The 59,916-nt window shown below is 43.6% G+C and overlaps 1 protein-coding gene across 1 annotated transcript; it reads left to right on the forward strand.

The window, feature by feature from the left end:
* The first annotated feature begins 12,351 nt into the window (after positions 1-12,351).
* BBS5 (Bardet-Biedl syndrome 5) lies at positions 12,352-56,627 on the forward strand. Its single transcript, XM_077447924.1, has 12 exons — positions 12,352-12,539; positions 16,743-16,825; positions 18,433-18,498; positions 19,484-19,533; positions 20,529-20,656; positions 24,208-24,343; positions 25,511-25,606; positions 27,966-28,028; positions 31,940-32,074; positions 50,274-50,357; positions 54,787-54,810; positions 54,902-56,627. Exons 1-12 carry the CDS (start codon positions 12,478-12,480, stop codon positions 55,001-55,003), a joined length of 1,029 nt encoding a protein of 342 aa, XP_077304050.1. The 5' UTR covers positions 12,352-12,477; the 3' UTR covers positions 55,004-56,627.
* Positions 56,628-59,916: the final 3,289 nt, after the last annotated feature.

Genomic DNA, 59,916 nt, shown 5'->3' on the forward strand with positions numbered 1-59,916 from the left:
ACAAAGTGTCATACAAATGTAAATTTAATTTTTGCCTCAGAACATTAGGGGTTCTGAGGGTTAATTACATAGGTTGGCCTTGACATCAGTTTGGCTGGGCTGTGTTAGTAGTTCTGCCTGGTCATATGAACAGTGAGGTGCACATGACAGGCCAGAACCAGGCCTGGTTAGGCGTTTTAAGTATCAACTTTCTCGGAACCAATCAGTGGGAGTGCCGGGGCATGCTGGGGAGTAGGGATGAGCTTCGTGTTCGAATCGAACATACGTTCGACTCGAACATCGGCTGTTCGCCCATTCGGCGAATTCCGAACGTTATGGACCGTTCGCGCCAAATTCGTGTGGCGCTCACGGCCCACATTGCACTGCGTCATCGCAGTGCATTGCTGGCTCTTGATTGGCCAAGCATGCACTGTGACCCCGCATGCTTGGCCAATCACAGCGCCAGCAGCGAAGAGAGCCATGATTGGCCACAGGCAGGATGCCTGTGGCCAATCTTAGCTCAGGCTGTGTAGTACACGCCCAACACTATATAAGGCCGCCAGCGCGGCGGCCTAGTGTAGTGTGTTGGCGTCTGAAGCAGTTGGTGGGTGTTCTGTGTACCTTCAACACAGTACACACCGATCGTTATCGGCCGATTTTCGATCTTGCTCTTCTGTAGTGGTTTTTGTCTGTGTGCCCTGACCGCAGTATACACCGCTATATTCACCTCACCTATATAGCTAGTGATCTATCTTTTATAATAGAGCTTGCAGTCAGTAGTGTTAGGAGCTTGTGCGTGCTGTCTGCATGCTCTGTACCCAGTACACACCGCTATATCCACCTACATAGCTCTTCTCTATTTGAGCCCACTTGCCATCTGCAGGAGTTATTGGAAGTTGTGTGTGCCTCCAGCACAGCACAGTATACATCTGTATATACCCCTTTATCTCTGGTGTTCTATAATAAAGGCATCTGCAGGAGTTAGTGGGTTTTTTGTGCCTCCAGCACAATATACACCTGTATCTACCCTTTATTGCTGTTCTCTAATAGAGGCATCTGCAGGGCTTAGTGGGTGTTGTGTGACTCAATTACAGTATACCCCTTTATCTCTGGTGTTCTATAATAAAGGCATCTGCAGGAGTTAGTGGGTGTTGTGTGACTCCAGCACAATATACACCTGTATCTACCGTTTATTGCTGTTCTCTAATAGAGTCATCTGCAGGGCTTAGTGGGTGTTGTGTGACTCCATTACACTGCTGTTTTACCCAACTCCCTTCAGGCCATTACCATGTCTGGAAGGCCAGCAAGGAGAGGCAGACAGGCGCGAGACGATAAAAGAGGGCAAGCAGGCTCTGTGTCTAGAGACAACAGTGCTGGTCGTGGATGTGGTGCATTGTCATCAGCACGTGGCCATGGGACACGCTTGTCCTTCTTTTCGGCAGCTGGACATGTTGAACCGCAACATGCCAACGACTTGGTAGAGTGGATGACCAAGCCCTCTTCATCCTCCTCATCCTCTCTCACCCAGTCTCAGGGTACTAGCAAAGCAGCTGCCAACGCATCGTCTTCCCTCCTCTCAATGTCATCATCAGTGACTCCTTCCCTAGACCCATCACGTCCTCCTGATGAGTCTCCTGTACTCTTTGAGCACAGTGTTGGGTACATGCTCCAGGAGGATGCCCAGTGTTTTGTGGGCTCTGATGATGACACTCAGCTAGAGGAAGGCAGTAGCGTGAGCGCAGAGAGAGGGGATGCTCAAGAAGGACAACAATTTGGCAGTCATGTTCCACAAGCTGCAGCATACTGCCAGGTTTGCTACAGAGATGAAGAGGGAGGGGATGATGAGGGCACTGACTCCACATGGGTGCCTGGTAGGAGAGAGGAGGAGGAGGAGGCACATGTCCAACGAGGCAGGATGCCCTCCGGGGCCAGCTTAGGGGCAGCACACCGACTGAATCACACCGCAGAGCTCCGCCTGTGCAGGGCGCTGCCTCTGCGTGTTATTCTAAAAGTTCTTTGGTGTGGGCCTTTTTTGAGACGAGTGCATCAGATCGCACCGCTGCTATTTGCAACATATGTCTCAAGCGTATCTCGCGTGGCCAAAACATCAGCCGCTTGGGCACCACATGCTTGACCAGACATATGTTGACCTGCCATGCAGCTCGTTGGCAAGCGTACCTCAAAGACCCACACCAAAAAACAAAGCAGACCTCTCCTTGCTCCTCATCAGCTGGCATCTCCAACCCCACTAGACCTTCAGTCCTCTCTGAAACCTGCTCTGAGAGGAATGAAGGTGTACAATTAGGTGTGTCACAGGCAAGTGCTTCCGGGCACTCTGCTAGCGGTACACCCACGTCCGATTATAGCAGACAAATGTCCCTGCCCCAGCTGCTGGACCGGCGAAAGAAATTCACTCCCAGCCATCCACATGCCCAGCGGTTGAATGCTAGCTTGGCTAAATTGCTAGCACTTCAACTGCTGCCTTTTCAGTTGGTAGACTCGGCCCCCTTCCGTGAGTTTGTACAATGTGCGGTTCCTCAGTGGCAGGTCCCCAAACGCCACTTTTTCTCACGGAAGGCGATTCCGGCTCTCTACCGGCATGTGGAAGGCAATGTCCTTGCCTCGCTGGACAGGGCGGTCAGCGGTAAGGTGCATATTACCGCTGACTCATGGTCCAGCAGGCATGGACAGGGACGTTACCTGTCTTTCACGGCCCATTGGGTCACTCTTCTGGCAGCTGGGAAGGATGCAGGACAAGGTGCAGTAGTGTTGGAGGTTGTTCCGCCACCACCCCTCCAAAATGCTACTATTGGTTGTGACACACCTCTCTCCTCCACCCCCTCCTCTTCTTCTTCCTCCATGGCCTCTTCCAGTGCTCTGTCCTCAGAACCAGCGGTGCTCCGTAGGCGTTCCAGGGGCTACGCAAGTATGCAGGCAAAATGATGCCATGCCGTGCTTGCGCTGGTTTGTTTGGGGGACAGGAGCCACACTGGGGCGGATGTTTTGTCAGCTCTGCAGTGGCAGGCCGAGAGGTGGTTGATGCCACGCCAGCTTAAGCCAGGAATGGTGGTTTGTGACAATGACACCAACCTCCTCTCCGCCCTCTGACAGGAACAACTGACCCATGTGCCCTGTGTAGCTCACGTCCTTAACCTGGTGGTGCAGTGGTTCTTGGGCAGGTACCCCGGCTTACAGGATGTACTGAAGCAGGCCAGGAAAGTCTGTGTGCATTTCCGCCGATCATTTAATGCCTGTGCTTGGCTGGCTGAGCTCCAAAAGGAGTTGAACCTGCCCAAGAACCGCCTTATATGTGACATGCCCACCAGGTGGAACTCAACGTTGGCCATGCTGCAGCGGCTGCACATGCAGCAGAGGGCCATCAATGAGTACCTGTGCGACTACGGCACCAGGACAGGGTCAGGGGAGCTCGGTTTTTTTTCTCACCACGCCAGTGGGGCATGATCAGGGATGCATGCACTGTCCTGTCACCGTTTGAGGAGGCCACAAGGATGGTGAGCAGTGACAGTGCATGCATCAGTGACACTGTACCTCTTGTCCACCTCTTGGAGCATACGCTGCGTGGAATACTGGACAGGGCACTTGAGGCAGAACAGAGGCAGGAAGAGGAGGACTTCCTTGCCTCTCAAGGCCCCCTTTATCCAGACAGTGTTCCTGCTGTGCCACCCATCACACAGGAAGAGGATGAGGAGGAAGAGGAGGAGGAGGAGGATTGTGTCAGCATGGAGGTGGAGGCTGGCACTCAGCATCAGCAGCAGCAGCAACAGTCTTGTAGGGATGATTTACAGTCCCAAGAAACACGTGGACTTGTACGTGGCTGGGAAGAGGTAGCTGCGGATCATGTTGCCCTTAGTGACCCAGAGGACTCCGGACCGAATGCCTCAGCTAACCTACGCTGCATGGCCTCCCTGATCCAGCAAAGCCTGCGGAAAGATCCTCGTATTCTTCGGATCAAGGAGAGGGACCATTACTGGCTGGCCACTCTCCTTGATCCACGGTACAAGGGTAAGGTTGCCGACATTATCTTGCCATCGCAGAGGGAGCAGAGGATGAGACATCTCCGGGAGGCCTTGCAGAAAGGTCTGTGCAACGCGTTCCCAGAGACTGGGAGGTTACAAACTCCTGGTCCTGGACAACGTGTTGCTGAGGCATCGGTCAGAAGGAGCGGTGGAGAAGGTGGCCGTCTGACTGATGCTTTCAGACAATTTTTTAGTCCGCAGCCCCAAGGTATGATCAGTTCCAGCAACCATCGCCAGCGTCTGATTTACATGGTGCAGGAATACCTAGGGGCAAGGTCAGACTTGGACACCTTTCCCACCAAAAATCCTCTGGCTTAGTGGGTCTTGAGGATGGATCACTGGCCAGAGCTTGCACAGTATGCAATTGAGCTACTGGCCTGTCCTGCATCCAGCGTTCTTTTGGAACGCACCTTCAGTGCTGCTGGTGGCTTTGTTACCGATCACAGGGTGCGCCTGTCCACCGAATCAGTTGATCGACTGACCTTCATCAAGATGAATCAGTCTTGGATCACCCACAGCTACCAAGCACCTGAAGCTGATGTAACCGAATAATTTTTTTTGAAATATTACATCCCTTCAAGACTGCCTATGCTGATGCTGAGTGACTGTCCTGTTATGTTGATTGTCTATCCTCTTCCTCCTCCGCTGATATGTTGGAAGAACATTTCTGGTTCTGGGTGATGCCATCAGCCCAATTTTTCTGCCCCTGTTTAACAGGGGCGTTAAAGTACAATTTTTGATGCAATGCTTTGCAGCAGGGCTAATTCCTGCAATAAAACTAGAGTATATGGGAGAGGTTGCAGTGTCGTGGCACCAGCACCAGTGCCTAAGGCCCAATTTTTCTGCCCCTGTTTAACAGGAGCGTTTAAGTACAATTTTTGATGCAATGCTTTGCAGCAGGGCTAATTCCTGCAATAAAACTAGAGTATTTGGGAGAGGTTGCAGTGTCGTGGCACCAGCACCAGTGCCTAAGGCACAATTTTTCTGCCCCTGTTTAGCAGGGGTGTTTAAGTACAATTTTTGATGCAATGCTTTGCAGCAGGGCTAATTCCTGCAATAAAACTAGAGTATATGGGAGAGGTTGCAGTGTCGTGGCACCAGCACCAGTGCCTAGGGCCCAATTTTTCTGCCCCTGTTTAACAGGGACATGTAATTACAATTCTTGATATAATATTTCACAGGAGGGCCCATTCCTGTGCCCACCCAGAGTAACGGTGAGGACTTATAGTGTTGTGGCACCAGCACCACAACCACCAAAGGTCAATTTTTCTACCACTGTTCAACAATGGCATGTAATTACAATTCTTGATATAATCGTTCACAACAGGGCGCTCCAGCGCCCAGCAAGAGTCACTTTGAGGGCTTACAATGTTGTGGCAAAACCAACACCTTGTTCCGCCATTTCTGCAGAGCATATAGGGCAGGCCCCTACTTTCAAACATCCAACTTACAAACATCTCCTACTTGCAAACGGAAGGAGACAACAGCAAGTGAGATGAAAAAAGATGTACGACAAAACAAATTATACAGGGGTGATAACCCTTCCCTATGTTTTCCAAAAAGCTTAAAAATAGTTTTTTTGACTGGAGCTACACTTTAAAAATGTACCAGTTGAAAATTACAAACAGATTCAACTTAACACAACAAACCTACACAGTCCCTGTCTTGTTTGCACCGCCTGTATACTGCTGTTCTGAGTATATAAGGCCTGGGGGCCACACGCATTTCCTTTTTTTAATATGGGTACAGGGTTCCCCTTGATATGCGTACAAGACCCAAAGGGGCTGGTAATGGGTAGGGAGGGCTACCCATGCCATTTTTCTCAATGGTTTTCAACCATATTGCAGGAACCAGATATAACATTAAAACCGCAAGCAGTTTTCAATGATGTTATTTCTGTTTAATGTCATTTTGTGCAGGGACTGTTCTAAACACGGGAAACACGTGGCACTTCACAGGCATACTACAGACACCCCCCAGGCACCATATTTAAAGGAATATTTCACTTTTTTTTTCACTTTAATCATCATTAAAATCAGTGCTGCTGCCAAAACGGCCATTTTTAAAAACATTTTAGGCATTGACCCATGTCCCCTGGGGCAGGAGCCAGGTCCCCAAACCCTTTTTAGGACAGTATCTTGCATATTAGCCATTAAAATTAGCACTTTTAATTTCGAACGTTCGAGTCCCATAGACGTCAATGGGGTTCTAAAGTTCGTTCGAATTTGGGGTCCGTTCGAAAGTTCTGGTGCGAACCGAACCGGGGGGTGTTCGGCTCATCCCTACTGGGGAGTCTGGGAAGGGGTACTTAAGGAGTTTGTGAGGTCACGTGTTCAGGAGAGGAGTTTGTGAGGTCTGTTCTTGTTCCAGGACCGGGGTAGCACCGTGAGGGGTTCCGGTCACGGGGTGTTCGACATCCCGCAACATGTTCCTGTTAGTTGCCCCCAATAGACCCGCCTGGTCTGGGGGTAGGGATCCATCTGTTCTCGAGTCTTGGAACCGGCTCGTCCGAGGCGCAGTAACTGAGGGAGGATTCAAGGTGTCCGGGTGTGCTCTCGGCTTGGAGGGGCACCACAGCTCGTGGAAGTGACCGGGAGAGGACTCTTCGGAGGAGGGGCGACAAGTGGCATCCTAAGAAGTGCCTGGTTACTGAGTTGGGAAGTACATGGACGAATTCACGCTTTTTCCAGTACTATTAAGGAGACAGAAAACGTTCCAGGTACTGAGAAAAAAGGTTCCTGTTCACCCTTAGATACAACTTGTACACATTCATAGGATTGTTTCAAGTTTTGAGTCAACGTGCTGACTGCCATGATCTCTGGCTAGAGATCTGTTCAGCCTTGAAGTACCCAGCTGCGAGTGGCTACTCTCTGGGTGGAATTAGAGACTTTGCTAGACCTGCAGTTCAAGGTGCCTGAGTTCTTCACCTGTGCCCTCTGTTCCCATGAGAGACTGTGTTATTGGATGTTACCACTGCAAAATAAAACCTTTCAAAAGGACTTTAATGGTGTCAGCGTCCAAGTTGTTGGGTATCAACCCTGGGAACCCCTAGACGTGGAAGGACAAGCCAAGCGGCGGTAACCTTTAAGCCCAGTAAGTTAAAGCGGTTCTTCACCCTAAAGGGGAAGTTCCGCTAATCTTATCCCTCCCCCCCTCCGGTGCCACAATCGGCACCTTTAAGGGGGGACCGCCGCAGACCCCCGCAGACACTCCGCCAACCCCCCCCCCCCGTTGTGTTCTGGGAAACACACAGTTCCCAGAGACACAGCGGGGGACCATAAGAGACGCGCAGCGCGACTCGCGCATGCGCAATAGGGAACCGGGCAGTGAAGCCGTCATGCTTCACTTCCCGATTCCCTGACAGAGGATGGCGGCGGTGGCAGCAGCGAGACGAGCGATCGCTCGTCATCTGCCGCCGACATCGCTGGAACTTGGGACAGGTAAGTGTGATTTTTTTAAAAGTCAGCAGCTGCAATATTAGTAGCTGCTGGCTTTTAATATTTTTCTTTTAGGTGCAGCTCCTCTTTAAGGCTGCCCTACAAAGGGTCATGGTTGCTACATATATTTTACACATAGTATATTTTACACATAGTATATTTTACACATACTCGCGTCATCAACCAAAAAAAAATCATTTATAAATAAATCTGCAGCAGTGGAATAGAATAAAATGTGTGTGGCTCCATGGTGCCCCTGTGTCCTCTGCCCATACCTAAATGCCTTACATTTTCCCATCAGAGTCTCCCTGCACATTTGTGTCCCCATTAGCTTTTCCTCTGCAAATTGATGTCCCCATCAGAGCCCCTCCTCCCTCCCCACACATTTTTTTTTTTGTTACCATCAGAGCCATCGCCTCTCAAGGCCCCCTTTATCCAGACAGTGTTCCTGCTGTGCCACCCATCACACAGGAAGAGGATGAGGAGGAGGAAGAGGAGGAGGAGGATGATTGTGTCAGCATGGAGGTGGAGGCTGGCACTCAGCATCAGCAGCAGCAGTCTTGTAGGGATGATTTACAGTCCCAAGAAACACGTGGACTTGTACGTGGCTGGGAGGAGGTAGCTGCGGATCATGTTGCCCTTAGTGACCCAGAGGACTCCGGACCGAATGCCTCAGCTAACCTACGCTGCATGGCCTCCCTGATCCAGCAAAGCCTGCGGAAGGATCCTCGTATTCTTCGGATCAAGGAGAGGGACCATTACTGGCTGGCCACTCTCCTTAATCCACGGTACAAGGGTAAGGTTGCCGACCTTATCTTGCCATCGCAGAGGGAGCAGAGGATGAGACATCTCCGGGAGGCCTTGCAGAAAGGTCTGTGCAACGCGTTCCCAGAGACTGGGAGGTTACAAACTCCTGGTCCTGGACAACGTGTTGCTGAGGCATCGGTCAGAAGGAGCGGTGGAGAAGGTGGCCGTCTGACTGATGCTTTCAATTTTTTAGTCCGCAGCCCCAAGGTATGATCGGTTCCAGCAACCATCGCCAGCGTCTGATTTACATGGTGCAGGAATACCTAGTGGCAAGGTCAGACTTGGACACCTTTCCCACCAAAAATCCTCTGGCTTAGTGGGTCTTGAGGATGGATCACTGGCCAGAGCTTGCACAGTATGCAATTTAGCAACTGGCCTGTCCTGCATCCAGCGTTCTTTCGGAACGCACCTTCAGTGCTGCTGGTGGCTTTGTTGCCGATCACAGGGTGCGCCTGTCCACCGAATCAGTTGATCGACTGACCTTCATCAAGATGAATCAGTCTTGGATCACCCACAGCTACCAAGCACCTGAAGCTGATGTAACCGAATAATTTTTTTTGAAATATCACATCCCTTCAAGACTGCCTATGCTGATGCTGAGTGACTGTCCTGTTATGTTGATTGTCTATCCTCTTCCTCCTCCGCTGATATGTTGGAAGAACATTTCTGGTTCTGGGTGATGCCATCAGCCCAATTTTTCTGCCCCTGTTTAACAGGGGCCTTAAAGTACAATTTTTGATGCAATGCTTTGCAGCAGGGCTAATTCCTGCAATAAAACTAGAGTATATGGGAGAGGTTGCAGTGTCGTGGCACCAGCACCAGTGCCTAAGACCCAATTTTTCTGCCCCTGTTTAACAGGAGCGTTTAAGTACAATTTTTGATGCAATGCTTTGCAGTAGGGCTAATTCCTGCAATAAAAATAGAGAATATGGGAGAGGTTGCAGTGTCGTGGCACCAGCACCAGTGCCTAGGGCCCAATTTTTCTGCCCCTGTTTAACAGGGACATGTAATTACAATTCTTGATATAATATATCACAGGAGGGCCCGTTCCTGTGCCCACCCAGAGTAACTGTGAGGACTTATAGTGTTGTGGCACCAGCACCACAACCACCAAAGGTCAATTTTTCTACCACTGTTCAACAATGGCATGTAATTACAATTCTTGATATAATCGTTCACAGCAGGGCACTCCAGCGCCCACCAAGAGTCACTTTGAGGGCTTACAATGTTGTGGCAAAACCAACACCTTGTTCCGCCATTTCTGCAGAGCATATAGAGCAGGCCCCTACTTTCAAACATCCAATTTACAAACATCTCCTACTTGCAAACGGAAGGAGACAACAGCAAGTGAGATGAAAAAAGATGGACGACAAAACAAATTATACAGGGGTGATAACCCTTCCCTATGTTTTCCAAAAAGCTTAAAAATAGTTTTTTTGACTGGAGCTACACTTTAAAAATGTACCAGTTGAAAATTACAAACAGATTCAACTTAACACAACAAACCTACACAGTCCCTGTCTTGTTTGCACCGCCTGTATACTGCTGTTCTGAGTATATAAGGCCTGGGGGCCACACGCATTTCCTTTTTTTAATATGGGTACGGGGTTCCCCTTGATATGCGTACAAGACCCAAAGGGGCTGGTAATGGGCAGGGAGGGCTACCCATGCCATTTTTCTCAATGGTTTTCAACCATATTGCAGGAACCAGATATAACATTAAAACCGCAAGCAGTTTTCAGATGTTATTTCTGTTTAATGTCATTTTGTGCAGGGACTGTTCTAAACACGGGAAACACGTGGCACTTCACAGGCATACTACAGACACCCCCCAGGCACCATATTTAAAGGAATATTTCACTTTTTTTTTCACTTTAATCGTAATTAAAATCAGTGCTGCCGCCAAAACGGCCGTTTTTTAAAATAATTTTAGGCATTGACCCATGTCCCCTCGGGCAGGAGCCAGGTCCCCAAACCCTTTTTAGGACAGTATCTTGCATATTAGCCATTAAAATTAGCACTTTTAATTTCGAACGTTCGAGTCCCATAGAAGTCAATGGGGTTCTAAAGTTCGTTCGAATTTGGGGTCCGTTCGAAAGTTCTGGTGCGAACCGAACCGGGGGTGTTCGGCTCATCCCTACTGGGGAGTCTGGGAAGGGGTACTTAAGGAGTTTGTGAGGTCACGTGTTCAGGAGAGGAGTTTGTGAGGTCTGTTCTTGTTCCAGGACCGGGGTAGCACCGTGAGGGGTTCCGGTCACGGGGTGTTCGACATCCCGCAACATGTTCCTGTTAGTTGCCCCCAATAGACCCGCCTGGTCTGGGGGTAGGGATCCATCTGTTCTCGAGTCTTGGAACCGGCTCGTCCGAGGCGCAGTAACTGAGGGAGGATTCAAGGTGTCCGGGTGTGCTCTCGGCTTGGAGGGGCACCACAGCTCGTGGAAGTGACCGGGAGAGGACTCTTCGGAGGAGGGGCGACAAGTGGCATCCTAAGAAGTGCCTGGTTACTGAGTTGGGAAGTACATGGACGAATTCACGCTTTTTCCAGTACTATTAAGGAGACAGAAAACGTTCCAGGTACTGAGAAAAAAGGTTCCTGTTCACCCTTAGATACAACTTGTACACATTCATAGGATTGTTTCAAGTTTTGAGTCAACGTGCTGACTGCCATGATCTCTGGCTAGAGATCTGTTCAGCCTTGAAGTACCCAGCTGCGAGTGGCTACTCTCTGGGTGGAATTAGAGACTTTGCTAGACCTGCAGTTCAAGGTGCCTGAGTTCTTCACCTGTGCCCTCTGTTCCCATGAGAGACTGTGTTATTGGATGTTACCACTGCAAAATAAAACCTTTCAAAAGGACTTTAATGGTGTCAGCGTCCAAGTTGTTGGGTATCAACCCTGGGAACCCCTAGACGTGGAAGGACAAGCCAAGCGGCGGTAACCTTTAAGCCCAGTAAGTTAAAGCGGTTCTTCACCCTAAAGGGGAAGTTCCGCTAATCTTATCCCTCCCCCCCTCCGGTGCCACAATCGGCACCTTTCAGGGGGGAGGGGGGTGCAGTTACCTGGATAATCCAGGTAACTTCACCCACTTCCGGCCAGACCGCCGCAGACGCTCCGCCCCCCCCCCCCCCCCATTGTGTTCTGGGAAACACACAGTTCCCAGAGACACAGCGGGGGACCATAAGAGACGCGCAGCGCGACTCGCGCATGCGCAGTAGGGAACAGGCCAGTGAAGCCGTCATGCTTCACTTCCCGATTCCCTGACAGAGGATGGCGGCGGTGGCAGCAGCGAGACGAGCGATCGCTCGTCATCTGCCGCCGACATCGCTGGAACCTGGGACAGGTAAGTGTGATTTTATTAAAAGTCAGCAGCTGCAATATTAGTAGCTGCTGGCTTTTAATATTTTTTTTATAGGTGCAGCTCCTCTTTAAGGCCGCCCTACAAAGGGTCATGGTTGCTACATATATTTTACACATAGTATATTTTACACATAGTATATTTTACACATACTCGCGTCATCAACCAAAAAATAATAATTTATAAATAAATCTGCAGCAGTGGAATAGAATAAAATGTGTGTGGCTCCATGGTGCCCCTGTGTCCTCTGCCCATACCTAAATGCCTTACATCTTCCCATCAGAGTCTCCCTGCACATTTGTGTCCCCATTAGCTTTTCCTCTGCAAATTGATGTCCCCATCAGAGCCCCTCCTCCCTCCCCACACATTTTTTTGTAACCATCAGAGCCATCGCCCTCCCCCACAACTGTGTCCCCATCACAGCCATCACCCACCCCTCTTATAACTTTTCCCCCAACAGAGCGGAGCACACATCAGAAGGGATCCCCTCCTGTCTCCACATTTGTTTCCTCCCCCATAATACAGTCTCTGCGCTGTATAGTGTGCGGACCTTCTGCACCTCCTCGCCCCGCCCCTCTGTATGCAAATATACATCAATGGTAAGAGCGGGGAGGGAGCGAGGAGGTGCAGCCTATCCCAGCAAGTAACACATTGTGGAGGCTCAGGTGTCTTGTCATATAACGTCCTCCATCCGATAGTGTCCGCTGCGTATACGCCAGAACACCGGGAGAGGTTCTGACGTGATGTCGTATTACGTGCCCTGAGCAGGCGCACTCCGCAATCTACGTCTAGGGTTCCGTGAGGGGTTACCGTGGTAACCGGAGCCGGCGTCTAACCTTCAGCCCCCGAACAGGCCGGAGCAGAATGTTGTCTGTACTGGACGCTCTATGGGAGGACCGCGATGTCCGCTTTGATATCTCTCCACAGTGAGTGTCCGGGGTGTACTGACGGAGCACAGAGGATACCGAGCAACTGGAATAGTGTGATCAATAGGGAGGATACCGAGCAACTGGAATAGTGTCAGCAATGGGCAGGATACCGAGCCACTGGAATAGTGTGATCAATAGGGAGGATACCGAGCAACTGGAATAGTGTCAGCAATGGGCAGGATACCGAGCCACTAGAATAGTGTCAGCAATGAGGAGGACACCGAGCAACTGGAATAGTGTCATCAATAGGGAGGGTACCGAGCAACTGGAATAGTGTCAGCAATGAGGAGGATACAGAGCAACTGGAATAGTGTCAGCAATGGGCAGTACCGAGCAACTAGAATAGTGTCATCAATGGGCAGGATACCGAGCAACTGGAATAGTGTCATCAATAGGGAGGATACGTGGGCAACTGGAATATTGTAATCAATGGGGAAGATAACGAGCAACTGGAATAGTTTCATCAATGGGGAAGATACCGAGCAACTGGAATAGTGTCATCAATGGGGAAGATACTGAGCAACTGGAATAGTGTCATCAATGGGGAAGATACTGAGCAACTGGAATAGTGTCAGCAATGGGCAGGATACCGAGCAACTGGAATAATGTCAGCAATGAGGAGGATACCGAGCAACTGGAATAGTGTCATCAATGGGCAGGATACCGAGCAACTGGAATAGTGTCAGCAATGGGCAGGATACCGAGCAACTGGAATAGTGTCATCAATGGGGAGGATACCGAGCAACTGGAATAGTGTCAGCAATGGGCAGGATACCGAGCAACTGGAATAATGTCAGCAATGAGGAGGATACCGAGCAACTAGAATAGTGTCATCAATAGGGAGGATACAGAGCAACTGGAATATTGTAATCAATGGGGAAGATAACGAGCAACTGGAATAGTGTCATCAATGGGGAAGATACTGAGCAACTGGAATAGTGTCATCAATGGGCAGGATACCGAGCAACTGGAATAGTGTCAGCAATGGGCAGGATACCGAGCAACTGGAATAGTGTCATCAATGGGGAGGATACCGAGCAACTGGAATAGTGTCAGCAATGGGCAGGATACCGAGCAACTGGAATAGTGTCAGCAATGGGCAGTATACCGAGCAACTGGAATAGTGTCATCAATAGGAAGGATACTGAGCAACTGGAATAGTGTCATCAATAGGAAGGATACCGAGCAACTGGAATAGTGTCAGCAATGAGGAGGATACTGAGCAACTAGAATAGCGTCGTCAATGGGCAGGACACCGAGCAACTGGAATAGTGTCATCAATAGGGAGGATACAGAGCAACTGGAATAGTGTCATCAATGGGGAAGATACCGAGCAACTGGAATAGTGTCATCAATGGGCAGGATACGGAGAAACTGGAATAGTGTCAGCAATGGGCAGGATACCGAGCAACTGGAATGGTGTCATCAATGGGGAGGATACCGAGCAACTGGAATAGTGTCAGCAATGGGCAGGATACCGAGCAACTGGAATAATGTCAGCAATGAGGAGGATACAGAGCAACTAGAATAGTGTCATCAATAGGGAGGGTACCGAGCAACTGGAATAGTGTCATCAATAGGGAGGATACCTAGCCACTGGAATAGTGTTAGCAATGAGGAGGATACTGAGCAACTGGAATAGTGTCAGCAATGGGCAGGATACCGAGCAAATGGAATGGTGTCATCAATAGGGAGGATACCGAGCAACTGGAATAGTGTCAGCAATGGGCAGGATACCGAGCAGCTGGAAAAGTGTCAGCAATGGGCAGGGTACCGAGCAACTGGAATAGTGTCAGCAATGGGCAGAATACCGAGAAACTGGAATAGTGTCAGAAATGGGCAGGATACCGAGCAACTGGAATAGTGTCATCCACAGGGAGGATACCGAGCAACTGGCATAGTGTCATCAATAGGGAGGATAATGGTATGCCTTTCCAATACAAAGTAATGCTGAATTATCTCTGATATAACACATATATCTTTCCAGTGGAAACGTATACTGTATGTGTAAAGCCCCATACACACTATCAGTTTTTCGGCTGATTTTTGTCTTCAGATTTACCAAAACCATGTAGTAGAAGGGCCTGCCTGATTGCATACAAACTGAAACTCCTAAGGTTTGACCTCATATTATATGGTTTTGGTAAAGCAGAAGGAAAAACTCAGAAAAATGATAGTGTGTATGATGGGGCTTTAGAAATAATTCAGCTTCACTTTGTATTGGAAGTTACTCAGGCCAGGCATCCCACCAGTCCATGCCCATATACATATAGCCTAGAGCAGTGATGGCGAACCCTGGCACCCCAGATGTTTTAGAACTTCGTTTCTCATGAAGCTCAACTACTACTTTCCTGTGATGAGATAATAAGTAGGCACTGGCAGCGTATCACTCAGCGGCTCGGCCACTGACTGCACTGAGTGGGTGGCGCCGGCCGAATCTACAGAATACTTATACAGGCAGGCAGCCAATCACTGAAGAGGAGAGGCGGAACAGCCGAGCCATTTCATCCAATGATCAGGCGGGGGGTGAGGGAGGGACATCAGATGTGTCAGGACAGAGATCGGCTGGCTAACTCAGAAAAAGTCAGCGGTGGCCATTGCAGCTGGCAACTGCAACACCTTGACGATTCTGGGGGGGGGCAATGGCCCTCCCTTACCCCTACCTGCGGACCCCATGGCTCCTATTCTTATCCCAATAGCCATTTTCCAGTATTCCTATCCCAATATTCTTATACCAGTATCCTTATCCCAGTGTTGTTATCCTAGTATCCTTATCCCAGGCTCCATATACCAATATTCTTATACCAGAATCCTTAGCCCTGTGTTATTTTCCCAGAATCGATATACCAGTATTTGTATCCCAGTATATATATACCATTATTTGTATCCCAGTATCTATATACCAGTATTTGTATCCAAGAATCAATATAATTATACCAGTATTTGTATCCCAGTATAAATATACCAGTATTAATATCCCAGTATCTATATACCATTATTTGTATCCCAGTATATATATAACAGTATTTGTATCCAGTATTTATATCCCAGTATCTATATACCAGCATTTATATACCAGTATTTGTATCCCAGAATCCATATATTTGTATCCCAGTATATATATGTATTTGTATCCCAGTATATATATATATATATATATATATATATATATATATATATATATATATATATATATATATATATACCAGTATTTGTATCCCAGTATCTATATACCAGTATTCTTCTCCCAGTATCTATATACTACCCTTGCTTTATCTGACCTTGCTAGCTGATGTTGTTTAATCTGATTAAATGTCTGATAGATAATCTGATTCTTGTGCTAAATCTAAAGGAAGTACCGTCTTGTAAAGCCTAGCTCTGCTCATTTATAATGGTTTGGTATACCCGCTATTTATTCTAATTCGCTATTTATACACTTCAATTTAAGTTATTAGGGCATAACACTGTTTCATTCTGTGCCTATTTATACAGAATGGTATAATTGGGGGTATGTTCCTGTATGTTTATAGTAATATACATATTGTGCAGCTTTTACATTCCTACCACAGCCCTTCAGACATGTACTTAAAACTTAGATTTACCTTTTTTTTTGTTTTGTTTTGTTTTTTTAACTAGCACTAGATATCATATTGTGCTGATAGTGCCCTATGTTCCTTGAAGTCTTTAGGCCTCTGTCCCCACTGGGTGCTGCAGCGATATTAATACAAGCCACTGAACCTGTCATAGGGACATGGACCTTTCATTCATCAGCCCGTCCTCCATTTACCAGTTTTTGGGTCTCGCACATTAAGGTAAATTATAGGGCTCATGCATACAGACGTATGGTTTTGCATGGGACCCTGCTGGCAGCAATGGCTGACTTACAAAGCAGTGCGGATCTGTTGGGTGGTGACATCCGCCATATTATAAAAACGGTGGATGTTACTTCTATTTCTTCTGAAGACTGCCATGTAAAAATTTGCAGCTAAATACCCATCTGACAAACGCAGGGACATCAGATGCAAACGATCCAGCATTTAATGGTGAACAATCATCTCCACTTGACAAATAAAGCTCTGATATGATTCCTTCAGATCATAGATGCTGAAAGCAGGCTGATCCATGTTTGTGTCTGTTGTACTGCACATTTGTGTTTCAATCCTTATTAATTTTTGTATGTGTGTGTTATTCTTTCCCGAGACAAATGAAAATGAGACCCGGAGAAGTGCTAATAGACTGCTTAGATTCTATTGAAGACACTAAGGGAAACAATGGTGATCGAGGTAAATCTACTTTTGTTATATGATCATTTGTTTTCTGTGGTGACCGTTTTGGATTTTATTCAAATTAAAGGGCCTGCCTGATTGCATACAAATTAATAGTGTTTGGGTTTGAACTCATATTATATGGTTTGTTAAATCTAAAGGAAAATTGTATAACGTATGGCAAGCCTGATGCTGCGTACACACAATCGGACATTCTGACAACAAAATGCAGGGTATTTTTTCCGACGGATGTTGGCTCAAACTTGTCTTGCATACACACGGTGTTGTAGAAAAATTCCGAATGTCAAGAATGCGGTGACGTACGACGAGCTGAGAAAATTGAAGTTCAATAGCCAGTGCGGATCTTCTGCTTGATTCTGAGCATGCGTAGAACTTTGTGCTTCGGAATTTCCAACAGATTTTGTTGTCGGAAAATTTGAGATCCAGATCTCAAATTTTGTATGTCGGAAATGCCGATTTAAAATGTCAGAGTAAATCAGGAGATAGAGGAGTGGGGCCACCACTCCGTGTCTGGACACAGGAAGCTGTGACTCGGCTTGAGTGCCCCCATAGCAAGCTGCTTGCCGTTGGGGCACTCGACAGGAGGGAGGGACCAGGAGCACAGAAGAGGGACCCAAGAAGAGGAGGATCTGAGCTGCCCTGTGCAAACCACTTCACAGAGCAGTTAAAGTGATTGTAAAACCTTACAAACCACTTTGACCTACAGGTAAGCCTAGATTAAGGCTTACCTGTAGGTCCAAGAAATATCTCCTAAACCTACTAAAAGACAGTCACGGCTGTCGACGGTGCATGCTGCCGCTGTTAACACCGATATGCCGTTAGTGGCGGCTCCCATGCGCATGCGCGGGAGTGACGTCATCGCTGCTCCGGCGCTGTGAGTGGCCAGAGCAGCGATACCCGGAAGAAGATGGACGCTTCATATGACGGGACAGCGGTGACATCGCTGGCTCCTGTGTCAGGTAAGTGACACATAATGGGCTACTATGCGATGCATAGTAGCCCATTATGCTTTACCTTTGCAGGGAGACAAAGAAGAAGTAAACCCATCAGGGTTTACTTCCTCTTTAAGGTATAACGTTAGGTATAACATGTTTGTTATTTTTATAAAAAAAACAAACAAACAAGATTTTACAATCACTTTGAGATAAAAAAAACCTTCTGTCTTTAGAACCACTTTAAGGTCCATAAAAGGCCTTCATATGCCCTTAGTGATCATTTGTCCTTTATAATAATACAGATCTGCCTAGACACTTGCAATGATGGGGTACTATTCCTCCCACTGACACCAGTGATGGGGCACTATTCCCCCCCCCCTGACACCAGTGATGGGGCACCATTGCTCCCACTGACACCAGTGATGGGGCACCATTCCTCCCACTGACACCAGTGATGGGGCACCATTTCTCTCACTGATACCAGAACATTTTCTACTCCAACTGGCCACAGTCTGGTCCCCCCTGAAGTCTGAAGGACTGTAAACTGGCCCCTCATTTAGAACATGTGGGGACCCCTGGTCTAACTAGAACACCTCAGGGGAGAACAGGGTCTGACACCTTCTAGTAATTTAGAATTTCTGTCTACTTATGTATGTATTCTTCTTCCAGGCAGACTTTTAGTGACTAATCTGCGGATAATTTGGCATTCCATAGCACTACCACGAGTCAACCTTGGTAAGTAGAATAGGTTTGTTTTGTACTGTAACACGTGTTCTCATCAGGTAAAATCAAAACGTTGTGTTCTTGATTTATTGAATGTAAAAACCCAATAAAAACCTATACAAAAAATCACTACATCATGCATTCTGCCAATTGGAGATTTTACTTTGTTCTGAATCCTCAGATGATTGTCACCCAGACTGGTTGATTATAATCACAGCGGGAAATAATTTCTGGTTGTGGGCTATCTACAAGGGTGCTTATTTGTGGAGACACTGAGAAAATTTGGTTTTATCTTGTTTTAAAATTTTTATTTCTTGCTCCTCCAGTGGCCAGTGCTTCTCTTTTCTCACAGGCGCTCCTGGTATCTGGGATGCCCTTGATATCCCCACGTAAAATGCAGCACTGCTGGTCCTGCATTGTATGTGAGGATGTCAGAGAGGCTGCAAATGTAGGAAGGACGAAGGGAAGCAGCTTCAGGGAATGGTAACACAGCGGTGAGAAATTATGCAGGACTACAAAATAACGTTCTGCTTATTCCAATGCAAGGTGAATTTTTACAGGTGGCCGAAGGTCAACTTTAGGATTTGTGTTCAAACTACCAGGCTGATTAACTATACATAATGTTTCTTAAACTTAAAGCGTAACTCTCAATAAATGAAAGTTAAAATGGAATTCACCTTTTAAAGGGATAGTTCTGCTTTAAGCCCTTCTCTCTTCCTCCTCTTCTGTTTATGGCACTTTTTATTATTTTTTTATTTTTTTTAAGGGGGGAGCAGATACCTGGTATTTACCTACTCACACTTCTGGCCAGATTGACGGACCACCAGAAGTTCTCCGCCCCCCCCCTCCAATCAGTATAAACTGATTTGATTATTTTCACATAGAAGACTTCAGTTTCTCTTATTAGTATTTGATATTACATGATATTTCAGACCTAATATCACAACTTGTTTCATAATGTAATTATTTTTATATATTCTTTCTTTATTTTTTTTAGCTGTCGGCTACAATTGTATTTTAAATATTACTACAAGGACTGCTAACTCTGTAAGTGTAATTTAGATCTATGAAATGTAATGCTATGCTTGTAATATTACAACTATGTTCTATAGATTTAATAAGAGAAAATTATCTGGGGTTATTCTGCTGGAGATATTAACCCCTAATTATTAAAGATTTTAAATAAGCAACTATTATGTCCCCATTGCTTTACCACTCAAGCTACATTCACAGTAGCTTGAGTGGTAAAGTGCAATGTATTCACATGCAGGCAGCCAGCGCAGTGTGTGCTATGACATGGAGCAGTGCGATACATTTATCAATACCTCACATTGCTTGTTTTCTATTCTTTTATTTTTTTTTCAAAATTTTTTTTGAAGTGTCACTGTATGTCACTGCACAGTAGCATGGTGTGTTACATTGCTGTGTGGTGACATGCGGCGCCATCTATTGCGGTGCAGAGAAAAAAAGCAATTTTTCTACACTGCAATCAAATGAAACCTAAACAAAATCTAATAATAAGAGAATTCTTCTTAGATTTGAAGCAGGTCTATAATCATAGCAGGTCATGTGAGCAATCTGGTGCTCAGTCAGCATCAAGAGCAGGAATGTGTATATTTATAGGGAACCTCCATACAATTTACTTAGACCAATTCAAAAAATGTGTATCGAGTTCAACCAATTGAAAGAAAAGAGAATAAATAGAAAGCCTCAATATAACAAGCCCTTTTCCTAAAGTTGATCAAGAGGAAGGCAAACAAAACCTTATAAAACATGGCCCTATTTGCCGCAACAGGGAAAAATCCTTCTTGATTCCCTGAATTGTATTCTGCATCACTAGAGGAACTGCTTTTATGATTGTATTAGAGAGGCAGGGGGGCCCAGAATGATTTTGCAGTGGGGCCACATCACAAACTTACAGACTTCCTGCTGTGGAATACATTCAGCCCAGGACTCGGCAAGTTCCATAATAGATTTCTAAACCAGTTGTTTTACAATTTTTTTGATGATGTTTTTTTTTCTTTCTTCTAATTGTCTAATAGAAATTGCGAGGACAGACAGAAGCCCTCTATATATTGACAAAGTGCAACAACACCCGTTTTGAGTTTATCTTTACAAACGTGGTACCAGGAAGCCCTCGGCTTTTCACTTCAGTTATTGCTGTGCACCGGTAAGCTACATATTGTTAAATTCTAGATTATTTTAAAGGAAACCTGTACTGAAAGGAATGGTGGCATTCATTGAAAAATGCTAGTTGCCTGGTGTCATCAATACTTTCTGAGTCAGTTCATACTATATACAGGTCATGGATTTAGAAAATATCAAAGCCATTGAATCGCCAAGATAGTCAGTCAGCCAGCATTTTCATAAGTAAAGACCATCAGTGGAAGCCTGTTTATATATTTCTCTCCTATATAATATATTTCATACTGCAGCAGTAAAAGTCTCTAGGCCCTACAATCTAATAAACTCCAAACAAAAGGCAAAGTGCATAAAGAGGTAGTAAACTCTGCTATGCAACTTTTACCTATAGGTAAGCTTATAATAAAGCTTACCTGTAGGTAGAATTCATCTCCTTAACGTGTACACTTTAGGAGATATTCACTTTCTCAGCAGCCAGGGACATCACCAGCACGCTCTGAAGGGACTGAGAATGCCATCCCTTCGGAGCGCTGTGCTGCGATTGTGGCTCCTGTGAGAGGGACGTCATCGCAGCTCACCCATTCAAACTGCCAGAGCCTGCCAACCTGGAAGGAAGATCTGGTGAAAACGATAGCCCTCTCACCAGTAACCATGCAACTGGAGGGCTTTGGTTTAACAAAAGTCTTTCAAAGTGCGCTAGTATGTGATCCATTGCAGATAGCAAGTATCACATTGTCTGTGACCCCACACAGACTGGGGACTCACTTAGATATCTTTAACATACAAATGCAGGAGGCCAAATTCAAAAGTGATCATTGATGGTTTGAATCTCAGGTGGTTCAGCAAGGACCGGCCAATTTTCGAACCATCTATGGGTAGGCTGATTAGACCCAAGTTAATCCATCGATAAACTTTGGTACAGCCAGCATGTCAGATTTTTACATTGTAGCAGAAATTCGCTGTGTTCTCTTGACAGGGACGGCTGCCCACACCCTCCCTCTAGGAGAACACAATAGCTTTGCAGGAGAGATTCCCCCATCAACACTGAATGTGTTGATGGTGGAATCAAGTGATTTTCTGAAAAGAAAGAAAATTACATTATCAATGGCCTGTGTAAATTGGTTAACGTTTGTTAGGACAGACAGAGTTCAACTGATAATGAAGAGCTACCAGCACAGATCAGGCAACGTTAAAGTTATTGTAAAGTCTTGTTTGGTTTTGCACAAAGCACCCTATATCCTCCTTTTCTCGGGTCCCTCTTCTGTGCTCCTGGCTCCTCCCTCCTTTTCAGTGCCCCACAGCAAGCAGCTTGCTATGGGGACACCCGAGCCGAGTCACAGATTTGTGTGTCCATTCAGACACGGAGCCCTGGCCCCACCCATTTCTCTTCTGATTGGCTAACTGACTTTAATTGAAAGCTGTGGGAGCCAATAGCGGCATTGCTGTATCTCAGTCAATCAGGAGGAGAGTCCTGGATGGCTAAAACACTCATGGACATTGCTGGAGAGAGATGGGGCTCAGCTAAGTAATTAGGGTGCTTGACGGCTGCTACACACAGTAAGTTTTTTTTATCTTAATGCATAGAATGCATTATGATAAAAAAAAACCTTCTGCCTTTACAACTACTTTAATCATGTTAAACGTTATTCCACAGTCCCCGTCTAAATACTACAAAGCAGGGAGAGCTTGGTAGGAATTTTAGACAGGTAAAAAGCACTTGAAAAGGTAACCAGCAAATTTTAAATCTCTTCCTAGTTGCCCGATCGTTTCTAAATACCTAATTCTCTGAATCGCTGACTCAAAACAAATATGGAGAAAGTAAAATCAGAGTAGTCCTAACCTCATAGCTGCATTTTTGTTCTGCCTAAGAAACTTTGAGACTAGATGCCATCATTACAGCCAGGCAAACTATATTTTCAGAATCATATCTACAGTGTCAGGGCTCTTCTCCCATATTTCTTTTGGAACAAGTTTTTTTTAACCACTTGCTGACAAGCGCTGTACCCGTACATCGCTGGGCTTCAAATGATTATTCTGGAATAATGGGCGTTATACCGGTACCATTTTTTAGAGTCAGCGGCCGTCTCTTGTAAAAGTATTTCTAGCAGCTAATTAGCTGAAAGATTGCTTTTACAGCTTTCTTGGGCTCTTCTCTCCCACCGGGTAGTCCTGAGCGACCAGCCTGTGCTTCCACTGGCTGATGGGAGAGCCGAACAAAGCCAAGGTCGGCTTTGATCAGCTATCGGCTATGGTAACCCGGAAGCGATGACCTGACATAACTTCCTGTTTACCCCCATATCAACAAGCGCCATTTTCAAAAATCAAAAGCATTTAAAAACACTGAACTTTGTGTGATTGAATGCTTTTAAAGAGGGATTTGGGGTTTTATAGACCCCAGATCTCTCCATAAAGAGTTCCTGTCGTATGCCTGTTGCTGTCACTACGGTAAGATGTTTCCATTCCTTGTGATAACAATAAAAGTGATAACAAAATAATGAAAGCAACAGTGTAGAAATAAAACAAAATTTGTAATAAAAAGAAAATAAAGTGCCCCCATTCGCTTCTGCGCAAAGGAAAATTCATGCGTCGCCCCCACATGCACGCAAACATTGTCCCACACATGTGAGGTTGCACTGTGAAAGTCAGATCATGAGCAGTAATTCTAGCACCAGAACTCCTCTGTAGATCTACAGTGGTAACCTGTAAAGGCTTTTAAAACATTGCCTATTGATAGTAAAATTTACGCCACTTGTCGCTGTTGAAGGGGTGTGTGCAATTTTAAAGGGTGACATGTTTGTTATCTATTTACTAAGCGTGACATCATCTTTTATATTTTACTAAAAAAATTGGGTTATGTATTGCGTTTGATAAATTAGTGAGTTCTCAGGAAGCGACATTACCTGCAGGTTTTAAGTATAGAACATCTAAAACCACTATGAAAGAAGAGACTATGGCAATAAGGGAATGCTTTTTGTCTGCAAGCTAAATGGTTAGGAAATTGATGTATATTTTGTAAATGTTGTAAGATCACTTTCAGAATGGAATCATTTTTACTTTATAATGCCGCGTACACACGAGCGGACTGTATGGCGTACTTAGTTCGTCATACAATCCGACAGACAGTCCATCGTACTTTCCACTGAACGGACTTGACCACACACAGATGCACAAACAGTCCGCCGAAAGCTTGCGCGATGACGTGTACAGCACGTACGACGGGACTAGAAATAGGAAGTCCAAGACACAGCAAAGCACCCTTCCGCCGTGTAAATCCTTTCTGGGCATGCGTCATTTTTAGTCCGACGAACTAGCATACTGACGATCGTACTGTCTGCTGAAACCAAAGTACATCGGACAGAATTTTGAAAAATCCGAAATTCTTAGTACGCCGGACTGCACGCTGAAAAAGTCCGCTGAAGCCCACACACGAGCGGATTGTCCGCTGAAATGTGTTTCGACGGACTAAATACGCCATACAGTCCGCTCGTGTGTACGCGGCATAAGTAAGGATGACTCCTAAAGAAGAAATAAATGTAACCATTTACGCTAATCGTAATACTTGTTCTTTTTTTATTGCAGAGCATATGAAACATCCAAAATGTATAGAGATCTCAAACTAAGAGGAGCATTGATTCAGAATAAACAGCTAAGACTCCTTCCCAAAGAACAAGTTTATGATAAAATCAATGGAGTGTGGAATCTTTCCAGTGATCAGGTGACACAAAAGGAAGCCTTTTTTTTTTTGTTGGGGCAAGCTGAAAGTGATAGTTTTAGTGACAGCTAGTTGTGCGCTTGTTTTTGAAACTGGTGCTTAGAAAGCGTTGGTGGAATGTGGAACACAAGGGTAAAGAGTACAGTCAAGTGTGATCTCCAGTTCTAAAGGGACGTTCTCTAACATTCTGGGTAACCCTATAAATCCCTGGAGTGGTAAAAGAGAATGCAAAGGATGAAAGTGCCACAAGTCTAGTTTAAATGTATTTTTTTTTTGCATCCATTCTAGGCCACATGGCCACTTATCTAACTAACATAGTGTAAATGTATTAATCTTGACACATCTGACAGTAAAGCCAGTACATTCTGTGGGCTGACAGCTTCCCCCTGATAGTGCTTGAGTGTGCTAGCAGTGATCCAAGGAAATGCTGGAGAATAAAAAGGATTGATGATTAGTGTACATTGTCAGAATGCCAGTATCCATGATGTCACTCTTATCTAGGTGTGCGTATCAGATGTTGGAGCCCTTTCACATGTACGGACCGTTCAGATCCGCTTGTCAGTTTTTTGAGGCAGACCTGAACGGTCATTCCATACATCTCTATGGAGCGACGGATGTCAGCGGTGACATGTCCACTGACATCTGATCCGCCCCCATCCGATCTGCTCCGCTAAATCCAGATGGATGGATGTCCTATTTTCCATCCATCTGGTGGATCGGATGAAAACGGACAGGTGGTCCGTTTTCATCCAATTCCCCGCCTCCCCCCCCCATAGAGGAGAGCGGAGATCTGACAGGTCCATTTCTGCACAGTGTGCAGAGACAGACTTGTCATCCACTGGCTCAGCGGGGATCAACAGAGCGATCCCTGCTGAGCAAGCGGGTGGCTGAATAAGGATCCGCACATGTGAAAGGGGCTTAAGGCTGTAAGGTGATCACTTATTGCATGTTCCTTCCATTGGTTTACCACTTTTTAATTCTTTTAGTTAGCTTTTTTTTTTATTCTGGTGTAGGGAGTTGCAAAAGAAAGTGGACCTTGCATTTTCATGCATGGTTCGCTTCAGGCTGTGTATTTATCTGTTTCCCTGGATTTTAGTGATAATATATACGAGTATAATATGCTGCTTCTTCCTACTTTTTCAAGTTTACAAGCATTTTATTTCTTCAAAGGGTAACCTTGGCACTTTCTTTATAACCAACGTCAGAATTGTGTGGCACGCCAACATGAATGACAGCTTTAACGTCAGCATTCCTTACCTGCAGATTGTAAGTTTTTCAAATGTTGTCAATTTATTTTTATGGTTCATATGAAATAGCACAGGCTGAAAAACAGCTTATGTTCTTTGCAGATTTCTTATTTACTAATGTGCAAGTTACTTTAATATGCACTTTGCATACAGGCATACCCCACTTTTAAGTGCACAATGGGGTTTATTTACTAAAGCTGGAAAGTGCAAAATCAAGCTCACTTCTGCATAGAAACCAATGAGCTTCCAGGTTTTATTACCAAAGCTTAATTGAACAAGCTGGGGTTAGAAGTTCATTGGTTTCTATGCAGAAGTGAGCCTGAAGTTTTCACTGTTTTCTAAGATTAAAGCACCCTCCCTGCCCACTTACCATTATTGCTCCCTGTCACAACTGGACATTATTTTAGGGACATTTCTTGATATGTCCAGGTTTCAGCTCTAGCAAAGAATAATGCCCTACTCGCCTGCAACCACCTGGTATCCCAATGTCATACATCCCAGGAGTCTCAGGGTACTCTCAGGGTACTCTACGTTGCATGCACCTATGAGTGTCATCAGAGTGCAAGTTTTCTCTTACTGACTCCACCAGCCTGCTCCCTGATAAAACTCCACAGCACATGCACATCATCAGGGGGCCAGCTGCAAGTACCCAGAAGAGACAGCGGCCCACTGATTACATAAGTAAGTAAAGAAGATGGAGGTGTGGGGCCTCGCATGCAGAAACAGATCACTGGACTGCAGCAGGACAACACTGAATTTGCTAGACTTGTGAGTATTTATTTTGTGGATAACCCAGTAAACCAGGTAAGAGGTCTTCTTTAACCACTTCAGCCCTGGAAGATTTTACCCCCTTCCTGACCAAATCGATTTTTACAATTTGGCACTGCGTTGCTTTAACTCACAATTGCACGGACATGCGGTGCTGTACCCAAACAAAATTTGCGTCCTGTTTTCCCACAAATATAGCTTTTTTTGTGGTATTTGATCACCTCTACGGTTTTAATTTTTTGCGATATAAACGAAAAAAGAACCTAAAATTTGGAAAAAAATGATATATTCTACTTTTTAATATATAAAAAATACAATGAACTAAATTTTAGCATTCAGCCACATGTCTCGAGTAAAATAAAATTCAATAAGCGTATATTTATTGGTTTACGCAAGTTATAGCGTCTACAAACTAGGGTACATTTTCTGGAATTTACGCAGCTTTTAGTTTATGATTGATCTAATTTCTTGAGGTGCTAAAACGGCAGGGCAGTACAAACCCCCCAAATTACCCCATTTTGGAAAGTAGACACCCCAAGGAATTTTCTGAGAGGCTTGTTGAGCACATAAAAAATTTTTTTGTCATATGTGATTAAAAAATGCCCCAAAAAAAAAAAATGTACACAAAGTTGTCACTGAAATGATATATTGCTCGAACATGCCATGGGCATATGTGAAATTCCTCCTCAAAATAAATTCTGCTGCTTCTCCTGAGTACGGGGAATACACATCTGTGGGACTTTTTGTCAGTCTATCCGTGTACAGGACCCCGAAAACCAAAAACCACCTTCAGGCTTTCTAAGGGTGTTAATTTATAAGTTCATGCCTAACTACCTATCACAGTTTCGGAGGCCATGAAATGCCCAGACAGCACAACCCCCCCCCCCATGACCCAATTTTGGAAAGTAGACACCCCAAGATATTTGCTGAGTTGTGTGAGATCTATGCATGTATGTATATATTCTTTTTTCTGTTTAAAAAAAGCTGTACCATGGTAAATGATACCATGCGTATAGAGGAAATGCTAGCTATGGATAATGATACATTTCAGAAGTATAAAATATTATGGTTTGTTTGGCTCGACTTCTCCACCTCTGATACCCCAAAAGACATGTTGTCACCTAACAATAACTCATAAACTGCATTGCTATAAGCCATTCACAACTTGGCCTGGGGAATTTACTCAAGCTCTCCCTCTTCTTTCCTTCCTAGGCCCTTTCAGGCCTATGCTTTTCTCGTTTCCTTCAGTTATTTCTGCTCTTTCTTTTTCCCTTTCCTTTGGGCTATTAATCTTTTATATTAACTCAATATGTGTTGTATCTATATACGAGATGCCTAATCTCAACAGTTTGACAAATGCAATATCGTTGTATCCTCTGCCAATGATGTTCCTAGCAATTGATGAGAGGGTATCCCTCTAGTGTTGTCTTTTTGTTCTAAACAATAAAGATATATTTGTCTGTAAAAAAAAAAAAGAAAGAAAAAAGAGCTGTAAAAACAAAAACTGGCAATGGTATGAGAGTATTCAGGTTTACTGTCTGTTATGTGAGCTTTTTAGTGAAATATTAAGATATTATTAAATGACTCTTTCATTTCTTTTCTCTATACAGCGCTCCATTAAGATCAGAGACTCCAAGTTTGGTTTAGCACTGGTTATTGAAAGCTCCCAACAGGTATTATATGTTTTAAAGTGGTTGTAACGTTTGTCCTTTTTTTCTGTTAGAATAACAAACATGTCATACTTACCTGCTATGTGTAATAGTTTTGCACAGAGCAGCCCCGATCCTCCTCTTCTGGGGTTCCCCAGCAGTGCTCTGGGCTCTGAGCCTCCATTGTCACAGTGGGCCAAGGATCTCCTCCCCACACCCGCTGTCACAATTAAAAAAAAAAAAAGTGGCAGTATGAGGCTCTGCCAACCCAGACACGTCATTCATTCACAGAATTCTTTGAATGGGAGAGCTGCAACTACCATCAGCCGTTGCTGCTGATGGGCTTGTAGTTCTCAATTAACTATCGGTGCTAATGAGCTCTCTAGGTAGTTCACAGTTTTTTAGCTGCAAAAAGATGTGCATTTTTTTTTTTTTTAAAGGTGAACGTATTCTTTAACCCTTTCTCTGCCAGGCCCTGTGCTCTATTCTGTACACTCAGGTGGCCAGACCATTTTTGCAATTTTTCCTTTGCTTCCTTTGCTTTGCTTTGTCTACCCTTACATATTTTTTTTATTTTTTACAACTTTTTATTTTGAATACTTTTTTTTGGGGGGGAGGCGCTTTGAAGAGACATCAGGGGTCTAAGCAGACCTTTTACTGTCTAATGGGATTTTTTGAAACAGAGAAAGGGGCCTTTCTCTGCAACCTGAGCTGCACTGTATATAAATGAATAAGGAGTCTGTGTAGACTCCTATTGATTTAAAAAAAAAAAAAAAAGTTTCATTCAAAAATTGACAGATAGTGACAGATAGTTTACTATTTGTCAGTGATGAAAGAATGCAGGAGCGATCGGTAATGATCACTGGGCTGCATTCTTTCAGGAAAAGAAGGGGGCTGGTAAAACATATGTTTACCAGCCCCCCCAACACCCCATCCCCCGCAACACTCCTTCCCCCCTCCATGCATCATGGAGGGGGTGCCCGGACATCGAGGAGGTGGAGGGGGTGTCGGAGCGGCACAGGGGGGACGTTTTTAAAAAAAATGGATCCCTCTGTGCCTGTCCTGCAGCACGGAAAGCCAGCAGAAGGAGGAGGTGGGTGAGACAATTGTAGCTGAAGGGCAGGTGGCTCCTGGGCATTAGGCAAGTGGGGGGCACTGGAAGGGGGGTCGAAGCAGCACCAGAGGGGTATTTATTTTTTTACAGTTCGATCCCTCTGTGGCTGCCGTGCAACACAAACAGCTGATAGGAGGGCAGAGGAGCAAATCTGACAGTTGCAGGACAGCCACAGAGGGATCAGAGTTTGCGAGGGCGGGGGAATCGGTGCTGGTGTCAGGGGGATTAGAGCAGGAAGGGTAAGGCCGTGTTAGACCCTTTTCACACTGCGGCACTTTGCAGGTGCTACAGCACTAAAAATAGCGCCTGCAAATCGCCCTAAAACAACCGCTGCTGTGTCTCAAATGTGAAAGCCCCGAGGGCTTTCTCACTGCAGCTGTGCGCTGGCAGGACGTTAGAGCGGTGACATCTTTGGAAACATCTTTTGAGTGGTGAAGGAGCGGTGTATACACTGCTCCTTCACCACTCCTGCCCATTGAAATTAGTGGGGCAGCGCGGCTATACCGCCAGCATAGCACTGCTGTAGCAGCATTTTGCAATGTTTTTAACCCTTTCTCGCCCGCTTGTGGGGGTTAAAACCGCCCTGCTAGTGGCCCAAATAGCTCTGCTAAGACTTTACCACTGACGCCCAGGCGCCGGCAATGTGAAAGGGGCCTTAGGGAGAGTTAGAGTGAGAGTGGGGGGCACATTAGATGTCAGCATAGGCAGTTGGAGGGGCAGGAGACATAGCGGCAGAGCCATGGCAGCAGAGGGGGGGTCACATTTTAGTTAAATTGCTCTGATCAGTGGCCTGTTAGCCACTGATCAGAGCTATCAGTTTCCTGATAAGGATAATTGAATATGTTTCGTTCTCATGCACACTAGAACTCTAAAAACACTGAACAAAAAAAGCTAATGTTTTAGCGTTTTTTTGCCGCCGTTTAGCAGTGTTAACTTAGTGTGTAAGGTATGTTTTTCGTAGCTGAAGCTTTAAGGATCAGGGCCTCCAGCATCCTTAACCAGTGAATAGCTGTTTGTTTAGGAGTGGGCCAGGAAGCCGGTTCCTGTGTCCTTAACAGCTGATAAGTCATCAGCTGTCAGCGGGCTTCCCTGCTAAAAGCTGAATGTGAAAAAAAAAACATTGCCAGCAATAAAAAAAAAATATGAAAATAATGGTGTGGGGTTCCCCCCAATTCCATATGGATTTTGAGGGGATTCGCTGCACCAAAAGCCCCTAAATCCATACCAGACCTTTATCCGACCATGCAGCCTCAACATGGAAGGGGTGCTTTGTCCCTGGGCAGTGGTTGTGGGGGCTTATCAGAATCTGGAACCCCTCTTTAACAAGGGGACCCCAAGATCCTTCCCACCCCCCCTCCATCTGAATGAGTATGGAGTACGCTTCCTACTCATTCACCAAAAAAATGAGTAAAGACACAACACACGTTTTGAGAATTCCCGCCTTCTGCCTGCTCCACCGTCTGATATTTCTTAATTAAGGGGCAAAGTCAGAGTGGCCCGCCAATTGTGACATCACTGACCCAGCATGCTCCTGACAGATAATGTCACAAAGGGGGCATATTTTAAAATGTATTTTAATAAAGGAATTTAACCCAATTTGTGTTGTCTTTACTCACTTTTTACACTTTATTTTTTTGGTGAATGGGTATACCATGCTTATTCACAAAGGGGGGGGGCAGCAGGATCTTTGGGCCCCCTCGTTATAGGGGCTTCCAGATTCTGATAAGCCCCGCACTTGCAGACGCCCACAACCACCAGCGAGGGTCGTGGGGAAGAACCCCTTGTCCCCACACTGCTTTTTTTTTTTTTTGTTGTTGTTTTGGCATGGGATTCCCCTTAAAATCCATACCAGACCCAGGTCTAGCATCAGAGCTCCTGAAATGTAGCTATCCTCCCGGAGCTCTGTGAGATGTCGTTTTAAGAAATAAGTCTGAGAGGTATCATGCACACTGTTGGACTTAACTCATTGTATGCCTTCACATTTTACAAAGTGGCAAAAATCCATGGAGTTTTCCGGGCTTTAAAAATTGTTAGCTGGAGTTGGGCTTTAAGGTGGAACTACAGCCTGTATTATGTTTGGTGGGGCTTTGCAATAATGGGTATTTTTGTTTTTTGTTTTCTTTTTACTTAAAGCAAAATTGAACTGCATCTGAGTGCCACAATCTGAAAATGCTATTTAATAAATTTTTTAATATTCAAAGCAAACTCTCCAATCCATTGTTGTCTCCATGCTTTAGTTTGTTGAGAATTCACTTTAAAAAATCCCCCTAGCATTTTTAGCAATGCCCATTTTGACTAATGTAGCATTTCCTTCCTAAATTCCATCTGCAGGCAGGAGGGTGTGCTTAGCTGAGAAAGGCCCTCCTCCTCTCCTCTGGATGAAAGAAAAAAAATGTCCATAAAGACTCCTGGGATATATGGCATTATTTTGGCCTAGGTCAGAAACCAGGAAGCAGCTAAAGAAATGTAAAATAATAAAGCTTAAAACAAATATAATATACCTTTCTATTTACTAATGCTAGCAGCATATCGATTAAACATGGCTAATGTTTATTGAGAGAGTTTAGTTCCACTTAAAGTCCATTTAAAACTATCTAGGACTACCCTGTACACAGACAATGCTGCGATGTGATTCCACTGTACAATGAACCTGTTAGAGAGGTAGACTCAAAATGACAACTTCTGTTTTTAATGCCTTATATTTATTTATTTATTTTTTGCCCATAATTACGGTACACTAATTGCCAAATAAAGCCGCAGTTATCTTGAAATGTAATACTATGTCATATTATCATATTATTTATCTTCTCTTGAAAATCAGAGCGGTGGCTATGTACTTGGCTTTAAGATTGATCCAGTAGAGAAACTTCAGGATTCGGTAAAAGAGATAAACTCTCTGCACAGAGTCTACTCTGCAAGTCCTATATTTGGAGTTGACTATGAAATGGAGGAGAAGGTAATTTTCTAAAGTTTTGTCAAGTTTATTAAAACATTTTGTACAAGTATGCATTTTAAAAGACTGCAATGGAGTAAGGTTTTTGGTTGTCACATGGTCACATCTGTAAAAATATTGGCATGTAACCGATAAACAAAAAATGTCCTTCTTGAAGGATAAGTTCATCTTTTATAACATATTACACCCATATTCAGGGTGTACCATGTTACAAATGCACTGGCTCCCACACCCACCCAAGTCCCTGTTTTTGACAGCAGCTTCTCCCCTCGCTAGCTGTTAGAAACCAAAAAAAAAAAATGCTGCGTTGTTCATTCACAGTTCTCAATGAACGCATTGCTGATCGTGGGTGCAATGCTTTACAGGTCCCTAACAAAAAAAAATTATATAATTTTATTTTTTTTACCTGGAAAAAATGTGCATTTTGCTATTTTATTTGTAAAAGTGAACTTATCCTTTTCACAGTTCTCAATGAACTACCAGAGCGCTGTTGATTGCTCCTGGTGATTCACTAAGTTTCCTGTCAGAGTGTGTCTTCCTGCTCATATTGGGGGTATGGGCAGACAGGCAGTCTACAGGATGGTGGCATTACACTCATGATCTGCTGATTGTGGGTGCAATGCTTTATGGGTCCCTAACAAAAAAAATAATTATATAATTTTATTTATTTTACCTGGGGAAAAAAATGTGCCTTTTGCTATTTTATTTGTAAAAGTGAACTTATCCTTTAAGAACAGCTATTGCAGAATAGGCACTTTCTATACACAGCTCTTTAAAGTAGAGCAAAAGTCTCAGTTTAAGAAACTGCAAGCAAGCAGGCCCTTTATTGCAAAAGAGACACTGGCCAATTGAAACGGCCACAGCCCAACACCCAGAAGAATCTGGGCAGAAGGTGTTGGTGTGGGTGAGAGACGTCGGACCCCTGCCAAGAGGGCATGGGAGTGGGACTGGAGGTTGGCTACATGAGCATTAGGTGCTTCTTTGAGGAAGCCAAGGAGAGTGTCCCTGTGGTTTCCATAGAAGAGAGAACGAGATTTTATTCACAGGAACATGAAAGGGTTATTTATGGTACGGGACAGTAAGTCTGGGTTCGAATCCAGGTGACAGCATGCATACTTTAAAGATGAACACTTTTCTTACCTTTTAGTCTTGCACAGTTGAACAAACTCCTCTCCTGTACTAAAATTGCTTACACAGATTTCACTGCACACTGTGAGTTTTGTATAGTATGCATTACAAGCTGAAGCAAATCAAATATACTGTAGTTTATAGGATAGCTTTTTAAGAACGCAACTCCCCTCACTTTGGGACAATTCTCCTAATTTAAAATTTTGTCTCTGCGGCATGACATGAAGGGATATTTCCCCAATGGTATACAAAGCAAAAAAAAGAACCTGGCAGGGTTGTAATCTTTCCATACTCTAACACTATAACAGGTTTGCTAATGCATAAACTTTAAGGTTAGATTTAAAGAGAAGCATGAGTTAAGGCTTTTTTTTTTTTCTGAATCCTACTTACCTAGGTGGTTGCAGCATCTGTTCCTGACTGTCAGTCACTGGCTCTTTGCTTTGCCCCCTCTTCGCTCATTGGAGTGCTGGGCTGTGGAAGAAGCGGGAGTGGCCAGCTCAGGCTCTCAGTGGCTCGCTGAGAGGCTGAGCCGGGTGCTGGTTCAGGCATGTGGATGGATCCCAACTACATTGTCATGATCTTGCCTGAGCCTGGACCGGCTCTGTGATGGCAGCCGACACCGGGCTTTAGCCCACTGTCTGCTGAAAATGGATCACAGGGGTGCAAAACAAACTGCACTCCTGTTATCCACAGAGAAGTACAGCCAGATGAGCTTTGGCTGTACGTCTCCTTTAAGCCCTTTCCCCTTCGGGTCCTATCACACACCCCTGTTATTCGGCTGTCACTTATTCGAGGACGTAGTAGTGATTCATGCATTTGAGTTCAATCACAGTGTGTCTGCAGCTCATAAATAAATAAATGGAGTTTTATAAAAAAAAAAAAAAAAATGCAGAGAGACAGCTCAGTGACATGACCTGTGAAAGTGACCGGTCTCTCCTCCAATCATAAACCTTGCTGGGGCAGATTTACTAAAGCTGGTGCATACAGAATCTGGTACAGCTCTACATAGTAACCAAGATTCTGTGTGCACCAGTTTTAGTAATCCCCCCCCCCACTTTGTGCTGACTTTGCAGTTCTGAATCATAGATGATTGACTTATTTTATAAACAAATAATTTAGTGGAACTATGTGTAACACTACAAATGACATTTGTGCTGCAGTCTGTCAGATATGTTATTTTGCCATTTCTTTGTGGGATGACAACACTGTTCTGCAGTGAAATTGCACAGCAGAGCGGTCACCCGAATGATGGTATTCTTAGATGGATGTGTAGTTTTAAATGGACTTTAAATAAACTATACATTAAAGTCCAACTCTGTTAACACTTTTTTTTTTACCCAAATACAACAGCAGTTTTCCTTTTGGATAAATGGTTTAACCCAATCAATAAAAGCTGACCTTTGTAGGCACCCCTGTCAGTGTTATGGGGTTTGCCCCAACCTCCCCATAACTGGCACTTTTGCTGGACAGCTTGGTCTGTATGTATATGTGAAAAAAAAAAACCTCTGGCATGTGATTTTAAAAAAGGAACTCGTATACTGCACACTATTATTACACGTATTATCCACATTCCAGAACACAATATTTTAGGGCTGTGGAAATTAAAGATTAATTCCTCGATTTTAATCAATAAATTTTTTTGATCAATCAAAATTCTTTTGACTGGTACTCACCTCTCCGCTGGCTTCTGGGTCTTCAGGGAGTTCCGTCGGAGATCCAGTGACGTCATGGACATCAACGTCACTGGACTCCTCCCCCCTTCCCCAAGTGCCTCCGTCTGCTAACTAAGGGAAGGGGGAGGAGTCCGGCGATGTTGAAGTTCTGATTGAACGTAACGCGTACGGGGGAGGAGCTACGCATGACATCACCCACTGCTGCCCTACGGAACTAACACGATTGTCGGCTTTACATGCTGTGTTTTTATCATCTTTATGTGAGTAGTTTGTGTTTGAACACAAAAATTAAATCTTATACTTATGTGGTGAGCACTTAGATCTTTTCTTTCTACCCATGACCTGGCGTCCTTGCTGAGATCTAAGGAGACGTGAGAGAAGTTTATGGTCCGTGTTAACCCTTTTGATACCCACTTGCATGACCACCTGTTTGCACAGGGGTCCATGCCATAAGGTGATGGTGATTAGTTAGACCGGAGGTGGAGGGATTGTCACGCTACTATGGAAAAAAAAATACTTACGTCAGTGCTACAGTTTTAATTTAAAACATATTTGTGTGAACTGTGAAGTTAAGTCATGGATTGTGGAAACTAGTGTCAGGTGATTGTATATAGTGTATACCACATTTACCACTGACTAATGTAGAGTTGCAATGCAAGGAGATCAGCTAAAAGTAGTTGGATCTGTATGTGCGTTATAATTAATTGAAATTGGGGCGTGTCCTGACGTTGATGGCGGCGGACGTGGATTTCAACAGCTCCCAAGACCCAAGAAGAAATCCACCGCCATCCGCGTGATTAACGGCACTTTTTGTCAAAATCACACCACCACAGTGATCAGCACAAACAGCAGCTCATACCTGGGCAATTATTTTGAGCACATTTGCTCCACGGACGCCTTTGTCCCCTCGCCGAGGATCCTTCTTGTCCGCCGCCATCTTGACTACACGAGGCCTCCCGGAGATCCCGCTAATGACACCCTCCTGAAGGTAAGGGACGACCATCTGCCCACCTTCCGTCACTCTCCCGCACCCCACATAGGGTCCGGTGGCCGCCCAGAGCTTTTCTGATCCCCGGGGGAGCCGTGGCTGGTCCCGGCCTAGTGCGGCCTAGTCGGGCCTAGGAATCCCCGGCCTTTCCTAGAGCAGTCACCCGGAGGAGCGGATAGCGGCGGGCCCATACCTCGTTGGACGTTCATCTGTCCTTCCAAACCAATCATCCCATCTGGATATAGGACCCGGAGGCCGCCCTGATCTTCTACATTCCCACCAGCACTGCTGCCGGTCCCGGCCTGGTGCGGCCTAATTAGGCCTCAGAATCCCCGGCCTTTCCTAAATAGGGTTCCACAATAAGGGTTCCACAACCGGCCTGGCCTTTTTCTGTGACCTTATACAGTAACCCACAACTGGCCAATCCTCTTTTAATAAAACACACATAGAGGCTCAGTAGAAGACTTGCTACCCCAATAATCAAAGCCTCACCAGAATCAACAGGCACCCCAGGCTTGGGTGATTGAGACACCCTCTCTACCCTTTTTTTTTTTTTTTTTTTTTATGGGGAGCATGCGCGGCGTGGAGCGGGGCAGCCGCACTTAAGGAGAACCCCAGCATACACGGGGCTTTCAGCCACAATCCCGGGGCTATAAACACCAGATAACGCTTGTTTTATACACACCCCCGACGATAAGACTTTGTGCATGCCTAATTCGCAGAAAGGGAGACGTGGGAGCCACCAGAAGTCCCGTTCTCTATACCCTCTCAGATCACAGACTCCAGGAAGCATGGCAGAAAATGGCGCTGGCAGTGGTCTTCCGCCATCTGCTACCCTCCCTCATACTATAGAGCCTCAGCAACATGACTCAACTCCCGCAAACAACAGTGAGTACAATCCACTTTCAAAAGCTGAACTGGATGCTAGCTTAGAGGCGTTATATACTAAACTACATTCCAACTTTCAAACTGAGATACAAAAATCTACACACACGCTGTCTCAGGAGATAGCAGCCATTGGAACACGCACAGACCTATTAGAGAATAAGCATGATGAGCTTGCAATCGCTTTTAATGACCTCTCGAGAGAACATGAAACACTTTCTTCTGCATTTACACAGTTACAAGCGCACGTGGAAGATTTGGACAATCGTAACAGAAGAAACAACCTTAGAATCAGAGGCGCTCCAGAATCGATCACAGATTTAATCGCCTATTCCACTAAACTATTCCATTCTCTACTACCCGACCAAGACCCTATCTCCTTTAAATGTGACCGAATTCACCGCGCTCTGAGGGCTAAACCTCCTCCTGACAAACCCCCAAGAGACATTGTCTTATGTCTAAAAGATTTTCTTATTAAAGAAGAAATAATGCGGGCAGCACGTGGTATCAGGAATATCACATTGGATGGGGTACAACTGCAACTCTTTCCAGACATCTCCCAAGCAACGCTGGATAGACGCAGAAATATGAAGGAGATTACTTCGGCTCTCTTCACAGCCAGAATCAGATATAGATGGGGCTTTCCCTTTAAGCTGATAATCCCTCATAATGGCACCACATATATAGCTACCAACATATCAGAAGGAAGAGACATCCTAACCAAACTAGGCCTCCTGGACCCCAGCAACATTCCTCGCACCCCAGTTACACCACGTCCTGCTCCAATATGGAACACTCCAGCATCAAGGAGAGAGGGTCGCAGAGCGAGACATGAAAGCGCACAACGGAACTGATGGTCTCCCCTCTCTTACATGAAGATTGACTAAACATTCTTTACGGGTATACCATTCTACCTCCAACAAGCGGAATTTTTTCCTTTTTTTCTTCTGTTTTGCATTTTCAGACTTCACTAATTTTAATAATTTTTCCCTTTTTCCATCTAACGTTTGTTTTTGTTTTTTTTTATTTTTTATTTTTTTATATTATATATGTTCTCCTTTTTCTCCTCTGTATGTTCAGCCCAACAATACAAAGGTTATTACCCCAGATTTCATAGTGTTCAGAGCTATTTTCAATACTACATTTAGTAGTTAGATTGATTTTTCACAAAAGTTACTCATATTTATGTTTTTTTTTTTTTTACCAAAGCTCTGGTTTACCCAATACTGCCATCTTGTGTCTGTTTAGGGGAACTGCAGAACCTCTGACAGATTTTGGCTGAACACATTAGGTTTGCTTTTTTTTAATTAATAAGAGAACCTCTTCACTCACACCTTTTGCCTTCTTTAGCTTTATTTAAACCTTCTTTTATCACCTAAGCTTACTCTCCGCATATATACATATTTTTTTTTTCTTTTTTCTAACTTTTTATTATTTTCCCCTTTAATTTCGGTCTACACTTTTTTCATATATTCTTGTTTTCTCCCTATACATATGCAGCCTAGCAACATACAGGTTGATATTCTAGATTTTATAATGAGCAAAATTATTCTCAATACTACATGTATTAGCTATACCTGATTTCACTAATACCACTTATTTATACATGTTCTTTTCTACCAGAGCCCTGCTTCACCTAATGCTGCCATCTTGTGGTTATTTAGAGGTGCTGCGGAGCCTTTGATAGATTTTTGCTGAATATACTGTTTGTTCTATTTAAATCATCAAGAATACCTCTCCACTTACCCCTCCCCCCTCTTTTTATGTATTTATTTATTTTTATTTTTTTTCCCTTCTCTTCTCCACCCTGTCCCTCATTTAATTTTTATTTAAGCTTTTTCACATTCTGGCTTACTCTTTACTTATACACACAATTTTTTATTTATTTTATTTATTTATTTATTCTTCTTTCTTCTCTCTTTTTTTTTTTTTCTCTCATTTTCACTACTTACACCCGTTTCTTACAGGCAGCACAAAATTATATATCACTTTTAACCAGGGTGGCTGCCCCGCCCTATGCCGTCATGATTTACCCCCACTCAGTTACTATGTTCTCCCTACACGTGGGGACTTCTCAACTATTACCCTTTTTTGATTTCAAAGTTTATACATTCAGATATATTATACTGTTTTTGGTTCTTTTTTGTAATTTTCTTACACTGAGTTTTAGACTAGTTGGTCTAAACAAATTTCTCGGTCGGTTGAGGAACCTTTTTTTTCTCAACCCCTTACAACTTTTTTTTTTATTATTATCATTAAGTCCATTGTTATTACTCTGGTTATTATTACATGTTCATATTTGGCAAAAATCTACTGAATCATTTCTAATGTTTTTGTTTAATTATAGATATGGTACAACTTTTCTATTAAGCTTAGATATGCATAGTTTAAGAAGAGAAATATTGACTAATTCATCATACACATTAATACACCCAATCACACTTCATTATTGGTGGTATGAGTTCACCGAATACTTTGCATTACCCTTACTTACAGCTGATCCCAAGACCCATAAAAAATTACAATGACTATTACAATAGTATCACATAATGTTCAGGGCTTCAACTCCCCGAACAAAAGGAAAAAAGCTTTCGTACAATATAAAAAACTCAATGCAAAAATAGTAATGTTACAAGAAACTCATTTCATGAAGGACAATCACCCTACCTTTTTCAATAAAACATTCAATCAATCTTTTTACACAACCTCCTCCTCCAAGACCAAACGAGTTGCTATTTTTTTACACCATTCCTTCCCACTAGAAGTTCAACAGGTTTACAAGGATCCAGACAGTAGGTTTATAATTATTAAAGGCTCCCTCTCAGGTAGAGATATCACAATTGCTAATATATACGCCCCTAGCGACGCCCAAACCACCTTTTTCCTACAATTTTTCAATACACTTCAACAATTTCACTCACCACATATTATTTTAGGAGGAGACTTTAACTCAGTCCCCCAACCCAATCTCGACCGCAGCAGACAAAACCCAAATTCTAAAACTTTCTCCAAAACAACCACCTCACACATTAATGACTTACAACTGATTGATTCCTGGAGAGCACTAAATATAGGTGCACGAGAGTACACCTTCTACTCTCACCCACATGACTCCTATTCCCGGATTGACCACATACAGTGGTGTGAAAAAGTGTTTGCCCCCTTCCTCATTTCCTGTTCCTTTGCATGTTTGTCACACTTAAGTGTTTCGGAACATCAAACCAATTTAAACAATAGTCAAGGACAACACAAGTAAACACAAAATGCAATTTGTAAATGAAGGTGTTTATTATTAAAGGTGAAAAAAAATCCAAACCATCATGGCCCTGTGTGAAAAAGTGATTGCCCCCCTTGTTAAAACATACTATAACTGTGGTTGTCCACACCTGAGTTCAATTTCTCTAGCCACACCCAGGCCTGATTATTGCCACACCTGTTCACAATCAAGGCATCACTTAAATAGGAGCTGCTTGACACAGTAAGGTCCACCAGAAGATCCTTAAAAGCTACACATCATGCTGAGACCCAAAGAAATTCAGGAACAATTGAGAAAGAAAGTAATTGAGATCTATCGGTCTGGAAAGGGTTATAAAGCCATTTCCAAAGCTTTGGGAATCCAGCGAACCACAGTGAGAGCCATTATCCACAAATGGCGAAGACATGGAACAGTGGTGAACCTTCCCAGGAGTGGCCGGCCGCCCAAAATTACCCCAAGAGCGCAGCGACAACTCATCCAAGAGGTCACAAAAGACCCCACAACAACGTCCAAGGAACTGCAGGCCTCACTTGCCTCAGTTAAGGTCAGCGTTCATGCCTCCACCATCAGGAAAAGACTGGGCAAAAATGGCCTGCATGGCAGAGTACCAAGGAGAAAACCACTGCTGAGCAAAAAGAACATCAAAGCTCGTCTCAATTTCTCCACAACACATCTTGATGATCCCCAAGACTTTTGGGACAACATTCTGTGGACCGATGAGACAAAAGTGGAACTCTTTGGAAGGTGTGTGTCCAAGTATATCTGGCGTAGAAGGAACACTGCATTTCATAAAAAGAACATTATACCAACAGTAAAATATGGTGGTGGTAGTGTGATGGTCTGGGGCTGTTTTGCTGCTTCAGGACCTGGAAGACTTGCCGTGATAAAAGGAACTATGAATTCTGCTGTCTACCAAGAGATCCTGAAGGAGAATGTCTGACCATCTGTTCGTGTACTCAAGCTGAAACGAACTTGGGTTCTGCAGCAGGACAATGATCCTAAACACACCAGCAAGTCCACCACCGAATGGCTGAAGAAAAACAAAATGAAGACTTTGGAGTGGCCTAGCCAAAGTCCTGACCTGAATCCTATTGAGATGTTGTGGTATGACCTTAAAAAGGCCGTTCATGCTCGAAAACCCTCTAATGTAACTGAATTAGGACAATTCTGCAAAGATGAGTGGGCCAAAATTCCTCCAGGACGCTGTAAAAGCCTCATTGCACGTTATCGCAAACGCTTGGTTGCAGTTGTTGCTGCTAAGGGTGGCCCAACCAGTTATTAGGTTTAGGGGGCAATCACTTTTTCACACAGGGCCATGATGGTTTGGATTTTTTTTCACCTTTAATAATAAACACCTTCATTTACAAATTGCATTTTGTGTTTACTTGTGTTGTCCTTGACTATTGTTTAAATTGGTTTGATGTTCCGAAACACTTAAGTGTGACAAACATGCAAAGGAACAGGAAATGAGGAAGGGGGCAAACACTTTTTCACACCACTGTACTATGTACCCCAATAATTCTAGCTAATGCAAAAGACGCCACTATACTTCCCTGCTCTTGGTCAGATCACCATATTGTCACATTTAGTACCCAATTTATTGGCTTAACCTCCACCCCCTACTCATGGAGACTCAACGAATCCCTACTAACAGATCCCACCCACCAACATGAAATTGAAACGGAAATAAAATAATATTTTTCATTAAACTCAACACCAGATATTTCCCCATCTACGCTTTGGATGGCACACAAAGCAGTTCTAAGAGGTCACCTTATCAAACGTGCTGCCCAAAGTAACAGACTGAAATGGGAAAAAATCCATGCTATCACTAAAGACCTTAACAAATTATACAAAGTCCATGCAAACACTCATGACCCTGACATCTTTAATATGATATCCCAAAAACGTAATGAACTGGATTCCTTATTAACGTTTAAAGCCGAAAAGGCACTTAGATGGTCGAAGGCTAAATTTTTCTTATCTAGCAACAATTACTCCACAATGTTCGCACGTAAGCTTAACCAATCCATCAAGCCTACACATGTTTATAAACTCAAAAATAATTCCAATCAAATAATCACTCACCCACAAGAAGTACTCTCCATTTTCAGGAATTTTTACTCTAACTTGCTGTCAACCCCATCCTCACCTATCCCTCCCACATCACTCTCTTGGTTAGACAACCTTCCCTTTCCCAAACTTACACAAACACAATTAGATACTTTAAATGCCCCATGCACAGAAGAGGAATTACTTACAACAATTAAATCCCTCAAAAAAAATTCCGCCCCTGGTCCGGATGGATTCTCCTCCTTCTATTACAAACAATTCCACCAAGTATTAATACCATATTTAATAAAGCTATATAATAATGTTCTAAAAGGGAACCACTTCCCAGAAGAGATGTTACATGCAAATATGTCACTCATTCCGAAACCAAATAAAGACCATACATTACCACAGAACTACAGACCAATCTCAGTAATAAACAATGATCTTAAAATATTCAGTCGAATCTTTTCAAATAGATTGGCCTCAATAATCCCCTCCTTAATTTCTCCCTATCAATCAGGCTTCATCCCAGGCAGACAAATCACGGACAATATAAGATTAGTTACAAATGTTGTTCAAGATGCCAATATTAACTCCAAATCAGTTCTCCTACTTAGTCTGGACATTAACAAAGCTTTCGACAGCGTATCATGGAACTTTCTAGATATAATTTTAGATAAATACGGTTTTAAAGGGGAATTTACACATGCATTCCATGCACTATACCATAACCCATCCACCAGAATTAGACTACCAGGTTGTAATTCAGATTTTTTTAATGTTGGGAGAGGCACTCGGCAAGGCTGTCCCCTTTCCTCATTACTTTTCGCTTTAGCGATAGAACCCCTAGCAACAGCTATTCTACTAAACCCTGACATTAAAGGCTATACTACAAATGACAACACATATAAATTAAGTATGTATGCAGATGACATGATCCTCTTTCTTACACAACCAAATATTTCTCTACCGAACCTGCTTCAAACACTTAACACCTTTGCGTCTCTATCAGGGCTAACGGTAAACGTTTCCAAGTCTGTAGGTATGCCGATTAATATCCCGCCATCTCAATTAGATACCCTACGCTCCACGTTCAATTTTTCCTGGTCACTAGAATCACTCCCCTACCTGGGCATCTTCCTCACCCCCAACATCAATGATTTATATTCCAAAAATTATATACCTTTAATTAATAAAATAAGAGCTACCCTCAAAATGTGGAAATCATTTAAAATTTCATTCTTAGGCAGAATCACGGCAGTTAAAATGACCATTCTACCAAAAATGTTATATCTATTTAGAGCACTACCAATCAGACTAAATAAAATAATGATTTCAAGACTCCAGACAATTATTAATAAATATGTATGGTTGGACTCCCACCCACGCCTACCCAGACTGGTATTATATAAACCACAGAGAAACTGAGGATTAGGCCTTCCGGACTTTTGGTTATACTATCTGTCTGCAAGATGGGCGCAAATGGCCCAATGGCATATTTACAACTCTAAGATACCATGGGTCAGATTTGAACAAGAGTCTATCAAACCACTATCTATCTCTGGTATTCTCTGGGGCAACAAAATCCCAATAAACACTATTGATGCTCTCAACCAAATAGTCGCACACTCTTATCGATTATGGACTTTACACAATAAAAAATTCAATCTTATTTCTAGATCTCCACCCCACGCTTCCTTTGTAGGAGATCCAAGATCCCCACAGAACGACAATGATATGATGGACTTGTCATGGTGGATCAACCATAATTTGACCTCCCTTAAGAACTTTATAGAAAATAACAATTTCTCCTCATTTGCATCTCTTAAATCAAAACGTCAGATCCCAAATACAGAATTTTGTGGATATCTGCAGATTAGACACTTCTTCAATACATATTTCCAAACAACAAATCCCCCTCCCCCCTCGTTTTTTGAAAATATCTGCCTTAAAACACCAAGGAATCCCGGACTCATCTCAGAAATATATCATAACCTTCTCAATCACACTGAAATGATCAAACTCCCATACATGATCAAATGGGAACAGGAAACAAATCTCTTGCTCTCTTCCCACGACTGGGACATTTGTATTAGCAATCTACACAAATGCACAAGATCAATCACAGTCAAAGAGACCGCACTAAAATTATTTACCAGATGGTACTATACCCCAGTAAAATTACATTCAATATACCCCACAACACCTCGTACATGCTTCAGAGGCTGTAATTCCCCGGGCTCATTCTCACATATCTTCTGGGATTGTTCCAAAATTACATACATATGGAAACAGTTAGAAAACTTTGCCTCAGTGATCTCAAATAAAAACATAAAACTAACCCTACAGAATTGCCTCCTATATGCCCCTATCCCCTCTCTTTCCACTTACAATATGAGATTGATTCATACAATATGTGTCGCAATTCAATGGCTAATTGCTTTTCATTGGAAATCGCATTCAGTCCCCTTGGATCACCTTAAAATCAGAATTAATAATATTAATCTGATGGAAAAGATATTCCATATCACACAGAATTCCACACATTTATATAGTAAGAAATGGGATCCCTGGTTTAACCACTCTACCTCCTTTTTTAATACTCCCTGAAATTGGGTCTCCTTTACATGATTGTCTACGGTTTACTGCACTATTATGGCTCTAGCCCATCACCTTACCAAATGAAAACACAAACTATTGCAATATATATGCACTGTATCTTGTACAAAATTTTGTATCTATGGTGATTTTCTATGTTTGTCTTGATATACATTGCATTTATTATATTATATCTATGCTTACTCTCTGTACTTTCTCTATGTACCAAATAAAAATCGTTTGTAAACATAATTAATTGAAATTAGTTGATAAAAAAAAAAAAATCAAACACGAAAATTTTAATCAGTAACAGCCCTACAATATTTTCCCGTGTGTATGTATGTGTGTATATATATGTGTGTGTGTGTGTGTGTGTGTGTGTGTGTGTGTGTGTGTATATATATATATATATATATATATATATATATATATATATATATATATATATATATATATATATATGATCAGACTTGTGCATCTGCTAGCACAGCCATTCACTGAGAAGATCAGTGTAGCACACCCGCACACATTTTTTAAGACTTCACATAATCTTTATTTTTAGCTGCAAGCTGCATAAGGGGCTTAGAGGTGTGTGCGGGTGTGCTAAACTGATCTTCCCAGTGAATGGCTGTGCTAGCAGGTGCACAAGTCTGATCATTGGAGGATGGGCAGGCCATGACCTCAGCACAGCCAGAAAACTGACTAGCTGAGGTGGATGTGTGGTCAGTTTGAAATAGGAAAGCAGAAGGACTGGCAGAATCACCAGGTATTTAACACAAAGAAAGCAATACAAATAGAGCAGGATACTATTTAACACAAGTACATGGTACAGCAGGCACATATCAGGAATATGAGATGTTGGGGTAACATATTCTTTAAGATTACAAACAGTAGAGAGAACGTAAGTGAGAAGAGAGGAGAGCGGAGATCAAGGAGCCCATACTGTCTAAGGAGGTTTTCCAGAGTTAAGCTTCAATCTATAGAGAATGTCAGGAGTCCCAATAAATCCTACACCTTCCTACCCTGGTTTCCCACGGGCTCAACAACCCTACTTGCCGTACTTCTGAAAAACAATCTGTGGTGGTTTATATTTCAGAGGAGTTTGATAGGTGATAAGGAGGCGATATGTCACCTCCTCATCATCTGATTTAACCCTGTAAATGCCGCACCACTAGGCTGCAGTCACATGCACTGATTTTACTGCCCCCTGTCCGGATGTGTGAACTGACGTGGAGATTTCTCTATTTGCTACACGTAATTCATGTCTGCTGCACTAATAAAGCGCCCTTTCAGTCTTTTGGTATAATGCATCTTAGTACACCCTGTTTCCTGAGTAAAACAGTCATAACCACCGTCCTCACATCCTTAGCTCCACAGGCGGACTTGTCTCAAAAGCCTGTGTTTTGTTTATTTAAAAATACCTAACAATAGAGCTTGATGGCTTCATAATCAGCCAATCAAGCACAGGCATTCCTTCAAACAGGAGGAGTTATATAAATCTCAACCAATGAACAATAACTAGGGGAATTTATGGGTGTGTTTGGGCAGGGGCAGTGTGTAGGATTTCCTGCCCCTTGTCCGTGCGCTTTAGCTACAGATAGAAACCACATGGCTGGCCTAAGAACTCATGAACACTGCCCCCGACCACAATGCACACACAGACTTACCGGGCAGATTGATAGCAATGGGAGTCATTGGCTCCCGCTCCTGTCAATCAAGGCTCAGGAGTGAACACGCACAAGTGCCCCCATGAGAAGTGGTTTCCTATTGGGGCACAAGAAAGAGAGGAGGAGCCTGGAGCACCTGCGGGGGACTCAGAAGAGGAGGATTGGGGCCGCTCTGTGTAATTCTATTGCACAGAGCAGGTAAGTATAAACATGTTTCTTTGGGGGTTTTTTTTATTTTTTAAATCCTTTACAACCACTTTAACTTTTATGCACATTTTTTTTGCACTTATATTGTTATTTATTATGTTATAGCATTGTACTTTTATTTTTACAGTATAATGATGGTGTAAAGAAGGAATCAGGGGAGACAAAATATCAGCAGATTAAACTCCAGCTGTAAGCTGCATGCTATCAGGGACCAGTGGTGGCTGGTGTTGTGTTTTTATTTTTATTTATTTATTTGAGAGTGGGGCAGCAAGCAATGCCCACACAGCCACCGCTCGTCGATCGAATATTGATTCGCTATTGTTACACAACTGGGTGGGCTCAGGGAGCAGTGCTCTTCGGCCTAAGCCCACCCTTTTTTTGAAGCCTATTAGAGCCTCTGGCTTGAATCGCGTGCTTTGGAAAACACCCCCCCCCCCCATTGGAAATCATGCGTCCGGCACCCCGCATGTAGATTAGGGGGAGGGAAGCATGCATAGTGGGGCAATGCCCCTGCACCCTGCAGTACCGACTGCCACTGTCAGGGACTAAGCATGTCTTTTAAAATATATAATTTACATTGAAGCTCATCTTTAAGTGTCACTGTCACAAAAAATTGCTAATAAAAGGAATGCCTGTAAAGAGATAGTAAATGCCTCTCTCTTTGCCCACACCACTGTATGTCACTATATTGAAAAGCAATAGCCACCCAAAGACTATTTAGAATCTGTCACTTCCAGGAGTGTCAGTTTATTGGCCTCCTGCTGCACCATGTGCCAGCCCCCTACATCCCTGCAGGGTACAGGAGTAACATTGGTGGGAAAAAAGCTGGCACCTTTGAAGTTTGGATTCTGGAGAAACTTTGATTGGTAATTACTGTTCATTATAGCAATAAAAGAGATATATACAGTATTTATTGGCGTATAACACTCACTTTTTCACCATGAAAATAGCGTGTGCGTGTTATACGCCAATACAATACAAGTTTTTGCCTGAAACTTCCCTCTTAAAATGAATGTGCGTGTTATACACCTGTGCGTGTTATACGCCGATAAATACGGGTACTATATTTTTTTGCATGGGACCCTTTGGCAGTTTTATTTTAGCAACAGAGTTGCTTTAAGTTGTCATCGTCCTTGTTCTCTTAAGTTCCGGGATGGCTTTTGTGTATTCTGTAAAACTGTTGGCACCAAAGCGCATTGCTGTACTATGAATCATTTTAAAGGTCTTTTAAAGAATATATATAGATGGTGGAACAGATTAGCTGTGTCATAAGTAAAATGACTGTGCAGTTCCACACATTTCTGATGGATTAGTGTTACTCATGTTTGTTCCAGGACAGATTTGTTACACTGTGTAAAGAGTCAGCCAGTCCAAAAATATTTCAGTTACAGGTGAAGTCTGGTGGGTACTCCAGCTATAGGTTTTCTTGGCTGTGTTCCTGCCCACATTGGGGCGATCTCACTCGTTCTGCAGCCTTGTCCAGAATGTGAAATAAATGGAGACGTACAGCCAAAGCTCATTTGTCTGTACTTCTCATATGGATCACAGGAGTGCAGTTAGTTTTGCACTCCTGTGACTCGTTTTTAGCAGACAATGGGCCATATGGTTAGGATCTGCTGAGAGCCTGAGCCACCCCCTCTACAGCTCAGCGCTACAGTGAGCGCGGGGGGTGCAGAGCAGACTGACAGTCACCAGCTCTTTGCTCACGGAGCTCTGAGAACCGAGCGGTCGGAAGTGTTTGATCGGTCAGGTCTTAGTCTTCAAGCTGGCAGGGGACAGATGCAGCATCGTAACAATGCTGCATCCACCTAGGTAGGTGTGATTCTAAAAAAATAATAAATCCCATACTTCTCTTTTAAGTCCAAGATAAGGATCGGTCACAAACATAATGACTGACGGCACATGTGAAAGCATGGGAGCCCAAGAGCAGAGATCTTGCTGTCAAGAGTCTGTTCCATATATGGTAAACTGTTAATTTTTTTTTTTTCACGTGTACATAAATTCTTGTATAACATTATTGGTCATTAAGCCCTGGTTCACACCAGTGCGATTTGTCATGCGATTTGACAGGTCACTATTGCATGACAAGTCGCGTCCATTGCTGGCAATGTAACCGCTCAAATCGGAGCAAGTTTGAAAAAGGTTCCTGCGCTACTTCAATACTACTACAATCCACAATGGAATCAGAGGTCCAAATCACAGTGATCTGCGTCTTTGAAACTGTGTTCAAGTAGCGCAATTTCAAAGCCGCGCTGGTGTGAACCAGGGCTAAAGCAGAACTTCAGCCAAAAATAAGAAGATAAACATGCTTACATTTTTCTTTTTTTTTTTTGTATTAAAAAAAAAATTTAATGATGTATTCATTTGTGTCTTCTATATCTGCCTAGAGTGCAGCATTAAATGTACAGTTTTTCCAGTGGTTTTTGGGGAAAGAGGTTATTCATGCTCCATTTATAGAAGCCAGTGCTGCAGTTTCCACGAATGAAACAGGATCTATAACTGGAGGATGGGTGCGTGATTGATAGGTCTGTCTCTCCATCCATAGATTGTGTTTCATTCGTAATGGCTTCTATACATATAAACTGATGGCAAGAATGGGTGAGCATAGTCGGGCATCTTCATGACCCCCTAGAGGATTATGGGGAGTGGGGGCATCTAAGGAGGAAGATTTTGGCAAAAGGAGGACACAGCAGCACAAAGAACATCTCACTGAAGGTAAGTAATGCCTCTTGTGCTGATTATATGCACCTAAACTCTTTTGCACCTACCAAAAAGTAAAATATCAATTTCGGGTGGACTGACCTAATGTGTGATTTAGAATTGTGACATTGTGTTAAACTATGTAAAAGTAACTTTGTTTACTTCTGCCTTTTTATGTTGCTAACAGATAAACATTTGTAAATCCAGGTACAAATTGTCTGACTGACCTACCATGTTTCTTTTTGGGAAGGGCTGCAATATAAGCCCCACCCCAAAAATAAGCCCTAGTTTAAAGTGCTGGTACAGTGCTGGAATCCACTCTGTTGCAGTAGTGTATAGTGTAGGCTGTGTGTGTTTGTGTGATCTAATTGTGCCAAGTAACTTCGGAATAGCGCCGCTCGGCGATCAGCTGATCTCCTGCTGCTCTCCTCCCCTCCTCCCAGTTGTCAGTGGGGGATCCCCCCTCCCTCCCCGCAGTGCACGGAGCGGGTAGGAAAGGTCTGGCGGGCTAAGGAAGCAGCGAGTGGTGCTTAGCTGATCTCCCCCTCTCCAAGCTGTCAGAGGGGGATCTCGGGCCCCATTCCCCCTGCAGACCTCTGGCGGGCCATGGAAGCGATGAGCAGCGCTCAACTGATCTACCCTTCTCCAAGCTGTCAGAGGGAGATCTCGGGCCCCCCTCCCTCTGCAGAGCTCCGGTGAGTCATGGAAGCGCCCAGAAGGTATGTGGCACGGTTGGATTGCAGAAACATACACAATTTGCATTGTGTGATACTGTAATGGAATGGATTCTAGTATTTTTACAAGCACTCTTACACAGGGGATTCCTGACAGGCAGGGAGGGAGGGGGGGGGGGGGAGAGAAGACAGCACATGGCATGATAAGACCTACCCTGAAAATAAGCCCTTCTGTGTATTTTGTTGCCAAAATTAATATAAGATCCAGGCTTTTTTTTGGGGGAAACACGGTATTTATATTATGTAAGCTCTTATACCAAGAATTTGATTTTATTTGATTTACATTGTAACACTGTATTCATGTATTTCAGCCACAAGCTCTGGAAGAGCTGACTGTAGAACATGTTCAGGATGATGTGGAAATTGAAGCTGATGAACACACGGATGCTTTTGTGGTAAGGCTGCATTTCCATTGGAAATAAAAACATTGTTAGTTGTGATTTGTATGCGTCATGTGATAAAAGTGATCTGGCCACTTTTGAGTGAACACATTAGTTGAGACAAAAGCAATATACAATATACCCAAATAGCTGACACTTTGTGGAGCTAATCTCTATTCCCTTGCAATACAACAAACAAATGAGGGAACATACTGAATGTGAATTTTCAGAGAGGATCACGACTTAGGCCCCTTCAGACAGGTGGACCCGATCCAAACGTTTTTTTAGGCGGACCTGATCTGACCATGAATTGCCCTTTACGGCCGTGGCTAAAAGTTTTAAGAATGACACAAATATTTATTTTCCTAAAGTCTGCTGCTTCCGTGTTTTTAGGTCTTCTTGTCAGATGTTACTATGGTATGCTGAAGTATAATTACAAGTATTTTATAAGTGTCAAAGGCTTTTTTTTTTTTGACAATTACTTTAGGTTTATGCAAAGAGTCAATATTTGCAGTGTTCTTTTTCAAGACTTTTGCAATTTACCCTGACATGCTGTCAATCAACCTCTGGGCCTCATCCTGACTAATGGCAGCCCATTCTTGCATAATCAATGCTTAGAGTTTGTCAGAATTGGTGTTTTTTTTTGTTCACCCACCTCTTGAGGATTGACCACAAGTTCTCAATGGGATTAAGGTCTTGGGTGTTTCCTGGCCATGGGCCCAAACTTTCGATGTTTTGTTCCCCAAGCCACTTAGTTATCACTTTTGCCTTATGACAAGGTGCTCCACCATCCTGGAAAAGGCATTGTTCATCATCAGACTGTGCTTGGATGGTTGGGAGAAGTTACTCTCGGAGGATGTTTTTGCACCATTCTTTATTCATGGCAAAATTATGAGTGAGCCCACTCCCTTGGCTGAGAAGCAACCCCACACATGAATGGTCTCAGGATGCTGTACTGTTGGCATGACACAGGACTGATGGTAGCGCTCACCTTTTCTCCAGACAAGATTTTTTTCAGATGCCCCAAACAATCAGAAAGGTTATTCATCTGAGAAAATGACTTTAGCCCACTCCTCAACAGTCCAATCCCTGTACCTTTTGCAGAATATCAGTCTGTCCTTGATGTTTTTCCTGGAGAGAAGCGGCTTCTTTGCTGCCTTTCTTGACACCAGGCCATCCACCAAAAGTCTTCTCCTCACTGTGCATGCAGATGAGCTCACACCTGCCTGCTGCCATTCCTGAACAAGCTCTGCACTGGTGGTGCCCTGATCCCGCAGCAGAATCAACTGTAGGAGGCGGTCCTCGTGCTTGTTGGACTGGAGCCTTCTTCGCGCTGGAATGGTTTTTATGAGAGTAAAGTGGAGTTCCACCCAAAAATGGAACTTCCACTTTTTGGAATCCTCCCCCCCTCCAGTGTCACATTTGGCACCTTTCAGAGGAGAGGAGGGAGCAGATACCTGTCTAATACAGGTATTTGCTCCCACTTCCTTTCATAGATCACCCCGGCGTTCGCAGTGACCTACTCCACTTCCGGCACCTACTCTGTTGCCCCCCGCTGTCTTCTGAGAGACAGAAGACAGCAGGGACCAATGAGGACGCACAGCGCGACTTGGGCATGCACAGTAGGGAACCAGGAAGTGAAGCCGTGCGGCTTCACTTCCTGATTCCCTTACCGAGGATGGCAGCGGCAGCAGCAGCCGAGAGCCGTCGGACATATCGGCTTCAGCTGCCGACATCGCAGGCTCCCTGGACAGGTAAATGTCCATATATTAAAAGTTAGCAGCTGCAGTATTTGTAGCTGCTGGCTTTTAATATATTTTTTTTCAGCGGACCTCCGCTTTAAGTTCATTTTCATGGCAAAGAGGACTTTGCAATTAATTGCAATTCATCTGATCACTCTTCATAACATTCTGGGGTATATGCAAATTGACATAATGAAAACTGAGGCAGCAGATTTTGTGATATTTGTACCATTCTCAAAACATTTGGCCACGGCTGTCTGGAGCGGCGAATGGAAATGCACATCAAGCAAGCGACTTGCTGTGGGGCACGTAAGCCGAGTCACAGCTCCCTGTGTCCATTCAGACATGGAGCCATGGCCTGGCCCCACCCCCTTTCCCTCCTTATAGGCTGACTGAGTTTTATTGACACCAGGGGGAGCCAATGGCGTCATGCTGCTGTCTCAGCCAAAAAGGAGGGGAGTCCCGGGCAGCAGAGACAAGCCTGCAGCATCACTGGATCTAGATGGGTTTAGGTAAGTATTAGGGGGACCTGCTGCACACAGAAGGCTTTTTATCTTAATGCAAAGAATAGATTAAGACCCCTTTCACACTGGGGCGCTTTGCAGGCACTACAGCGCTAAAAATAGCGCCCTAAAAAAGCTGCTCCTGTCTCTCCAGTGTGCTGGCAAGATGCTAAAAAAAAGTCCTGCTAGCAGCATCTTTGGAGCGGCGAAGAAGCGGTGTGTATACCGCTCCCAGCGTGACTATACCGCAGCAGCATTTTGCGGGTGGTTGTTACCCTTTCGTGGCTGGTTTTAACCCTTTCTGGGCCTCGGGGTGGGGGGTAAAAGCATCTAGCGCCGCAAAATTGTCGGTAAATCGCTGCTAAACTTCTGACTTTACAACCCCTTTAAGCTTTTGTATAATGATGTAGGAAATCTAGCACTTTCTGTTCTGTGATAAAAGGAATTCAAGTAATTTTTTTTTTTGGTTTGCTAGAGTATGGAAGGGTTAAAAACCCCTTTCAGTTTGTATTTTGGTGTGTGTGTATCCCATTGGGAAGACTTCCCATTGCTTCCTGTTCTGGAGTTGCAACGAACGAAAGAGGAAATTCAATAAACTGAGGGGGAATTCCCCTCCCAGACAGTTGTTGGTAAAACAGGTGTCCCCGTAGATTTGCCCTCACCTCCTTTTTCTGGTGACAACTGTAAAAGTTTGGATATCCTATTACTTTGTGTCAATTACAGTGATCACCAGGAAAAACAGAGAGGGGAATCTATCTAGTGGGGACACAGAGAGCAATAAAAACATCACAGGCTTTTAATCCTTTCTTTTCCCAAAACTAAAAAAAATTGCTATAGATCAGGGGTGCTCAACCTGTGGCCCCCAGAGCCCTCTGCAGCGGCCCTCAAACCAGGGTAGAGCACGGCCATGCTCTGGGATGGTGGGCTGGCAAACCAAGATTGCAATGAATGGGTTGCCAACCCATCTTCCCAGAGCATCAATAGTGCATGGAGCCAACAAAGGGAGCAGGGAGCAGGACCTGCATAAGCTGACGCATCCTCTGTAATGCTAGCTCCTGTCCCATGCAGAGTGATACCAAGTGCACTTCGTCTGTGTCCTTTCTAGTAGCCCAGAGAGCGATGCCAGCAGAAGCTGGAAGAGGAAAAGGTCAGTGCATTAAATATCACCTACACTGCACTTTTGCAATGGGCATATCGGCACTTAAAAGATAAGTTCACCTTTGTACAAAAAATAATAAATGCACATTTTTTTCAGGTAAAAAAAATACCATTTATTATTTTTGTATTAAGAGCCTGTAAAGCATTGCACCAGAGATCAGGAGATCACTGATGCCATGCAGGTCCGTGTATCTGCTTACTTGTACCTCCCGTACGGGTAAGCCGATACTCACTGACAGGAAGATTCAATGAACTACCACAGCACTCCACAGCACTGTGGTAATTCATTGAGAACTACAAGCCTTGTAGTTCATTCATACACAGAGCCCACATTGCCACATTGCTTTCAAAAAACAGCAGCCAGTACAGGGAACTTCTCCCTGTACTGCTGCCACAGGGAGGGGGGCAGTGGTTGCAGCACTGGGAAAATGTAAAATGTTCCCAAAGGTGAACTTATCCTTTAAAGGTTGCATTCACGCTAAATCACAGTGCATCTGTGGCTTTCCTGCAGTTTAGCTGCACTGAACCATAGGCTGCTATTATATACTGCAGGTTAGGTGCGCTTTCTCAAAGTGCACCACACCCGCAAGATATATTTAAAATCTATGAGTAAGCGCAACTAACCCGCAGATGCACTGTGCTTCACCCACGGTGCGAGTAAACCGCAGCGCATCAGTGTGGTGGCAGCCTTATAGGGGGCTCAGGACAGTAAGGGCTCATTACCATTTGCGGTTTGGGGAGCAGTATAACCCTATAGCCCACGACCCGTTACCAAATCACTTAAGTGATTCTCACTCTTCAAAAGGTTGAGCACCCCCTTCTATAATTTAATGATCCCTATTCTGTCATAGTAACTGGCTTCTTTTTCATTTCCATTACTTACAGAAGCTTTAAATTATAGGATTATATAGAAATTCAAAACAGAAGAGGCTAACTGTACAAATGTATTTTTATTTATTCATATTATGTATTTTACTGTTTTTATTCCTTACTTTTTATGTAGTTTTATGTGTTTTACTCTCTTCATTTTGCTGTTTACAGGCATACTTTGCAGATGGAAACAAGGTAGGTGTCTGTTGATTTTCTGCCTTTATAGCCCTATGGTAGTCTAACAAACTGACTCTTTTTTTCTGCCCTTGATTGTAAATATTACCAGCAACAAGATCGTGAACCAGTGTTCTCTGAAGAGCTCGGACTTGCCGTTGAAAAACTAAAAGATGGCTTCACTCTTCAAGGACTATGGGATGTCATGGGATGACACCCGTTACAAAGAACTGCCCAGTTACAAGAAAGTGGTCAGAGAAGAAAATGCCAATTTTTAGGGTAATAGTCCAGAAAGAGACAGTGTGCATTTTTTAACAATTTTTTTAGTTTTGATTATGGCCATGTGCATTCCAGAGCCCGTGTAGGTATGTTTACGACTTTCAGCTACCTCCTCTAATTATAGGTGTCAGAATTAGATTAAAACAACTCTGCATTTGCTGTTTATTATGTAAGGTTGTGACATAATGTTATTGCAGGCACTGAGGCATTCCATCATATAATCACGGACCTTCCAGAGCACCCAAGAAGTTCCACTCTGAGGTGCTGTAATATGCAAGGCTGACTTCCACTATTAAATTGATGATTTGCCTCATGATCAGCTGATCAATTTAATTGGTGCTCTCGTTAACCAATTGTGAGGTATGGGAGGGGTAGGACCATGTCCTGATGTGGAAGTTGGTAGTTGCATGCTAAATCCCTAATGCCGTGTACACACGAGCAGACTTTTCGACAGCAAAGTTCCGACGGAACTAATCCGACTGACAATTCGATCGTGTGTGGGCTTCATCTGACCTTTTCTTTCGAAAAATCTGATGGACTTTAGAAATAGAACATGCTTCAAATATTTCCTCCGGAACCAGTTCCTATCGAGAAAACTGCTCGTCTGTATGCAGGTCCGACGGACCAACAACGACACAAGGGCAGCTATTGGCTACTGGCTATTGAACTTCCTTTTTCTAGTCCCGTCGTATGTTAAACGATCGAACTTTGCTGTGATCGTGTGTAGGCAAGTCCGTTTCAGCGGAACTCCGTCGAAAAGTCAATCGAAAAGTCAGTCAGAGTTTTTTCCGACAGAAAGTCCGGTCGTGCAGCATTAGAGTTTTAGGGCTACAGGTACCTTAATGATGTTATTTAGTTATGCCTTTTACCAACATACATATGGAAGGTCAATCCACCCCAGACTCATCCTTATTTAAGGGAAATACTGGTTGGCAGAATCACTTGCTGAATAGTTTCAGGGACACCAATATTAGATCGCAGTACAGGAGTTTCCTTGCTTTTTGAAGAGTCTCACTTCTCCTGCTGTATTTACTCTAAAATACACAAAAGAACTGGAGATAGTGACACCTTGATTGATTGTGAAATGTGGCTGGAGTTGGGAACTTAGGTGAAGAAATCTTGCCCGTTAATTTTCCTGAGAAGTAGCCCCCATTCACACCGGTGCCACTTGTCATGCGATTAGACAGTTTCAAATTGCATGACAATTCGTACCCTTATTGCAAGCAATGGAACCAACCGTTCATATCATCATGTTATTGCGACTTGCATAGACTTCTGTTAATTGAGGTTGCAAGCCGCAATGAAATTGGCAGTGCAAATCTAAAAAGGTTACTAGTGGACAGAGCCTTTAAAATGAGAGAATATCTTTCTATATTTATAAGTAGTAGATGAGGGCATCTTGCATAGAACAAAAATGTTATGCTGTATACTTGATTGTATTTTATGCAGGGAAATGTATACAGTTTTTTGCTAATCAATATGTGGATAATGTGATGTATATGTTTCTGTTTGTTATCTTTGCATCTAAGAAATAAAAGAAAACATTCTGTATGGTTTTATTCAGTATTGTATTGGTGTTATTTCACATGTTCATCTTTATTCATGTAAGCTCCAGGTGCATCCAGCTAAAGGAATTTGTATATATTCTAGAGCCTATTCAAACCAGGGCAGCGGTTGGTGTGCGATGCGATGACTGCAGTGCCAATATTTCGATCACAACGCACCGCACTGTTCAGTTTTTCAATTTTTTTTTTAAAACAAACTTTATTGTGACAAACTTTATAGTGACATTTCACTAAGTTCTGTTGGCTGTGTGGTGCGAGGCAGTAGAATGCCTCATACTGTGCTGCACTAAAAAAAAAAGTACAGGCGATGTTCCATCAGAATCAGCGACCTTTCTGTCAGCTGTGCGTGCATCCACTGCTACGAGATTTGCTCATCTAACAGAACACCCGCAGTCAGAAGTAGCGGCAGCGGACATCTTAGTACACCAAGCTATGTCTTGAATTTCAGAATAATTTTAGCAATAAAGTGAGCGTATATAAATATAGTATATTGAAATATGTGATGCTGTTTGCATGTTACATTTTGAAAGAAGCTGGATGGCAGTAGGTGGAAAGTGGTGGAGGCCATGTTGGTACAGCGCTAAACCTTTAGGCTTTAAAATGTAACATCCAAACAGCATCACAGATGTCAATACACTGTATTTTTATACATACACTCACTTTATTGCTAAAATGACTGTGCAATTCAAGATGTAGCTGGGTGTAGTAAGATGTCCACTGCCTTCTTCTGACTGCAGGTGTTCTGTCAGATGCAAACCTGGTAGCAGTGGACGCAGGCGCAGCTGACAGAACGTCACTTCTGATTGTCTTGCAGTGGGGCTGTGCTGGAATAGCCACCAATACAGTCCCACCGCATGTGATGTGAATTTACCCTTAATGGTAACTTAAAGTGGAACTTTATCCATAACCACTTGATAAAAATAATGTTCTTTAGCAAAGAACATACATTCCACAATAATAATTATGCTACCAAAATGAGTGTGTGCTGTAAATTTCCCCCGGCATTGCTCCTGTTTCTTCTTGCTGGAGGCTGCCATTTTGCTGAAGCCCAGAGCCCCTGAACAGAAGTAAATATTTAGGCTGTCAGCAGATCGGCCTCTATTGGCTCTGATGTTCAGCATGAGACAGTGTATTACTGAATTTAAAATAGTATAGACACTTATTTTTTTATGTTTTAAGTAGTTATACCTGCAAATGGGGACAGACTGAAGTGATAAAGTAGGACTTAATTTTCTGACTAAAGTTCCGCTTTAACTTGGCTTTCTACTTTAACCATAAAAGTGTCTCTTTCATTCTAGAACACTGCACTGTGCTGAGAGTTGCCTGTCTTATGCCCCATACACACGGTCGGACATTCCGACCACAAAATCCGTTGGATTTTTTTTAGACGGATTTTGGCCGAAACTTGTCTTGCATACACACGGTCGCACAAAGTTGTCGGAAAATCTGATCGTTCTGAACGAGGTGACGTCAAACTCGTACGTTGGGACTATAAATGGACCAGTAGCCAATAGCTTTCGTCTCTTAGTTTATTCTGAGCATGCGTGGCACTTTGTCCGTCGGAATTGTCTACACACGATCGGAATTTATACGATCGGAATTTTTTGTCAGAAAATTTTAGATCCTGCTCTCAAACTTTGCGCGTTGGAAAATCCGACAGAAAAATTTCCGATGGAGCCCACGCGACAACATGATCCGATCGCACATTTTCCGTCTGAAAATCTGACCGTATGTATGGGGCATTATGGTGTGCCCAAACATGCACAATAATATCAATTGTGGTAAGGCAACCTTCATTTTGAATGAACTGCCAGTGTACCACTGTTCAGCTTATAGTGAACTGAACTGTACGTACTATGTTTGTAACAGTGCTCCAGGATACATGGTATGTGCATCATGGTGTGCTGCAGTGTGGGTGCATTGCCAGCTTCTTTACTTGTGCATTGGAGTGCTATTCTAAGTGAATAGTATTGCACAAAGTTCCATGGATTAACGTGTGTTGTAGTTACATGCATTTTATTGTGTAGAACATAACGAAAATTTGTGAAAACTTGTGAAGTAAAGGCAGCCATTGAAGTAAACCTTTCCTAAGAGAAATATATACTGTTACTACCGACCTGCATGTGAAGAAGCTAGTTACCTGACTGGCTTACTAATCAGCTGGCTTCAGTAGTTTCTGAGAAACTTACCAGTATGCATACACAGTACTAACATATAAGAATCAGCATGACAGTCAGGCAGCTAGAATTTGCAGAATGTGCAAATACTTGAAAGTCTATAGCCTGGCCCCAGATTTCAACCTTTGTGTTGGCATAATGCATGCCAATTTTTTATTTATTTTTTAACCACTTCAGCCCTGGAAGAATTTACCCCCTTCCTGACCAGAGCACTTTTTGTGATTCGGCACTGCATCGCTTTAACTGACAATTGCGCGGTCGTGCGATCTGGCTCCCAATCAAAATTGACGTCCTTTTTTTCCCACAAATAGAGCTTTCTTTTGGTGGTATTTGATCACCCCTGCGGTTTTTATTTTTTGCGCTATAATCAAAAGAAGGGCGCACATTTTGAAAAAAAAACATTTTTTTTTACATTTTGCTATAATAAATATCCCCCAAAAATATATAAAAAAAATTTTTTTTTTCCTCAGTTTAGGCCGATACGTATTCTTCTACATATTTTTGGTAAAAAAAAAAAAAACCGCAATAAGCGATTATTGATTGGTTTGTGCAAAAGTTATAGCGTTTACAAAATAGGGGATAGTTTTATGGCATTTTTATTTTTTTGAATGGCCGCGATCAGCGATTTTTATCATGACGACATTATGGCGGACACGTTGGACATTTTTGACACATTTTTGGGACCATTGTCATTTATACAGCAATCGGTGCTATACAAATGCACTGATTCCTGTGTAAATGACACTGGCAGTGAAGGGGTTAACCACTAGGTGGCAGTGTAGTGGTTAAGTGTGTCCTGGGGCGTGTTTCTAACTGGGGGGGGGGTGTGGCTGTGTGTGACACTTCACTGATCTCTGCTCCGATCACAGGGAGCAGAGATCAGTGACACTGTCACTAGGCAGAACGGGGAGATACTGGTTTACATTAGCATCTCCCCGTTCGGCGATCGTGGGTATCCCTGCGGCGATCGAGTCCGTGGGACCCATGACCCGACTCACAGAGCTATCCGCGCGAGCATGCCCGCTGGCCGCTTATTAAAGGGCAACCTACAGGTACATGATTTTGCCTGTATGAGCCCTTCTGCCAACGTATATCGGCGTGAGGCG

Source organism: Lithobates pipiens, unplaced genomic scaffold, assembly GCF_037356315.1.
Source record: "Lithobates pipiens isolate NorthernLeopardFrog02 unplaced genomic scaffold, aLitPip1_a1.2 Scaffold_22, whole genome shotgun sequence".
In the NCBI taxonomy this organism is placed as follows: Eukaryota; Metazoa; Chordata; class Amphibia; order Anura; family Ranidae; genus Lithobates; species Lithobates pipiens.

What these genes read in the sequence shown, in the direction of transcription:
- BBS5 (XM_077447924.1), top strand. Translation starts at nt 12,478, where the DNA reads ATGTTGTCTGTACTGGACGCTCTATGGGAGGACCGCGATGTCCGCTTT. An exon ending in GGGAAACAATGGTGATCGAG is followed by an intron (nt 16,826 to 18,432) that starts GTAAATCTACTT and finishes TTCTTCTTCCAG; the next exon opens with GCAGACTTTTAGTGACTAAT. An exon ending in AACACACGGATGCTTTTGTG is followed by an intron (nt 50,358 to 54,786) that starts GTAAGGCTGCAT and finishes TGCTGTTTACAG; the next exon opens with GCATACTTTGCAGATGGAAA.